The following is a 57,096-nucleotide window of genomic DNA, read 5'->3' on the forward strand; positions in this document are numbered from 1 at the left end:
AAGTGGTGATGGCATCGATTGGTGGTCATGTCCATTGATGCACATAAGGGGCGTGTTGATGAAGATATACTCCTATCCAACAAAGAAATTATACCCTTATTATTGGGATTCACGACAAAAGACTTAGTAAATAAATTCACAAAATGAATCTATTCAAGTGATTATACGATTGATTGCTTTAGAACATCCACGTTGCGACGTCCTATAATTTTTAACCCGCATTTTATATTTACTTTTAATTTTATTTGTTTTAAAAAATAAATAGTAGTATAACATAAAAAAAAAAGCACAACAAATTTTTAAAAATAACCTACAAATTTTTTAAAAAATATACATCTAGGATTTGAGATTCATATTTGATTAGAGTGAGAGAGAAGATGGGATTGAAGTAGAGAGTAGAGTGAGAGTGGTGAAAACGAAGTAGAAAATGAGGTATCAATAGAGTGAAAAAAAACGTGCGTTTTCCGGACAGTGGGCGGACGATAGGTCCAGATCATGATAGGGCGGACTATCGTCCGCGGACGTCGCGATGGGCAAATATAACTTAACGTTTTAATTTTCTAAAAAATTAACGATGACCTGCACTTCTCCATATGACGATTATCGGCACTGAACCACAAATCTTATGACATGTGTGTGTGCGGGCTCAAATTATAATTTTTTTTGATGAACATTAAATTATTTTCAAGTTCTTGTGATATGTTAAAATTTTAAAAATTTCCTAGATTGATAATATGATATGATAATATCTGACGCCCCGCTGGCAATCCTTGTGCCTACCAGCTGACCAATAGCAACACAGCAACATAAAGTTAAAGATCCACGTTGGCGATCCGCGTGAAGAAGCAACCAGCCAATCAGAAGCAAGACGCATATCTTTATATATATATTCAACGAAATTGCAATCACCAAATTCAAATTCGAAAAATCCCTCCAAAAATTAAAATAGCAGAAATCATGGCCGGAAACACGACGACGGCGGCGAAGAGCATCGGCGGCCGCGGCAGGACTAAATCGAAGTCGGTTACCAGATCTGCAAAAGCCGGTCTCCAGTTCCCCGTAGGTCGGATTGCTCGTTTCCTGAAGAAGGGTCGTTACGCTCAGCGCGTGGGATCTGGCTCCCCCGTCTATCTCTCCGCCGTCCTTGAATACCTCGCTGCGGAGGTACTAATTTCATTGATTTGGCGAATTTGATGCGCTAATTGTCGATATACTGTGGTAATTTTGTTTTTGATCGGAATTAGGTTTTGGAGCTTGCTGGAAATGCGGCGAGGGACAACAAGAAGACGAGGATCGTTCCGAGGCATATTCAGTTGGCTGTGCGGAACGACGAGGAGCTGGGGAAGCTTCTGGGATCTGTGACGATTGCTAACGGCGGCGTTTTGCCCAACATTCACCGCACTCTGCTGCCGAAGAAGGCTGGGGAAGGCAAAGGAAAGGGGGAAATTGGGTCCGCATCTCAGGAATTCTGAAAACCCCTCTTTTGTTGATGTAGATTACTAGTTTTATCTTAGGCTTATGTATTCCAATTCAACTCCTTTTGATTATATGAAAATATTTTAGTTTGATTTTGGTTGCTGCAATGCTATTTTATTTTGTAAAGGGTAATGAATGTGAGATTCCTTGAATTTCTCTTTAATAATTTTGATTATTAACTCAAGCAATTGTTTTTATTGTAGTAGTATAGTAGTAGTACTTATTTTTATAAATAAATATCCACGAAAAATACAATTGAATTGCATCAACCGCAATATTATAAGCATGATTCGATGCACATAAACCAACAAGTTTAAGTCAGCAGCAGTTAAACCATCTCCAACCATACACCAAACTCAAACCCATTTTTGGGGTTTTCAATGGAATAACACAAAATATGGTGTTTATTCCAAAATTTTGTTAGCCAAACACTAAAAAATTGTTAAAAACTTAAATATGGTGTAAATGGTTGGAGTAAAACAACTTTTTAGTGTGACGCATACTCAAAAATGGGTTTGAGTTTGGCGTAAACGGTTGGAGATACAAAAATCATACTCCTACTAGAATTTACTTGAGAATTAGTAGAATACACTGAAGCGGTCATCTTAACAACAACAAAATAACCTCCATGTTATACTATCAGCAACAGTAGCACTTCACAATAGTTACAGTTACTACATTTGCTTGCCTTCAAATTTCGAACTTGACAAACAAGATGAACCCAACAGATACTATCAAGCATGAGCCCGTTTGTAAGCTTGCAACCGGGAGAGTTTGTTTGAATCCCACAGAACTCTCATCACACCAATCCTTTTCTGAGACTGATAGAACGAGTTGCCCGTTGCTTCCACTGGATGCGGAAGGTCAGCAAATCTATCGATTGATAATTTCTTGATGTCAACCACGCACATCCCAGATTGTTCCAAATACACCCCATTCCAATACCCACGTGCTTGAAAAACCGTGCCCTTCCCAATCTCCTGTTGTTTATCGCCCCGAAGCATCACGTATTCCCCGGGCTGAAAGTAGAGAAAGACTTTGTTCACATCCCACAAGACTCGTATCAAACCAAATCTTTCTTCAGTCTGATAAAATGAGTCGCATGTGCCCTCCACAGGGTGTAGAACGTTGGAACTTTTGTCGACTGAGAGTTCCTTGATGTCCACAACGCACATGCCAGAATTATACAAGCTTTTCCCACACCATTGTCCACTAATTTGAAACACTACACCTTTCCCAACCTCCCCCCCTCTCTCGTCAACAAGCATTACATATTGCCCCAGTCCGAAGGACAAGCTTGGTGTTGCAATATCCGTAGGTGCAGCACGTGAAGTCCCCAAGTCTTCGTCCGTTTCAGCTACCACTTCAATGTCTGGAACCTCAATATCCATAGGTGCAGCACGTGAAGTCCCCAAGTCTTCGTCCGTATTAGCTACCACTTCAATGTCTGTAACCTCAATATCCATAGGTGCAGCACATGGAGTCCCCAAGTCTTCGTCCGCATTAGCTACTACTGCAATGTTGGTAACCTCATCAGCAATGTTCCCTCTTGCAGAAAATGAGATATGGGCATCATCCATAGAGCTCCGGGGTGAGTCAAGTTGCCCAGAGATTCCTAGTCTGTCAGCACTGTCTCCATCATATGATACACGGGCATCTTTAGCTGCACGTGCCAGCCTAGCTTTCCGATTATTCAGCCTGGATATTTAACACAATAAATAATTATCATTGCAGTGTAAAAATCCAATAATTAAACAAAAATGAACTTACGCACATAATTTACATCTACATATGCAAACCCAATTTATAGCAAGTAAAAATGTCAAACATTTGGACAAACACTAAACCAAAATCATATAATGAAAACTGAAGAACTCGCCGAAAAGAGTATGAGCCCCCTACCAATTTTTTAGCCTTGAAGTTGTAACCTCGGCACCCTGAGAAATAATAAAATAAAAACTGAACTTCATAGAGAATAAAACCAATAGATAAACAAATCAAAAATTTCAAATAAATGATTCTCCCACTAAGTAATATGAGTATATCACAATATAAAAAATATTTATTCACTCACATGAATACTCAATTTATCAGCCCACAACCGTAGTACAGGTGCATTGCGGTGCATATCAGGTTCATCTATAAGTGCAGATTCAATAAGAGCTATCTGTTTATCATTCATTACAGTTCTCTTGCGTTTCCTTTGCTGCTTCTCTTCAGAATGTAGAGGATCGATTTTTTCCTCTTCAGCAGTTTCGTCAAAGCTATGTCGCTTGATACGATCAACACCCATTTGATCAAAGTGGATCTTTCCTCGTGTGGGGCTGGAATCTGACCCACTTGTATCAAAAGCTTGAGCATCTTTCTCATTATCTCGCGAATTTACAGAGGCCCCATTGGATTTGTCCTGCTCCATCATCCCAGAGTTCTTCCTATCAAAAAATTGCTCATCCCCATTCCTGGTTGCATCAAATTGATCCACTTCTCGGAAACCAAGGTTCAGTGTGCCCTGTCCCATGTTGACAACATTATTTCCATGACCTGGGCTTATTTCTCTGTGTAAGGGTAAAGAATACACCACTGCATTTTTCTCATCCTAAACCAAAAACTATAAAATTTCAGAAAGAAGTTACAATAGTTGAAAGGGAACTAGAAAAATCTTTATCTAACAGGATCATGTCTTAGTCACATACGGATATCTGTGTAATCATGGATCAAGCACATCGCCAAATAAAAATGTTGATAATTCAAAGTTGCGCTGGAGCTTGAATATACTGTTGAACATATAAGAAGTTTACAATTATGAACTTGTAGAGGTCCCGAGGTGATTATCGGTTAAATCACATTACTTTTAAAGGATAACTACATCTGAAATATGGACACTTTACAACAATACACATCCAAATTTATAGATTGCAAACACCTCTGGAAGTTTGTTTTCAAGGGCAAACTGCAACGATAAGGGATGTCAATGTACATTTGATACCACAAGAGAGCAGTTGCCTTTAATAAACCATTGTTTCTGTAAATAGGACCTACCAGTCAGATTAATTTTAATTAGCATTGTGTTATTAAACTTCATAGTCTGTATAAAAATATAATTTAGGCTAGAGAATGCTCATGGAGAAAAGATTATAATGAAACCAGTCATCCCAAGACAATTTATTTTTCCATGTGATCTAGTTGAATCAAAGACTACATCACAAGTACTGTAAAAGGCGAACAAGGATACCTCACAAAAAAGAGGGACATGATGTAAATATTCGTATGTCTTTGTACTTATGTTCAATTTATTGACCCCAACCCTCTCCCTTCTAAATTTCAGCTCTTACCTTTACTTGAGCTCATAATAAGTACTGTAGTAATTTGTAATTTATAGCAATGATTTCTGTTGTTGTTTTCTGACTGCTGATATGTCATGTTCCTCCAATAAGTCTTTGACATGCACTATACCATCTACCCTAGTCAGCAATTATGTTAATGCCCAAAAAAGAAAGAAATCCAAAGGTGTGTGACCATTTTCCAAACATCCATTGGTTTTAGCTATTGCAGGGATGGACTAAAAGCTAAATAAACACTAAATGACTGAAATGATATTATGATACAAAAAATGATTGGTGATAGAAAAAAATATAAATGCCCTAACTTAAATATCATTTCAATTAAGATCTCAAAAACAAATGCACTTGATGCTTTCTGGAAAAAAATGAAAACTATCCATAGTTTAAGCCAGAGAGGTTTTACATTGACCAGATGACCTTCAGATGCAGCACGAACGATCCGCGACTCAAATTGACTTATAAATAACCTACAAAGAAGATTTCCACTCTTAGATAGCGTAACAAAATAATAATCAAAGAATGCACAAGATGAATAAATGCGGTGACTGAAGCAAGCCTATTACAGAACAAAAAGTGACTATAAGAATCAGATAGTGACCATCTGTTAGAATGTTTTATTATCTATATTGCAAACTAAGAGAGATTGGAAGGGGACAAATATATTCAGAGTACCTCAGCAGCTGTACATCATCTTCATTCAAAAATTCTGGAACTAAAGATTCTGCATGACTTAACAGTGAACCTACATGCAAAAGACTTATTAGAATATAGAAATTAATCAATTAACCAATGCAAAAGTTAGAAGCAGACATACATAAGTTCTTGCTAACTGTGGAAACTTTGTCAGCTTCGGAAGTAGAGAGGAACCCATCTGACAGTTTCTGATAGTCATTCTGTATGAACTGAATGAACTTGTTGAGAAACAGATCTTTCTCATCTGGGATTGAAACAAATCTTATTAGTTAAATAATAGCAAACAGCATACCCTGGTTGGAACCGGGAATTACTAAATCATTTACCCTGGCATACATCAGGATTAAAGCAATGAAGGTTTGCAATCACTTTAATCAACAAAGACGTTCTCTGATGGGCATAAGACGACCGAGGAACACTGCAAAGCCAAAGGGTCAATTTTAATTTAAGTGTCTGTATACATACATGGTTTAGGCCTTAGGGTTTCAAATCTGACTAATTTGGTGAAATAAAAATTATAAAGGCGTGGTAAATAATACATACTCTAATGGCGCATCCTCTTCAGAAACTAGAAGATCAGATGAGCACCAGCCAGATACAAACTCTCCATGAGGGAGTAGAAAGATTGCTGCTAAAGCTTCCCTCTAAAGGAACACATTGGAAGGGTCAGGAAAAGAAAAGAAAAAAACATGATTTCCTTGAGAAATAATTATAAAAATGCATGATATCTAGCAACTCTTGAGATGTAATCACAAAGTAAAGAATTGAGCATCATACATTGACAAATAGCTGTCAGTCTTCTAACTAATCATTTGTATCTGCCGTTAAACTTACAAACTCATTGCATGTGCTAAGTAAATTGTGAACGTCTAAACTACAGTTTAGGACTCTTTCTTTATTCCATTTCACAAGATACCAGTGTACACAAAAATTTAAATGTCGGAGTTCAGAAATTTGCCACTAGATCTTCAGACACATACTATGCTTGCAAATAATATGCAAATAAAAGATGGTGTTTCCAGAATCCATATTTCCATTAAGATAAGATAAGCATGGTAACTGTCAAGTTTAAGTCACTCAAGGTGCTAAAGCTATCACCTTTTCATTCAAAAGCTACATTCATAAGATTAACATCCATTTATTTAAACCTGCATCTGAATTGTTGGAATAAGCAAAGACATTTTCTAAGCACGGGCCTCAGCTGATATATGGTGTACCAATTGCAGCTCCATGTATGAGAACCAGTAAGTTATTGCACATTATAATGGCATGGGTAAACTGTTCCGGGGGAGGGTTTATATTTCAATTTTGCACCTGTATTGTTCAGATATCATGCTTGAGTCTTTTTGACCTTTAATCATGAAAGGCTAAGAATTCATACCATGGAAGCGAACAGCACACATACACACAAATGAAATATCATGAAGCAGCAGCACTCTACAAAATCTAAAATTAGCTGTACTGCTGGAAAGCTTACAAAATTTATCATGATGAACGATCGAAAATTTGAATCATCTGAGAAAACATCTGCCAGGCGCATTGCATTAAGTTCCAGTTGCCCCTTTGGGTAGCTTACCTCAGAGGGAGCATTTAACTGTGTGGAATCTATACCAAACAGTTTTTTCAGCAAGTCAAGAACCTATACAAAAACAAATGCCCATAATACCACCAAGTTAGGGGTATAAGAGTTAAACCATGTAACAAATATATACCAAAATCATTAAGAACAAGATAACAAATTAACAATTGTGTATGTATAGAAGGCAAAATCTTCTCAAAGTGCAGATATTGCAAACTTATTGTACAGTAATACTATAAACATTTGTTTTAGACCCAATTACGCTAGGAAAATACAACAGACTAGGATTATGATAAGCAGTTGAAAATCATAAGAAATTTGTCATATTTGGGTTTTTTCGATGTGTGAATTTCAGCAGCACATTTAAGATTGTTCCATTTTCAGATTAACCTGCTAGTTTTTCAATGTATTTACAACAACAGATCTAAAGTAACTCAGAAATGTTTGTTTAATTATGAACACAGCAAAACATGTATCTCTCCGATCCGAGAGTTATGACAGAAAATTCAAATCAAAGTTAGTTCTAGAAAACAATACCTCGAGTCCGACAGACTTTGCCAAATCCTGACTAGCAGTATTGCTGGCCACCTCATCAAGGTAGGATACACTTTCTGCTTCACAAAGGTGCAAAAGCTGCAGCAGAAAATATCGTAACTAATTAAACAAAGAAGGATCTGTTCACAACCATACCAAGCACATGCACATAAAAAATCTGAGGTGTGCTTACTTTATCAACAGTTAAAATATTCAAAGACCTGTCCACTTATCTTAATTGGATAGTGAACTCACAATAGATAAAGCTTTAGATTTTAGACGAGAGGTAGCAGCCAAGTACGAGGAGGTATTGTCTGAGCCTGATAACTTTAAGTTCATGACGGCCTGAACCAGAACAAGAACACCACCATTGCCACATAACTCCTGGAATCAATTATCAAGGTTACCAGGGAGAAAATCAATGAAGAAACAAAAGAGGATAAAGAGATAAAAGAAAGGAATAATGAGAGATTCAATAGTGTGAGATTTTAGTTTAACCAATTAGCTATTGATAGAACTTGTTATATGCTAATTCACAGCACTACTCTAGCTAAAAGAACAAAAAAAAATTGACTTCGCGACATTGTAAAATCATTTGGTTTGTATTGATACTTCAAATAGTTACATTCCTGATTCATCCATAGCTAACAGCAACCTTTTCACCCAAACTCAAATGTAACATACAAATCCTAAGCCATACAGGAGACCAACATTCATCAGATAAAACAGCAACAAGATAAGCAAGTCAAACTGATTATGGAATCTTTTACTATCTCGTATGGAAAAAAACTGAAGTCCTAGATCAATGAATTCAGACGCATCAAAAATAGAAATTATGTGTGAATGTTGGCCAAGCGGTAGAGTGGTTAATAATAATGCCTAAGGCCAAATGTCTCACTTTCAATTCCTGGATCAGAAAACATGTTTTGACCACATTTGATCTCATAAAGAAATACCAATCCATTCAGGCAATGAGAACTCTAACAGATGAAAGGAAATAAATCCAGAAAAACCTTGTTCTTAACAACGCATTCCCGAAACAACTTTTGCTGACACAGGGACTGTAGAAATTGAAGAGAAGAATCACACTGCTGGCAAAGGTGATTCAAGGTCTCTTCAGCAGTAGGGGAAGCACTTCCAGATGAATCGCCATGTTGAGCAGACAGTTTGGTCTGCAGAAACTTGACATCAACACAAACAGCAGAGAATGCTGCCTCCATGAATATGTCCACCTGCGATCAACTCCACTTACTCAGCCACGACATCATTGAACAAAGTTTTGCAATAACAATAATCAAGATGATGAGTAGGAAAGTTAAGCCAAGGTTATACACCCATAAAACAAGTGATTTACACAGTTCAGTTTTCACCAAAATATTCCTGGATAACCTTGTAATATGCAGTCAAAACTTGAGCAACCTCTTGGTACTGTGGAGAAACAATGACTGTCAACAATTTTAGACTGCAAGCAACCAGAGCTGAATGAAGAAGAACCATGTCATTGGGAATGGTGTGAGTTTCCTGGATACGAAGAAGTCAGTACACATCTACCAACAACAAAGCAAAGATCTAAAATTATAAGAAAGAAAATGAATAGCTACCTGTTTGTATGCACCAAGGAGAACTAGCAGATAAAAGACCAGGTCAATTAGCTGTTCTGATATCTTCACATCATCAAGCAATATCTGAAGAAAACATATAATGGTATGTGGATTAGGGGCATATAGAGGAGTATATGTCTATAACCAGTTAACCACATCATAACACACATAACAAGTGAGTTTCCAGAAGTTGAGAATGACAATATTTTCCAAGTACAAAAGAACAGGGAAAATAGATTTCAGAGGAAGCTAGGATCAATGTGAAGATAAGGAGCTATAATCATAATTATTAGAGGTCAAAAACCTAAAAGGCACTAGAGAGGCAGAGCTAAAACACCTATAGAAGCATTAAGCAGCTAATAATTGCAACTCCCACGAATGATTAATGAGCTTATGAGCTTCGGAATTTATAGTTTATGCAAAAATGCTAGCCACTGCAATGATCTAAAACTAGGGAAAATTAAGCAGAAAAGGTTGTCACAAACTCACATGATACCCAGAAAAAAACTCATTAAAATACTTTTGAACCTCTATATATTACAACAAGTATTCCTGACTACAAGTATCGTAATATTAAGGGTGAAAATATGAGCGAGTAACCTAAAGCGGGAAAAGGAAATGAAAGAAAAGCAAGAAACAGATTGTTATATGATGCTGAAAACACCCCAAGAGACTCTAAGCCACTAGCAAAGGATCGAGTCAAAATAAGGATTTTCTTTTCATTCCTTTATGTCTGTTCAGCTTGCATCGATCAGCAAACACATAGCCAATTATAAATGTATAAAAGCCTTAAAACTTTTGCAAACTTAAAAAATTTAGACCAGTAACATCTGCTTGACATGATGATAAAATATAGTTTGACTTCTAACCTGCTCAATTTTGGGTACCCGAGAGGCAAGATCACACATGGAGTGCAAGAGAAGAATTCCACATAACAAATACTTGAATGTTGATTTGTCCCTTTCCCAAGCCATAATCACTGCAATAAGATGAAGAGGAAGATACCTTGCAAATTTTTCCAAGTCAACCTGCAATAATCATGTAATTCCAACATCGGCATTGGTTACAAAGTTTAAATAGCAATAATAGTATAGCTATTTATTTCTTCCTAATAACCTGTATACATGATCCATCCTCAGCAATGTGCCTGACCACATTGTTCCCAGAATCTTTGATTAGTTTGCCAAGCTGTTGAGGACTAAGCTCATGCAGTCCCTTGACCGCAGCAATTAAATCAAGTGTCTTCATTAAAAACAAAAAACAAAATCATTATGGAACCTTATGATTTTCCAAACTCATAGTCTAACTTCTCAAAAATGCTAAAAGACTAAGAGGGAGTATGTTCCGAGAGTGAGGAGGAAGTCAGTAAGGCACAAAATGCAGTACATTGGTGATATATTTAGCACATAATTACTGAGTGCAGATAATATTTTTTGTTGAAAAGCAATCTCTTATAACGCCATATAATCCACATTAAATGATCCACAGTGCCACTTTATTATAAAATAAAATGCACACAGAACACTTTAGAAATATCGATTCAACAGTAAAAATCGGTTAAATTAACTCTCTAATGATACATACACACAGGTCATGCAAACTTAATATACATAAACATAAAGACTTGATTTCTTTATTAATCTTTGGCGTTCATTTAATAACTATTGACAAAATCTAACGTATCGAGCTAGTTCTCTTTTACTCAAACTTACCACCTCAGATCGGCCTCGAAATAAACTGTTCGCCAGCTCAATGCTGGTGGAAGCTTCGTTCGATGCCCTCATTCTTCAGAATCTATAATCACGCAGTTAATTTAGGGAAAATAAGAACATAAATTACTCCTCCGCATAAAAACGCATTTCGAGAGTATAAACACACAGCAGCATGTAGGAACATTTACTTCCACTTCAGAAGAAACTATGCATGACTGTTCTATGCAAAATTAGCGCGACTGCACGCAATTTTTACGGCTTTTTCCCTTTATATTCGAAAGTGGCAGAATTGACATGAGATTCATGACAATAAGTGAGAGAAAAAATTGAAACCCTCTTAAAAGCCCTAAAGGTACAGCATACCTTCAATTTTGAAAGAGAAAACAGCTTCGAGCATCGAAGCGCGGCATAAAGTGGAGCGAATTCAAGTAAGGATCGAAGCGAATTGCGCAAATCTCAATCAATTTTGTTTCCTTTTCATGAAATGTTAGATTGATAGAGTAATATGCTCTTTTATACTCATATTCACCAGTAGCACGCGATGCTATTGTGCGCCGCGGTGTCGTAAAAGAAGTCCGTATACTTGCTGACAACTATTATGCTCCATGTAATTTTTCGTACTCTTATTAATTGAGTTTATCTTTTTGGATTTAAAAGCTAGTATGTTTTACATTAAAAAATATATTTAAGATTTAATGAAAATCAAATAAAAAGTAAGTTAACAGAAAAAAAATTATGGATTTTGGTCGTCCTACAAGTTTGAAAATCAATAGTAAGAGCATCTCCAACCGCAGACGTCGCGGTAGGACGTCACGGAAGTCCTACCCGACATCCGCCATTGTGGAGCAAAAGGTCGGACACGCCCATCCCATTAGCCCGTCGTATGTCCTCGGATATCCTCGCGACGTCCTACCTGACGTCCGCCATTGTGGAGGGGGTCGGTCCGAGTTAAATATTTTTTTTTTAACTCTATAAATACGGCTCTATATATACGGCTCGTTAAATTTCGTAAATTTGAAACGTATAAATTGAATAATTGTGATTTTATTTTATTGCGGGAAGTCCTACATTGTATAGTGGGATGTGAAGTCCTAGTGAGAAGTCCTAATGACGTGTCTAGAGATTTTTGTGAGAAGTCCTAGTGAGAAGGGCGCCACCAGAGATGCTCTAAAAATCACAAATTTAAAGTATTTCCCTTTATTCTTCCACAAGGTCTAATTTTTAAATTAAATTGTAAATGTCACATCCGTAAATTTTATGAGGAAAACACCACCCATGAATATTACTATCATGTTTCTCAAGTGTCCACATACTTATCAAATAATTCAACTACGTCCTCAATTTGAAATACGTGTACAACAAATCAACAGCATATTACCAAAATTGAAAATTGATAATACTATTAAAATTTAGGTAGTGATAAAATGCAAAATTATATATTATACAAATTCAAAACTCTCCAACACAACTTCAACACTGTTTCAATACGATATCAACACAACGTAAAATTTCAAGATTTTAATGTCAAAACAGTATCAATCATTGACTACTTGAAATTCTGTTGAAATTTTCCCGTTGATGCATTTTTATGATCTGTTGACATTTTTCAATGGTCCAGATGATAGTTTTGAGTTTGTACAATATTTAGAGTTTTCATTTGATCACGTCCCACTAAAATTTACTATAGTTTTTGCAGCTGATCTTGGATAGGTTTTCTTTTCTGGCAATTAAGTCTCTACTATATGTGGAAGAGAATTTTCAATTTGGGGATAAAGAACGTCGTTAACACCACGAAGCCCACAACCTTAAGCCCAAAGATTATACCCAACATCAAAGGAGTGGTAAAGAAAATATCTCCACCTAAATGAAAAGCCCACTATCATCCAAATAATGTGAACTAATGTCTCAAACTTTTGAATTTACACTATACTAGAATAACTAAGAATGAGACAGAAAAGCAGGAAGAATCCGATGATCTGCAACGGTCAAATCAATCAAGATGGCCAAACAATACATACCAAAATAAAGAAATAAAATTTCGTCATTACTAGTATAATTTTGAATTTGAAATGCTACGATTGGTGGGCCCCCCGATTCACTCGTGTCGGATCTTGTATGTTTGCCGCTAAATTTTGTGTAAATAAAAAAATAGCTCAAAAGATTATTGCTAAGCCTTTTGAGGCATTTTGTTATCGATCCATTTAGAAAATGGTATGCTTTATAGTACTACTACTAAACAAGAGCAAAAATTTGTTAAAGCAATATTAATATTTTTAAAATTAATCTACCAAAATATTTTTCTCGAATAAATATAATAACTACATTATTCAATTATTATAAAGACTTCGACGATGACATATTACACGATGAAAGGGAATGATGGATATATATGGGGCATAGTTTCTTATTCTTCTGCTGGCTACTACTATATGTCGTCTCTCTATATACGTGCCTTTCACATTATACAAAAATTAATGATTTATCTCTTCACAAAGGAGCAATTTGGATTATCTCAGTTGACTTGCAATTACATATACTACTATGGATGCTATTTATATGTACATTTTATACTTGGTCCTAAAGTTAAATACTATATTAATCGACAAAGTTGAGATAACACGTTACACAAAGATTACGCAAGATTGTAGTAATTATTTTGTTAATTGCATATATATTGTGTATAATATTTTTGTTACTATCTTAAAATTGTGTAATAGTTTTGTCATTGTATCATGAAATATTTTAGTTAAGTAGTATCATTATATATTTATATGTGTAGTACATGCAATTCTATAAAAAGATACGTCATTATGAAAACATGGTTGGCAAATTGAACGCTTATATGATGAGTGATATAAATCTAAACGAATAAAGTTGGGACACAAACACGACAGCAAAATCTACAATCCTTGGTTTCATCAAACGGAGGCTCCTTGATTAATTGGCTGGTGATTAATCTATAGTATTACTTTATTTTGTAATATTATATGGTTGAAAATATCATAATAATACAAATAGTTTGCGCGGCAGGGATGGCTATATTGTTACTCTTAGTAAGAGATTGTATCCTTGATTTTTTAATAGTATCAATAAATTATATTATATATAATTATGTAACACTATTACTTATTGATATAGTACGTAATTTATTATAAGAAGCTCATCTTTATTATCCGCGCCAATGATAATACTAGCTCGTTAATGATATTAAGTCATGGTTTTTCAATTGATAGTTGGTAGAGAGAAACTTTAACTTAGACCCAAAACTCTGCTACAACTACTAACTATTGCAACAATGTGCAAACAACTTCTTTCTAGTATCAATTGAAGACATTTTGACAATCCTCTTATAAAAAACATTTTGTAAAGAAGAGAGTTAGCTTGCTTTTTTTTTGCTTGTCAAGTTATTTTTATTATTTTGGTGGCTACTACAGATGCCAAAAGATTGTGCATTCCTATGGAATGATTTTTGTGAAGAATTATTGCAAAACATAAGATTTTTAAATTGAAGAATGTATCAAAATTTACTACTTTCAGTTTTATTAATATTTATTTTGTTATTATCATGTACATAAGATTTTTGTTATTTATTGTATAGCCAGTATTATAATTGCAATTGCAGATTGTATAGAGCGCACATTGCAGTCACCCTTTCTACATTTCCAATAATTAACAATAAAAATAATTGCTGATTAATTTATCAAAAAAATGTACTGATTCCCTCATAGTATTTCATTATTTGTAAGAAATAGCATAACTTTTGTTGGCCTCTCACGGCTCAACGTTAACCACCTTTCGACCAACGGTCTTCTACAAAAGAAGAAGATGCTAATTGCCCTATTTGCCCTTAATTTTAAGTGTTAGTTTGTGATTACGACTGAGAAGATTTGGTGTGCAATCTAAATGTGTAATAGAAGTGTGTCCAATTTCAGTTAGGCGTCAGGTAACTTTCTCATTATTGAACACCTAATTTAATGTCACACTAATAAATTTATCACAGACTTCAAATAATTATGATCACTTGAGGGAAATCGATTAAAGCCCTAATTCAACTCCTGAAACTGAAATCTACTACATGCAACCATATATTTCCACACTTTTTATCCACATAACAAATAAAATACGATTACTAATCAATTGGGATGATATTTTTTTTTTCAGATTCCAACTTAATTTTTCCCGTTTGGTTTTCTAAATAGATCAAATTTAATTTTCTTTCAAAATTGATAGCTCAACTTAATTTGGAATATCCAAATGCAATAAATTCGGTTCAATTACTTTTTTAAGTACTCCTACATTTAATTTATATCCAACTACATCCATACAATTCTAACTATATATACTTTCATAGTTACTTCCAAAGTGTATTACAATAAACAATATTGGCCACACAAGATTCAAATGATACATGGTGCCTATTTTTTATACTCCACATAAGATAAGATAAGATATTGCTTATTTACCTTGTTTTTGTTACGCTAACATTTTTTTGGATAAAAAAGAACATTAACATAGAACACAAGTGGCAAAGAAGAAATATCCCACAAAACAAAAACCCAAAACGGTAAAAGCCAAGAAATAAAATAATAAAAAAAAGTAAATCTAAAAAGTGGAGAAACAAGAATTTGAAATGAATGGCCGTTTGAATTAACAGTAAATATAACAATAGTTCAAACTTCAAAAAGCCCCACAACCCTTCTTGAATGCAGCAGCAACATCCATAAAAACAAAAACAAAACTCGATTTTCTTTCTTCTCGAGAGATAGGGAGAGGAGCTTCAAACCATGACTGGGATGGTTATGGTGACGAGGGGCGGCGGCTGCGGAGGAAAGAGCTCGAAATCCGCTGCGGCGGAGGAGCACGATAAGCAGCAGCAGCAGCAGCAGCAGCAGCTCTCCTTGCTCGATTTCATCCTGTCAGCGCTGAGGAAATCAATGGTGTCTACGTGCAACATCGACCGGGAAGATCAGGAAGTGATCTCAGCCCTCCATCCCATGGAAATCGGGTGGCCCACAAACGTTCAGCACATAACTCATGTCACATTTGATAGATTCCACGGTTTTCTAGGGCTCCCTGTTGAGTTCGAGGTTGAGGTTCCTTGCAGAGCTCCCAGTGCTAGGTATCAACCAATTCCAAATCTTTCCCCTCTTTTTTCCTTCCAAGTTTAATTTCTAGGTTTTTTGTTTGCTTGATTTTCTGTGTTAGCCGTTACTATATCTTAAAAGATTTTTGTAAAAATTTTAAGCTTTTGGGTGTGGTGGACTGTTGTAAAGTTTTCAACTTTTTTTTAAAAATCTTCTCTTTTGAAAAATTGACTGGATTTGTTAAAAAGGGAGCCCTAAAAAAGTAGTCTTTTCATTTGTATGTGTGTAGATCTGATGTTTCCTAGCAAGTGATACTGTGCTAAAATCACAAATTTAGTAGCTGAATCTCAAGATTTCGAATTTAAGATATTTTCAGTACTAAATTGTGCTGTAAAGTTATGGTAAGAAGTAGGAACATTTACATTCAATAATGCATTTAGCAGTTGAGAAATTGGAAATCATGCTTTGTGGAGTATTATTCATAGTTATTAACTCAACAAATCCGATTAGGTTGTTATACAGATTACTACCTTTAATTAGCTATAACGAGATGAGAGGGAAGTGTTGAATCATATCATTCAGCTGTGTTTTCAAGCTAGTGTGGTACTACAATAATGGAGATTTGACTGGTCATAGTTATTGCACATTTACAAGGGTAGCTGCAACTGAAACTAGTACAATTTAGTTATATGAAAAGTAGTACTCCTACTTCTTTAAAGATTCATGGGACCTCAAAATCAATTCTAAGACTTCAAGTTAGTTAATGTGATGTTGAGGTCTCAAGAAATTTTTTACAGCGTGTGATCCGCTGTAATTCCTTTGTTGCATTCTATCTGATTGATGTTGTTGAATGACCTTGTGTATGCAGTGTCAGTGTGTTTGGGGTCTCAGCTGACTCGATGCAGTGCTCTTACGACAATAGGGGGAACAGCGTCCCGACTATATTGTTGCTGATGCAGGACAGGTTGTATTCACAAGATGGTCTTAAGGTTAGTGAGCCAACATGAGTTCTTGATTTAGACAATGTTGCTTTGATTTAGTACTAGTTGATAGGTGACTGACCGGTGTGTCTGAATGTTTTTTGTAGTCGGAAGGGATATTTAGGATAAATCCGGAGAATGGCCAGGAGGAGCATGTTAGGGACCAGCTCAATCGGGGCATTGTGCCTGAGGACATTGACGTTCATTGCCTAGCCGGTTTGATCAAGGCGTGGTTTAGGGAGCTCCCGTCTGGGGTTCTTGACGGGCTTTCTCCAGAGCAGGTGTTGCAGTGCAATACAGAGGAGGAGGCAGTTGATCTGATCAAGCAGCTGCAACCGACCGAGGGTGCACTGCTCAACTGGGCAGTTGATCTCATGGCCGACGTGGTCGAGCACGAAGAATCCAACAAGATGAATGCCAGAAACATCGCTATGGTCTTCTCCCCAAACATGACTCAGGTGGCTTAGATTAATTTATATTGGTTTGATGTTTTGGAGAAATCAATGTTAATTTGGTTTCTGATATTATATGGTTGTTTTGTGCAGATGTCTGATCCATTAACTGCCCTAATGCACGCAGTTCAAGTAATGAACTTGCTGAAGACACTCATCACGAAGACGCTGCGAGAGAGAGACGAGGCGGGGGACGAGGGCTACTCGCCCTCGTCCTCTCTCTCGTCAGAGAGGCAGTCCGACGAGGAGGAGGAGTATGACAGCCAGCAGGAGATGGAGACTAGCTGCGAGTCAGCCTCAGAGGAGGACGAGGAGAGAGACGAAGTCGAGTCGCTGGGCGAGATAGAAGAGTGCTTCTTGAGGCAGCTGAATGAGAACCAGAATGCCAAAAAGGGATTCTGCAAGCAGCTGGAGGGGATCCTGTGCAGAGACCAGGAGAGTGGCTCCTCTCCCTTCAATGCAGATTCTAGCCTCTCCGTGTCGGATAGTCGGGTCGAGAGCTCGTTCTTCAGCACCAGCGATGGAGAAGACTCGAGAATGAGCTCGGCTGTTTCCGGACTTAAGATGGCTGCGGAGAACCAACCCTCTGCAGCCATACAGGAACTCCACGACGTTGTCAACCAAGACATGGACATGGACGTGGTCGACAACGTCGGGGAATCTGTAATAATGAAGCAGCTACCTGTCCCAGATGCAGCTGTTTGATCAATTACAGATTTAGTTATGTTGTGTTAGGATCTAGAATTTTCTGCCATGCCTGGTTATGTAAATTAATTTATGTGGTACTGTACTATGTTTTAGGCATTGATGGACATAGATTGGTTTGGTTTTGTTGGTTGTAACTGTATGCCACTGTTCAGTTTAGGGCTGACATAGTGCTCCATTTCTCCCCTTTGCTCCACCAGCAAAGTTTAGATTTCCAGAAAATCATTAATGATGAATTTGTACCTTATTTCTCACTTTAATTGTTACAAGTGTATCTTCTTCAAATGTGGTAAATTTACTAAACTAAACTATAAATAGTTATGTTAATTGTATTTTCTTGTACCGATAAAACAATAATTTTGGTTGTATATATAGTTTTTTTTCCTGAATTGTGGCGTGTGCTGAGTGTTTGTTGCCGTCACTAATTGACTATCACAAGTTACATTCAATAAGTAGTTTTCTGTAACTATTCTTACTTTGATTTGATTTATTTAACATAAAGTCTAAGATGGCATATTTTGCATGAGGGACTGACAGTTGTATATTGACAATAATCACTTTTACATTAAATAATTTTGTAGTGCTCCATCTTAGGATGACCTTAATAATGAACTTAAGAGAAAAATAATTAACACAACTCCCAGGATGCATAAACATTTTCCCTAGCAAAATAAAATAAAATTACTACTATATGGCAAGGATGAAGAATAAGCTTTATTTACAGTTGTTGTGTGAATATTATACAGTACATCTGATAAAGAAAAATATGTTCATCAAATTTTGGAGATTAATGATTCTTTGCCAATTTTTGCAAAGAAATTTCTCCAGCATCCTTCACTAATTTAAAAAAATACTAATTTGGAAGAATTAAGGGGAAAACAAACAATTTTTATTTTCCTTTCCCCAATTTTCTTTTTCTAAGACGCCAAACACGCCTCCCAGAAGAGCCTATCCCCCTCTCTCTCATTCCTCATCGATTCTTCACATCCCTTCGCCGCCTCCGCCGCCGCGCTCCGGCATTGATCGACGACGCCGTCCTCTTCTTCGTCGTCGTCGGAGTAATCGTCCAATTGCGCGGCGCGAGCATCCTCGCCGCCGTAGACCGCCTCATACAGGCGCGCGGAGCTGCACGACTGCGCATCATCCTCCTCCTCCGCCTCCGCGGCGGCGCCGGAGTCGCGGTCTTCGGAATCGCCGGTGGCCTCGAACAGCATGAAAGCTGATGCATCGAATAGCATTCTCCCTTGCTCCATTGTCAAAATCAAAATTCTACACACACACACGCGCACATGATATATATATACATGTGAATTGTGATGGTGCGTGTGTGTGTATTTATAATTTTATATGTAGGGCAAATAAAAAGGGGGTTTTTAGGTAGAGAAGAAAGGTGAGTTGGGCTGTCTTGTTTGACACTTCATAGCTGTGGTGCGTTTACTGTATAGCTTGGGTAATCTCTCTAGGCCGACACCTCTTTTTCTCACTTTTTTATTTTATGGATTTCATAATCATCCTACTCCCGTCGTTCTATTGTAGTGGAGACATTTCTTTTCGGCACGGAGATTGACGAGTTAAGTAAATGAAGAATAAAGTAAGAAATGAAAAAGGTAGGAGATATAGAGAGAATAAAGTAAGAGAGAGTAAAGTAGGTGGGAAGAAATGTGTGACTTTTACAAAAAAAAAATGACTCTACTACTGTGGAACGTACCAAAATGACAAAATGACTCTTGTAGCAAAAAAGGTGATGCGGTCACCCTAGCCGCCCCCACACCCCGGCCCGATAATTTTTGAGGGGGTTCAATCAGGGTACACAGCGGCCCGTAGAGAGGAGGCCTTCAACCCACTGTCCTGACAGGAGTCCATCTCCCAAGGCCTCACACTTGTGCCTGAGAGATGGAAGCTCCCACACGCCAGTAGTGGGATTCGAACCAAGCTCCTTGTAGCAATATCTGCTCCCCCGGAACCAAATGCGTTAAGCCTCTGCGGGCGGTAAGATGACTCTACTACTATGGAATGGAGGGAGTATTATATATTCTCCATCAATATTTTAAACAATTCTAATATTTTGTGTCAAATATTTGAATCTCTTCTATTTTATTTACCTTATATATCATCCCAGATTGATACTTTTAGTTTTAGTTGTTTATGCAAACAAAATTAGACTATTACATCTACTTAATTACTTTGACTGGATCACTAATATACAAGCACAAGACTTAGCATCTAGATCGAATCAACAAAAGGTATCAGATGAGTATATTTTCTATGTCCAATTAATTAGTGTTTCGTTATTAGATTTATTGTACTTTGATCAGATCTACATCCCAATTACTGTAATATTTTATCTGTTACACTCATGTTATTAAAATTATCTTGATAGTATGTCTACATAATGTATTTGATACTAAAACATATACTCCTAACACTCAATTACACCATTAGCTAACATATTGAATTTCAATACTATAAATATCACTATAATATAGTCTAGTTGAATATAACTATATATACCTAATTAATAACTCTTAAACCAAAATATAATTAAATAACGAAAACACGAATCTCGAGTAATCACCAAATTTCAAAATAATAATAAGTCTACTTTTGTCTGCGAGAAAAAAAAAACAAAAAAGGCAGTAGCATTTTAATTGTGATAATAATACTATTGCTATATAATCTAACATGTGGTTGGAACCTTGTGATAATAGTACTATTCCTATATGATCCAACATTGGTTGCCGATCCAAAATTGAGAATATATATGCAAGTTGGAATAAAATTAGTTTCCACGAGTTAGATCCGTGTTTTAATTAATTTGTAATTTAATAGTAGTAAGTATGTTTGTAATTGTATGCAAACATATTACTCCCTCCGTCCGCGAATAGGAGTCCCGGTTGAGTTGGGTGCGAGTTTTAAGAAAAGTTTGAGTGTAATAATTAAAGTGTGTGATAGTGGAATGTGGGACCCATTTATATTATTATTTGCTTTATTCTTTGGAATAATGAAATCTAACATTAAGAAAGAGAGTGAGAAATTGCAGTGGATTAAAATTAATTGCAGCTTCTAAATTAAGGGAACAATGAGGTCATTTTTTATACTCCCAAGATAAAATGTCTAACCGGGACTTCTAATGACGGACGGATGAAAATGGCCAATCGAGACTTCTATTCGTGGACGGAGGGAGTATAATAACAGTGGTATTTATTTTCGAGAGCTATCAACTGTCGCTACGCTACGTACGTGTACTTAATTATCTAAAATTTCACGTTCTTTTTATTTTTTTAATAAAAAAGATCTGAAAATTAATGTCTAGTTGATGGCATGATAGATGATGCATTATAGCTTCTAGAAGGAGTTCGTTTCATACGACCAGCCTTCGGTTTCATACTTTATACCGCTATACCCCATCTTCTTCTAGAAGGAATTGGGGGCGGGTGGACCCAACTTTTCTCTTCGACGTGTTCCTCACAAATCATAAATATGCCTATTTTTACATTAATCCATCAAAATAAAATAAAATAAACAAATGAGATCGATATCAACATAATTGGTTCAATTTAATTATTGTTTTATTTATAAAAGCTTTGCTTTTTATTTGGTAATAACGTTGAAACTAATAGTAATACTCCAATTTTTTTAGGACGGTGATTTCTATATGCAAATATAGGAGTGCTTCCAATTAATATTCCCTCCGTTTCCTCATAGTTGAGGCGAAACTTTTCAACACGGAGTTTAAGAAAGGAATATTGAGTACGTTAAATAAATAGATAAAAAAAGTAAGAAAGAGAAAAAGATGGAGAGAATAAAGTAAAAAGTGAATAAAGTAAGAGAGAGTAAAGTAAGAAAGAGAAAAAAGTTACTCCCTCCGTCCCCTATTAGGAGTCACTCTTTGACCGGGCACGAGTTTTAAGAAATGTAAAGAAAAGTTGGTTGAAAAAGTTAGTGGAATGTGGGACCCATTTTTTTATATTGATTTTATAATAAAATGTGAGTGAATTGAGTTAGTGGAATGTGGGACCTACTTACTATTTATGATAAAAATGAAGTGTGACTCTTAACTGGGGACGGACCGAAATGGAAAAATGTGACTCTTAATGGGGGACGGAGTGAGTACTATATATGGAAATGACTCGACTAAGAGGAAACTTTTCGAAATGGAAAAATGACTCAACTATGAGAGAACAGAGGGAGTAATTACTCTTTCCATACTTAAAAGTTATGTCTCAACTATAAAGGATGGAGGGAATATATAAATGAATAATAATTCATTCGTCTTCAAAAAATACACTAGTTTTATCATTTAAGGTCATCTCTAATATTAGACAAAGTCTAAAACAGGGGCAGATCTATTTATGCCTTAGGAGGGGGCATTTGCCCCACCTCATATTTTCTCCCCTATATAAATATTTCCTTTCATATAATTTATTTTTTAAAATTTTTCAGTAAATGCCCCTCCCCAAGTTTTTAAATTTTCTTCATAAATAAATGTGCCCTCGTCCCTACAAATTTCCGGCTCCGCCCTGGTCTAAAATGAAAAGTTTTTAACTAATTATATACTATTAATAATGTTGACAACATAATCCACTAATGCTACTTCCATTCCTCTCTCTTTCTTAGTTTTTTCCACGTATCTCTTGCTATACCAATTACACATAAATCTCGTATTATTTAAGTTTGTCTATTTTTTACGGACGGAGGGAGTACTAATTACCAAATTATTTGTTATTTTTAACTAGTTATCATTATTTAAAGTATGACAACAATAATTATTTCAATAAATAAGAAGTCGTGTGATCAGTAATTGGTGTCACAAATCGACAATATTGATTGTTGTTGGATTTATAGCAATGAGTACTGTTGTGAAAACTAAGTGATCAATAGAATGTTTGTTGATGGATTGAGGAGTGATATTTTTGGTAGATTATTTTCTGATTGTTATGTGATATAAATTGTGGATGTTGCGAGTTAACTACTAAAAAAATGGGTTCGCATGGAATTTGTATTCTTGATAGTGAAATTTTAATTAGCTTTTTGTATATATAGAATTTTACAATCGTAAGTCGTAACCATGTAAATGTTACATCATCAATTCTTTGATTTGTAGTTTAATTTAGACTATTATTTTCTTCATTCAGTTTTCAATAGAATATTAAATCAAGCTCGTGGAGCGCGTCTAGACTATATTTGAATTAGTCAAGTTAAGACTAATTTGAGCCCTGATGTAATCTTACAATATCAACGCTCCATTAAAGTAGATTAGTAGTAGTAATTATTATTCTTATTTTATTCTATTATTTATTTTTTCTCTTTTTTTATTTTTATTTTTTATTTAATCACTAAATCCACTGCCTAAAAATATATATCCGAAAAAAATAGTCACATATGGTTGGACAAGGAGACTAATATTTTTGAATTTCATAATTTGACGGTCGCATTCAGATGTTGTAACACTTTGTCTTAAACCAAAACCTCAATTTGCGGCGCTGGACATGTCACCACATGCATATCTATCATCAAATTCGTGTAGAAATTACATCATGGTAAAAATGAATATTCAAAATTCAAGAATATAGTAATTTTAATTTAACAATTTCACTCTAGCATTTATTTTTGACTGCGGACATTTTCGGTGAATAGACGATAATTCCACCCATATTCATTTTTTCCATTAATTGACATGTATCAATATTTCCACCCATATTCAATTTTTACTACTACTTGACATTTTTCCACATAAGTTTTTTCCTGCGTGCTAGGTAGCACCACACTCTTCGTGAAAGAACGAATATGAGAATAAGAGATAGAACGAATAATTACTACACACTACCAGTACAATTAATAATTTTTTAATATATTGAGGGTTATGGACAGGTTAAGAGTCCAAGGTAGAAAATATTTTTTCTAATTTTAATATTTTTATAAATTTCGAAATAATTTATTGATAGAGAATTAGACTTTTACTTTATTACGGAAGTGAGCTAATAATCTCCATATTACTATTATTTAATTACTCATTGGTATGTTGTTAGAATATTTTATCATAATTAATGAAGAATTAAAATAAACAGTTCTCTCTCATCGATTTCTCTTCTTTTCCATCATGACGCTCTCATAAAAAATTTCGGTATTAATTCATAATTAATACTAGCAATTAATATCTACTCCGTATTAGTTACTATACGATCGTAGAAAGTCAAGCAAAGCATAATCTCTTTGACAAAATAAGGCATCGCTAATAAAACGTGTGATCATACAATTATCGCAATGTAACTTTCTTGACCTAATTTAATTTTTACGTCTACAATTACCATAGTTTCAACTATGAAATTTCATGATGATCTCGGGAAATTTCTCATCTGAAAACATAGATCTGAGCCATTTTCCAAAATAAATTATATTAGGAATATAAAATAAAGTATGTATATTTAGTTTTTCATTTGATTGGATGTTTTAACATTTTATATTAATAAAAATTATACTATATTTCACTTGCTCTCTAATTACGCATTTCAAAGTCGTAGTAATAAATTTGCCATGCTCAAGTGGATAGAAGTCAACCAACTTATGAAACGGGCATTCAATAATTATCGATTAATTAAGAAGTATCCAGTCAAATTTATTCATTAATTGCTAAAAAAATTGCACTAGAAAAAGCGTGGTATAGCTATTTACTAGGAGTAATTCACACCGAACCCCAACCCCACCCACCCCACGAAAATAATCTTACAAAAAAAACGAAGAAAGAGACAAATATATAAAAGACATGTGTGGAAAATGAAATTGCTAGGCTTTCAAATTCTGTCATATTCAGCACACAGAATTGAAACATAGAGAACTAAAGATACCTAGCTTGTTATATTTTGCATGATCAGAAAATATAAGGAAAATTCAAAACGGATAATTTATCAATCATTACTTCTAGATAGGGGAGAGGGAACTAAGATTCTAATTCAGATAATTCACTCCCATAAATATGACGAATGTCTTATTGTAGTACTATGAAATTGAAAGGGGGAAATCTTGAGATGATAAAGAATAGGTCCTAATATAAGTAATGATATTCCTTAACATGGAAAAGTGTAAAAATAGACAAAATTAATTTATGATATGCAAATTAAGATGTGAGCACAAAATTGTTTATAGTTTATTGTGGTTGAGACTGCCAGAGTAGACTTGCTTATTTTAATGGAGTGTTATTTATTGGTTTGGATAAACAATAAGAGAGGCGAGCAGCGTGAGCTGGAGGGTGTTTGCATTTCATTATTTAATACTGACATGATTATGATATAATATAGGTGGTGCGGTCCAGGACTCATAAATTGAATGTGGTACTCTATAAACCAAAAATAAAATATCAAAGAGCATCTCCGACGGCGGACGTCGCGAAAGTCCTACCTGATGTCCGCCATTGTAGAGCAAAAGGTCGGACACGCCCGTCCCATTAGCCCGTCGGATGTCCATCGAATATCCTCGTGACGTCCGCCATTATTAAGGGGGTCGGAAGTCCAAGTTAAAATTTAAGTTTTTTTTTTTTAAACTCTATAAATACGGCTCTATATATACGGCTCGTTAAATTCCGTAAATTTGAAACGTATAAATTGAATAATTGTGATTTTATTTTATTGCGGGAAGTCCTAGTGGAAGTCTTACATTGTGCAGTGAGATGGGAAGTCCTAGTGACGTGACAGAAGGTTTTTGTTTGAAATCCTAGTGGAAGTCCTAGTGGGAAGGGCGCCACCGGAGATGTCTTATAAAAATCTGGCTATCAAATAAAAAAGTCATTCAACAAAAATCATTTTGACCTATAGTAACTCAAAAGTAAAAGTGTCACTACAAGCCATAAGGGCCTTTCTTAGATCCTTGCAATAGACAAGAGAATAACTACAAAAACTGAAGAAGGAAAGAATGAAGGATGAGCTGCTTTCTTGAACTGGACAAGTGACCAGAATGTACAATATGACAAGCATAACCCAACTGTGACAAGATGGAATTAATTTCTCCATGTCTTGACTCAAAGTAGACATGTCATGAACTATACCACCATGTGAAAACGAAACAATCACCTACTAATTATATCTAAAAGATTCAGAAATAAATACTTACACTACAGAATTGTGATTAGGACAGCTTTGTTAAAAGATCAACCCGTCCTCTGTCTCGTCTCGGGAGGTGAATTAGGCTTGGTTATGTAAGGAATTTCGGAATATCTATAACTTTACAAACAGAAAACACAATGTTCCTGTCAACACAATAGTTAAAACACTAGAACAAGCTCTGCTAACCATTTCCAAACTGAAAAATGGGGAATAATAGCGCTGAAGACAAACTAACGACTTATCCATTCAGTCGAGTTTTTGAGTTAAAGACAAACTTGAAATAGAAACTCAAACAACTTCAAAAGTGGGACAAAATCCTGAAAGTTCCTACAACTGCAACACTCCAATTCAGCAATATGTATAGCCAAAAGTAGAATTTAACTTTAACAGAAAGTAGACATCATGTCAATTATTGTCAAGAATTCAAGGTTCATATAGCAAACTCTATCACAACAGGGAAATGATCTATTTCCAACATTGCCAACTACACAAACTTTAAAAAGCAGTCAACAACTCGAAGCCCCAATTATTTAAATCCGACATTTCCTATATTATCCCATGATGAGATACCACTGACCCCTAACCACAAGTAGCACCAATCAAGGACAAATCAATGTCACATTTTATAAAACAATTCACCAAATCCATTCTCAGGTGACTTGTACCTGTGAGTAATCAATCAGACTTGTAACTTCCACTCGAAAAAAATCGGACAAAGCGTCCAAAATGTAGATCCATCTTCAGTTCTTGAATCATGTGTATAACTATAAGCGAGTCAGAGTGCCTCGAGTCCTGCAAGTCCACGCAGCTGCTCACAGACTATGAAGGTAATAGTTGTTTGTGGACCCAATCTTGCAAACATCGCGAACCCCCTAGTTGATTCTCAATCCCAGACGGTTAGTATGGTAATCGGCCCAGTTCAAGTTGAATCATAATGAAACTACAAGTGGTGCTCACCCTTTGTAAAGACCACGAGGACCTTCTGTTTGCAGAACCTGGAACCGTTCACAAAAATGCTTGTCATATAAGTATGCATCTAATGCAGAAGGTTCAAACAAAAGGCTACAAAAAAAATCACTTAGCAAAGACTCACATGCTGAATGATTAGGGAGTGGGAATTACTCAAAGAAAAAAGGGTAAACCCAAACACACTCAATCTTAGACTAAGTGAGAAGGAACGAATAAGTCAACCTGATAGGCACAGTGGAAGCCATTTTTGTAGCTTCCAACTCTTTGAGATTGTTGTTGCAGCATAAGTCTTGTTTTAACCATATCAACCGGCGCAGTCATAATGGTACTCACAGTTCCAGCTATAGTACTCGCACTATAAGAAATGACAAATTGCAGAATTACTAATTTAGAAACAGCAGAAAGATTCCCACCTATACAACTTGTGATTAACCTTTTTTCTTGAAAATTGAAGCATATGAGACTTAATCGAAAATTTTCTAAATTGAGATATGGCCAATAACCATGCAAGTGCAACTTAAGGTATTTCGTCATGCTTTTCAGCTCCAAACTATTATGCTTCTTCATTACACTATTATGCATATTTCATATTATGAGAGTAGCTTCCATAGACAAATATTGAGATGATGCAAAATTATGAGACCAGCTTGTTTCAGGCTGAAATTTGCTAATTTCATAAAAGGTTCGAATGAATATCACGTAGGCAAGAAAGCAAAGAATTTCTCCTTATTTGTTACATAGGTAGAAGATTAACTCTAGATATGAGGACACTATTTTCCTTAAGGTGTTAGCAGTTTTCAAGTATCTCAAATTTACAGAATCTCCCCCTCCCATGGTAGTAGTATCAGTAAGTATATAGTGTCTATCAGTCCAGGAAGAAAGAATTCTGGAGTAGTACAATGAATTACCAGATAGAGTGGAATTTATTTTCAGCATATCTTATAGTATTTCTATTAAGATCCACATTAGTTCAAGACTATCTACTGCCTAACCGAGCTAAGGAAGCTTCCAAGTTCCACAGGAGAGTGAAAAAGCACAAATATTAAAACTATACAAGGGGAAGCCAAGTACATAAGATGCAGATAAAATCCTTCCTGAAGAGAAGTCCAGTTCATCAACATCTGAAAAGTGGGATGACAAAATTACAATGTTAGACTGCCTCAAGTCATGAGAATAAACTAAAACAATGAAAAATTAACTTTGTTGCGACAAAGGGTGGTTCACCTGCTTGGATTCATCATATGTTGCCAGCTGTGATGCAGTCAATGCAGCAGCTCTGGTCATTGCAGGGCCAACCCCCTTCCATAGGGCCGCAATGCCCTCTTCTGAAGCAATTTTTTGCAGTTCTTGGATAGGCCCGCGGGTGCTTGTTCTTCTCATCTGCAACCGCACCTAAGAACAAAGCACAGTTAGTTGGAATTTTCTAGAGACAGCTCGATATCCATCACTTTCAGTACCTTCAGCACTTCCACAGGATTAGTAAGTGCTGTTGCAACAGCGCCAGAGAATGCTCCAGATGCAATCTTCATCAATACATTGCGTGACTCAAAAGCCAATTCACACACATATTTTGAAGGTTCGTATAAGCCTAAACGGAGACCCCCATAAAGAACTGACCTCATTAATGCAGGTGTCAATCCCAAATACAAGGCCCTGAGTCCTTCACTTTTGACTACTTGCATAGAAAGTTTTCCCTACACCGAACCAGGAGAAAAGTGTTCATCCTCGAATCCATCACCAGGTATAACTAACTAAGAAGCTTCTTCTATTAAAAAGAAAATCAAGTATGGATGCACACCATGCCAGTCAACGGGCCCTTTTGGCCAACTAGCTGCATTTGCAGCCTGACCTTCAGAACATCTGTATTCCAACATATACTAAGTCACTTCATTCCCAAAAAATAAAATAAACAAAAAAGGGGGAAACAATGACTTAAGAGTTTAAAGTTGTATGTACAGTAGCTATCAATTGGCTTTGGTTTTTTATGAATCTTATCATTAAGCATCAGCTATAAGTCTAAGGAAAAGGCACTCGTATCAAAGTTACAGCGTCTGACCGAATGCTGTGGGTTAAGAATCAAATTATCAACCTAGTCACCAAAAGCACCGTGTTACACTAATCACAAATCCAAGTTGATAGCTTTGACACCAAACACTTGCCAAATTCTCAACACTATTTATCTTTTTCAGAAATATAAAAGGAAAGGTATCACCCGCAGATTTAGCATACATATTAGTATAAAAAAAACTACTACTAGAAAATTGATAGGTGCTAAATAGAGAAAGAAATAACCTAAAGGATGTGTAATTCCGGTTGCAGTAGCAACAGACATTCCACTCGAGCTGAAATGATAAAAAATATCGGATGAGGACACTCCCCATTTTGCTTTCATTGATCCTACAACCATCATCCAATCTTAAAATCAGAAATTAACTTATAAACTAGTAAAATCGACGTTATATCTTCGAAACAATCAGCAGAAACAAGCGGATAAACAATTGGGCACAACATTATGAACCATCTGCATAAACAATAGGAATTACAACTTGTACACACACATTACTGTCAATCAATTGACAGAAAAAATTAACGCAGATTTACCAGCGGAGGAGGACGATGAGTTCGCCATAGGCAATTTCGACAGATTCTCTCTCCGATCGACTCTATTTTCGCAGACGAAATGATTGAAAGGTGAAGCGTTATTTTTAAGAAGATGAGGAAAGGCAAAGTTGCAACCTTGCTGTTGATGGAGATGGCCTTCTTTTGTCTTTTTTTTTTCAGGGGATATTTTTAATTTTGTAATTAATATTGAATGAATTTGTAATTAATTAATCAATAAAAATGAATGGTAATTTATGTTTTACTATTTCTTTTTCTATTATATATCATATGATATCATATCAGCTAATTAGCCTGAATTTATAATGTAGATTTCCTAGTTATTAAACGTGGCTAATAAGAAAATTGCGAATATATTGTTTTGTTTTGAGACTGCACTTGATTAAAATTGTTCAAGGAAATGCACTTGATCAAACAATGCGTGATTCACACTAATTTTTATGAATAAATGACAAATAAAATATTAAAAATATCCACTACTACTATTTATCATTCATTACATTAACATTTAGTTAAAGTTGATGGAGGGATTATATGATGCAGTACAAGATAATACAATAGACATATAACAAGAAAGGTAGCAATTTCTGGTCTACAAAAAAGTGAATTTTCCTACAAGCCTCAAAAAAATTGAATCTTCACTTGTTCAAGCATGTATGCCCATCTCACCACTTGAGTATGCACCAAGAATGCTCGGGGAAGACCGCGTTTTTCGTGGATCACAGCGCCTTCAATCCCACGAGTCCACGGAGCTGCTCGCATAGGATGAAGGTGATCGTTGTTTGAGGGCCGACTCTCGTGAACAATGCAAACGCCCTAGTTTAAAACCGAGAGAGTTAAGTTAACAAACCGCATTGGTGCAAGATTTTGCAGAATGCAAAACAGTTTCTCACCCTTTGTAGAAGCCTCTAGGGCCTTCTTTCCTCAGAAGCTGAAACCACACACAAATGTAGATGTCATTACTCTGCATAAATACTACATTAATGAGGCAAAATAAGTTCTAAAAAAAAGTAAGAACCTGATAAGCACAGTCAAGGCCATTTTTATAGTTTCCAACTAGTTTGGACTCTCGTTGCAGCATAAGCCTCGTCTTCACCACATCGATGGGTGCAGTTGCAATGGTGCTCGCGCCACCAGCTACCGTGCTTGCACTGTGTTAGGAGTAAGAAACAGCAGTTGTAACTAACTTTATCTCACAAGCAAGAATGTGTTAGGTGAGTGGAGTTACATGAGATGCAGATAGAATCCATCCTCGAGTGAAGTCCATCTCATGACAAGCTGAAATTTATGTTGAAAATGTTACTTATAGTGCATGAAAGCAAGAGAATGTTGTCAATAGGGCAGAAACAGGACCCAACCCTCTTGGTTTCGTCGTATGTTGCAAGCTGTGAGGCGGTGAAGACAGCAGCTCGGGTCATCTCAGGGCCGGCCCCTTTCCAGAAGCCGGTCAAGCCCTCGTCTGCAGCCATCTTCCGCAGCTCCTGCAGCGGCCCTTTCGTGATCAGTCTCCCCATCTGCATCCGCACCTAAAAACAACAAAAGTTTGGAGAGGTAGTTAGCAAAAGAGTTGAAGATCCATGAAAAGTAGTACTACTTACTACCTTCAAGACTTCGACCGGATTGGTGACTGCGGTTGCAAGAGCACCAGAGAAGGCTCCAATGACTATCTTGGTCAAGATGTTGGGGGAGCCCAGGGCCATTTCAGAGAGGCGCAGTGACGGTTCGTATAAGCCTAAACGAAGACCCCCGTAGAAGACCGACCTCACTAGCCCGGGTGTCAATCCCATATACAAGGCCCTCAATCCTTCATTTTTCACCAAGTTTATGCCAACTTGTCTCTGCATTTCTCCATGAATTTGTCAAGCTAACTAGGAAACATCCTTATGTTGAAAAAGGATATGGATACACACATACCATGCTGATCAAAGGGCCTCTTTGGCCAACCATTTGCATTTGCAGCCTAACCTTTAGAAGATCTATAAACCAAAAATCACATACTTGGATAAAAATTGGATCTTGACAAGAAGAAGGATGAAAATTCAGTAAAGCGACCTAGAGGATGGGTGACGGTGGAGGCAGCAGCGACGGCGGCTCCACTGGTGCCAAAATGGTAAAAAGCATGGGATGGGGAGGCTAGCCATGTTGCCTTATCTGATCATACAATTCAACAAAAACAATGAAGATGAGATGAGAGTGAAAAGTAGTGTTGATTTACTTACCAGAGGAGGTGTCAGCCACTGGCAATTTGAGAGCGTTTGCCATCTCTCAGCTCAAGCTCAAGCTCAAGGAGAAGAATAATGAGTGAGCAAGGTCCACCCCACAATTATGGAATTGTATGATCACATATTTATGTAGCAGAGTCAATCATTCAAGTTTAAAGAGGTACTTCTTTTATCAAATTTGTCTATTTACAATCAAGATTCACGTGAATGCCGTGGGGTGTCTAGTTGTTTTGTTTAATGTTATTGCAATAGTTAAGAGAATCTTAATTCGGATCATTGAATCATTGAAATAATTTGTTAAACAAACCTGGAGTAATATTATAAAAAGTAGTAGGTGTGCGTCGGTATTCCAATAAATAAATAAAATTACGATGCTACAGAGATGTGGCTAACATTAAAAAAACAAAAAAGCTTATTCCAACCACCATGTTCCAATAATAAATACTCCACATTTCAATTATTTGTACTTAACTGTGTGTGCAATGTTGTATTAACAGTGGTTTTAGAATTTTAAAATTCATGGGATCAATCAAATAATAGCCAAAAGACTAATAATATTGAATGAAGGTATACAACAAAGTCATAAAAAACTTGTGATAGAGAAGGTCCTGCGGAGAGCAGTGCAGATCCGGTGGAGACTGCGTGAATACGAGCTTTGGTTGGATACTGATTGCTCGCGAAAAAATCTCTATCTCCATTGACGTCAAACGTGCTTAACATATGGCTCAGCTGTTGTCATACTCATCGGGCATAGACAGATATCGGTTCACCAACGAGGTGGTGGCAAGGCTCTGTCATCATGCTGCATTTGACGTTCGTTGCGTACTCCTTTTTACTAAGGTAGAAAGGATCAGATTGATTGACTGAATCTATACTACATTGATACTCACAACTTATCGTGGGACGGAGGTAGTACTACTACTCTATTCTTATTAGTATTCCATTAATTTATAATCGAAGTATATATGGATACAATCAATTCACATTATATGTACAATTAAAGTTGAGTATTCTGTTATATGATTAGTCGGATATTCAAATATGCACCAGGTCGGATATTTAAATATGCACCAAGTCGCATATCCTATAAATTAATGACTTCTCATTGGATACTCAATTCTCAGATTCGATTACTCGTGGGTATTCATTTTCCCACCCCTTCATAAAATACTCCAATTATAAACTCATACAAATAACCATGAGACTGAATTTGCTATTTAGGAAAGAATCTAGCACTGCTCACAGAGTATCTGAAAAATAATTAAACTAGACAAAAAATATAAAATAAATTCAACAAATATACTCCATCTAAAAAGCTTTGTTTTCCGGGGAATGATTCTCTGCTATCGTTAAAACCTCAACACCCCATGCTGTGATATAAAACGCAAAAGATTTCTAATGAAACTGCAGTCAACATTTAATATTCAATTCATCCAACCATCCCATCCCCGTCACCCTACCCTATCACCCTACCCACCTTTTCTATTAAGGTGTGCGGTACTAAATTCTTTAATTCTTAATTAGGATTTCTTCGTTATACATTAGTATTTTTTTTTTTTTTAATTATTTCTAATAAAACGGCAGCAAACATTTAATATTCAATTTGATTTTAACCGTCGATACGGTAAACCTTAGACAGGTCTAAACGTGGGATAGGATGATAGGGTAGGGCGGCGTGGGGGTGGGATGGTTGGATGAATTGAATATTAAATGTTGGCTGCCGTTTCATTAGATATCTTTTGCGTTTATATCGCAGCATGGGGTGAGTGGTTTTAACCACACCATCCCTTGTTTTCCACGAGCAAAAACAGCATAGAGTTGACACGTGGAAACAATAAGCAGACAGATAATTCAATCTCTTAGCAAAAAGCAGCTCATCAGAATTTCATAGTAACCACAATTACTCAATTACCAAGAAACCATTTTTATCCCAAACAAATACAAATAAATAGGGAAATCTACTAATTAAGTTTTTTTTGCTGAATTTATTTCAAGCAAGAATCCACCCCATTTCAAACAAGTGAATAATCAACTGTTGACATTGCCACCGCCGCAATTCAATTTTGGGAGCTCACTGGTAAAATGATCTGCTCATGATTATGGTTCAATCTCTTATTTCTCCTTTCAGTGTTGGTTTTTCTTTCTCCCTTGTTTGTTGAATCCTATCTGGGTATTCTTCAATGTTTTTAGGTTGGAATCAGATTCGATTATTGATTATAGCTAGTTTCTTGAAAATTGGGATTTGATTGTTGTATGATTTTTTGGATTCTGGTTCTTGATCGAGCCAATTAAACCAGCCAAAGGGTGTGATTCTAAGAAATTGGGTGTTGGATTAGTGATAAATTTAGTGCCTTTTTAGGGTAGATTTGGTGCTATTTTTTGCCATAAGTAAAAAAAGAAAGAATCTTTTTTGGTATCTTACCTTATTCTTATGCTGTTAAGGAAAAAGATGGTGTGCTTGTGCTGTTGTTTCCCTGCATTTGATGTGCATGTCTTGATAGTAGTATTAAGTAGCAAGCTTATCTACAACATTGAGCTGTGCCTATGTGTCTGATTTTCAGGTGTTTTGTGGTTAGGGTTATGATTTTATACAGTGGTGTGGAGAGTCAACTGTTCAATGGTATGACTGCAGCTTGACATGCTATTTGTAGGTCAGGACACCAGCATTGGAAATATGGGATATGGCATTAGCAGATTGGATTCTGCCTCCAGACTTCTTGATGGTTCGAGTTCCAGCGATGAGATTCGTGCTAGTCCTCAGAACAATAGGCAGTTGCATTCTGTAGACCATGATATTGCTCAGCTAACAAGGCTCCAATCTCCGCAGGAGAATTTTAGGCTAACTCGTCCAGGGAAGCGTGAGTATCCCGTCTCAGTAGTGACAATGCTGGCTGGTCGAGAAGCAAATCTTTTCAAAAGAGGGAGGTTCTCGCCAGGAGACTGCCGTCATGTTTTGAGTAAATATTTGCCTGTTAATGGTCCGTGGGTTGTGGACCAGATGTCAACCAGGGCTTATGTGTCGCAGTTTTCGGTGGATGGCTCGCTTTTTATGGCTGCTTTTCAGGTACCAAACCATAACACTGCATCAAGAGAGTGATAGAGAGGGAAAAGAAAAAGGGAAAAATTTAATTGTGTTTTATAGTATCTAGATTCTTTCCTTGCAATAATGACCTTCCTATTGTATCGCTGATTACGTATCAGGGAAGCCAAATTAGAATATATGATGTCGAGGGAGGATGGAACGTTCGAAATAACATTCTTGCGAGAAGCTTCACATGGACAATTACTGATGCAGCCTTATCGCCCGATAAAAGACATCTTGTAGGTTCCCTTTTCCCATTGTTTCAAAAAGCATGTAAACGTTTTTTAGAGCTGTTCTATAACTCATATGCACTGCTATCTCAGCATGTTTCAATGCGTACGTCTCAATACTCATGAAATATGTGCCTTCTTTTATAGTAGCTCATAAGAAAAATATTATTCGAGTTATCTTCTTATGATTATCTTATTATGATTGTATTTCAGGTTTATGGTAGCATGTCGCCTATAGCACACATTGTTAACATTGGATCTGCTGCGAGAGATTCCCTTTCAAACTTCACTGTATGAAGTTCAACTACTGTTAAGTTTTGGCATCTGAAGTTACCACATAAAACTTTATGTTGGATTTATTTACACTGCATTCACAGTTATCATTCTAGTCATCTCATGCCCACCTTTTATTTCATTTACCTCATGATGTTATGGTGCGGTTACAATTCGGTACAAACACTGATAATTAGTGTTTCTAATTTTCTTACCAATTTCTTTAAAGTGGTCTAGTAAAATTCAAAGCATAAAATTTATATCAAACCCTTGGTTTCTTGTTTAATACTACTGCATTTTTTGAGTGGAGGTGGTAATCTTTCTGTGTTACTTCTATCACATTAGCATTGATGAAATACGGGTTTTTACTCTTTAGGAACATGAAAGTTTGGATTTCACTTCTCCTGAAGATGGTGGCTTTGCCTTTGGAATGTTCTCGCTGAAATTCTCGACCGATGGACGTGAAATTGTTGCTGGAAGCAATGATGATGATATATATGTTTATGACCTCGAAGCGAAGAAAGTCTCTCTTCGCACCACAGGCCACGGGGTAGGGTTGTAATACTACTGAAATAGTATTTTCTATATTTCGCTCCAGAACTAGACTTCCGATTAAAAATCAAGTATTGTTCGGCTCCAACAAAACGCATGTTTTATATTGTGATTTTTTGGCTTTCAATACGTCTGCATAAGTTTGATCTTTGCTGCATGTCAGTTAATTATATCTCTCATTGAGTCTAGGGAAATGATTTCAAACTTGTCACCAATTCTTATTTTCTTTTTCTTGCAGTCCGATGTCAACACCGTCTGCTTTGCTGATGAAAGTGGCCATCTTATCTATTCAGGAAGCGATGACAGAGCCATTAAGGTAGTACAATGTCAGTGCACCTCATTATGGAAGCATTCAATTTGTTAAAATGAGATACTATTTCATTTTCTCTTATTTTTCTTGAAAAAAATATGCGGGACATAACAAAATGGCGCCACATGTAGGTTTGGGATAGGCGCTGCTTGAGACCGAACGGAAAGGCTGCAGGGATCCTAAAGGGGCACCTTGAAGGGATTACATTTATTGATAGCCGCGGAGACGGCCGGTATCTTATATCCAACGGGAAAGATCAAGCCATCAAGCTGTGGGATATCCGGAAAATGACATCAAAACATCCCTAGTACGTGTCAATTTTTATGTTAGTATTAGTTAATTTCTGAAAGTTAAGCCATGGGAGTGATCTTATGATAGAATAATTGCGATTTCTCCTGTATCTGGTTCGTATTTCAGCTATCCGCTACACAAGAATCCGGAGTGGGACTACAGATGGATGGAGTACCCTTCACAAGCGAGAGAGTTGAAGCACCCTTATGATCAGTCGGTAGCAACGTATAAAGGCCATTCAGTCTTGCGCACTCTAATCCGCTGTTACTTCTCACCCGAATACAGGTAAGTCTTTAGACTGACTCCACCCGTTGTACTCGACTAGATGTCCTCAAAACTCTCACTTGTTTGCAGCACTGGACAGAAGTACATCTATACCGGATCTCACGATTCTTGCATCTATATATATGATTTGGTACGCCCTTGTCCTAGATTTCCGCATATCTCGTTTCAACGAATTCATTACAGTCTAAAAATGTGTTTCAGGTTACGGGCGCCCAAGTGGCAAAGCTGAAGCATCACAAGTCGACAGTGAGGGACTGTAGCTGGCACCCGAGCTACCCGATGCTGGTCAGCTCGTCTTGGGATGGGGATGTCGTGAAGTGGGAGGCTCGTGGAGGCGGGGAGGCGCCAGCACCTGCAAACAAGGAGATATTGGGAAAGAGACATTTCTACTAAGGTTATGGCACTGTAAGTGTAAGTTCACTTGCCCCATAATAAAGTAAAAACCACATTTTGTTATTCAACTTGTAATAAAAGGGACTTTTATTCTTAGTATCATATTTTGTGTTCATCTTATTTTTCCTATTAACTGCCCTATACCGATGTTAAATATAATGAGTATATTTGTGTTGTAATTATGAGAGCAAGTGCTTGAATTAATTATTGTACCAAGATATGCACCTAACATTTTTTTTCTTTTCTTTTATTTCACTTATTTGGTTTCTGTTGGTTAAGGAAGATGGTTGGTTCATTTCACATCCGCGAAATGATTGAACAAATTCCAATGAAATTCGGTACAAAAACCCAAAAATTATGACAAGTAATTACTCCCCATTCATCATCATCACCACCTCAATATTCTGTATTCACTTTTCCCAAGTGTTTTCCCAGTGTTGTCAATAGTCTAGGTAGTAAATTTATTCCGGCTTAATTCCGAGTATATATATTAATATATTTAGGTGGCGTTCGATTTTTAAGATAAAATAATACCAAGATATAATTTAGGATTAAAATTTAAAATTATTTTAAGTCATAGGTGGTTACCTATGACTAATTATCCCATGATTATTCATCTATGATTGATTTGTGAGTTGAATCTCATGAATCAAACACACTATAAATTTAATCTCGGATACAATCTTGAAAACCGAACATAGTGGACAAATTAAAAAGACTTGATTACTCATTTTTTATTTTTATATTTTGAATCGTCTTTCTATTGCTTTTCAAATTTGAGTCAAAGTACGCATTAATTACGTTTTATGGTTCCGAAAAAGTAAAAAATTTATACACAAATCATAAATATATGACCACAATATTATGCACGTTCCATGTACTATATATGCGCCCATATATTTTAATTAAATATATAAATAAATCGTTTTTTTTTTCAAAAAAACCGGTTTTTGGTTGTACAAAATTTGGTCACATATATTTACAGTTAATATTTATTTTTTTAATAGAAAGATTTCGATGAAAAAACAAAAAGTAAGGACAATGTACACCAATACCATATTTAATCCTCCACAAATCAGAAGAAAAAAAACAAAAAGTAAGATAAATGTACACCATATTTAATCGTCCACAAATCAAATCAATCTATTTCATTCTTAGACAATAGTACATTAGTACTTATTTTATTCCTGTACCACATGATACAGTTGATGATCCTTTATAAAGCGAAATTGCATAAATTAAAATCCATGGATAAATTGAGATTTTGAAAGATTAGTATGATAGTTGCAATAATCGAGAGGGTCATACATGAATAACAAAATGACCAATTTCACCTAACTATACTACTATAGTTGGATGACAAAAATTTAAATTGGTCTATTTCAGTCCCCTGGCCCCTACCCAGTAGAAAATTCAAAATATGACTTCATATCACCCTGCAACATATTCCCTTTAGCTTTTCATAGTTTGAGATGCAAGAAAAGAAACTTGGAGAAACAATAAGAAAGGTTAATCTTGAAGTAATCTCTTTTTGACTACATCTTGATTAACAAATGATTCCTCATCAAATGGAGAAGACAAACAGACATCCCCACAATCTCCATTACCTTTTTGTCTTCAAATTGTTAGAACTATTGCTTCCATATTAAAGCACTTCTACTAAATTCATTCCACTAAAGACAAATTACAAAACACACACACACACTAAATATTAAAGTGTACATGTATATAATTGTAAGCAAGAGAGGAGGCAATCTGACAATTTACAACGTCTTCTGTAAAAGCAAGAAAACAAATGATTTGAGATGCAAAGCAATACTAATACTGCCTCTGTTCCACAGTGATAGTGATAGAGAGTAATAGAGGCATTTCATTTTGCGCACTCGTTTTGAAAAAAATGATATTAAATATTTAAAGTGGAAAGAGAGTAAAGTAAGATATAGAATAACGTAGAGAAGAGTTTTATCTACAATATTCTCACTCTTACTTTGTTTTTTCTCCACTTTAATTATTTATAATTATTTTTTCAAAATGAGTGCGTAAAATTAAATGTCTCTATTACTGTGGAACGGAAGGAGTAGTATTCAATGAGAAAATGAAATAAAGCTATATAAGTATTAATAAGTGTTTTTAATTACAAATAAGCTTAGCGTCACCAATAGTAATTAGTAATCCCCAAAAATAATCAAATAATAATCCACAAAATTATTCTTCAAAAAAAGTGAAATCCCCATTCTACCCTTTCCACGGAATGCATTGCGAGGTCGGTCTCGTCTTCTGCCTCCCAGCCTTCAACGGGCAGGGCGTCTGCACGGGCAGCACCATGCAGTTGTACTGTAGGCATAGAGAGGTGCTCAGCGGAATCTCCACCCTTGGATTAATCCTGATTCCGGTCAGATAATTATGCTGCAGATAAAGAATCTCTATGCTGCCCGATAACAACCGGTCCACGAAGCTGACCGGCACCTCGCCCGTGAACCGGTTGTTATTCAGATACAGATTCCGAACCGTCGACAGAAGCGGCGATACTCCCCCGGAGAGCCGGTTGAAGCTGAGATCGACGGTGGGGATTCTCACCTGCTCCAGAGGCTGGACCGGACCGGAGAATTCATTTCTCTGGAGCTGGAGATTGCTGATCGGGAAAGTGAATATTTTGCCCGGGATGCAGCCGGTGAACCGGTTCGAGCTCAAGTCGACGTAGCTCAACCGGTTCAACCCGTATAGAACCCGGTCCACCGGGCCGGTGATCCGGTTCCACGACAGTGACAGGTACTGGAGCGACGGCGGCAGCCCGGCCGGCGAGAGGGAGCCGGAGAGATCGTTGTGCTTCAAATCGAGCCGGGTTAGGGCTCGGGAAGTGAACCGGGGGACCGAACCGGCGAGGCGGTTGTGGCAGAGGATGACGTTGGAGAGCGACGGCAAGGCTCCGATTGAGAAAGGGATGGCTCCGGTGAGCTGGTTGAAGCTCAAATCGAGCGTCTGCAGCGCGCGGAGCTGCCCCAGACCCGCCGGGATTTCGCCGGAGATGAAATTGCGGCTGATTGCTAGAAAACGCAGGTTTTTCAGCTGGGAGAGAGTGTGGGGGAGTTGCCCGAAGACCCGACCCGGAACGATTGTGAATTCGGATAGGGCGGAGAGCTTGCCGATAGCCGGGTCGACCCGGCCCGTGAGACCGGGGGATCCGGCCCGGGGATCGCCGAGGTTGAGCGCGATCACTCTGTCTCCGTCGCAGTAGACGCCGGCGAAATTGCAGGGGTCCGACGTGAAATCCCAAGAGGCGAAGTAGTTGGAGCCGCGCAGATCGCTCAGGCTCTTCCGAATCGATTGGAGGGCGAGGAAATCGACGGGGTGGAGCATGGAATGCGCGGCGGCGATCATGTGGGATAGCAGCAATACGACGCCGTATGCGCGGGAATTCGTGGAGAAATGCTTCATTTCTTGACAATGGAGGAGGCGAGGGGTTGTTGCTTATAAAGGAGCGGCGAAAGTGCTTTTCCGTGACAGCATCAAAAGTTGCAGAGAAGTGTAAATACAGATACAGTGGTTGATGAAAAAGAAAAAGAGTGGCTTCACATGAAAGAAACTCTCAAGATAGAAAGAGAGAAAGAAATTATCAAGATTATTAGTGGAAATTTGGGCTTGTATAGCTTCTTGGAGAAGGTGGAATCAAAAAAATTACTTCCTCCGTCCTACTTTATAAGTTCCGGTTGAGTTCGGCACGAGTTTTAAAAAATATAAAGAAGTATAAAGGAAATTTGGGTATATATATAAGTTTTGGGACGTGATCAAATGAAAACTCTAAATATTATACAAACTCAAAACTATGATCTAAATCATTGAAAAATACATATCACAAAAAAGCATCAACAAGAAAATGTCAACAGAATTTCAACGGTAGTCAATGATTGATGCTGTGTTGATATTGTGTTGATACTTTGTTGACATTAAAATCTTGAAATTTTACACTGTGTTGATATTGTATTGAAATTGTGTTGAAGCTGTGTTGAGGAGTTTTGAGTTTGTACAATATATAAGTTTGCATTTTATCACTACCCTATTAGTTTTATAATAAAATGTGAGTGAAGATAGGTGGGTGAAATGTGAGGCTTAATATCAATTATAAAATATTTTAATCGAAACTCCTAAAATGAGACACACAAAATAATAAATCGGAACTCCCAGAGTGGAAGTAGGGAGTAAAAAATGGCTGCAGCTCTGTATCTTCTGTGTCTGTGTAAATGAATTAGTGATTCATTATTGGGGTTGAAATTTAGGGAAGGGACTAATATGGGAGAGGTTTTATTTAGGGGAGGTTCGGGTTGGCGAACGGATGTCCGAGCCTACGTGGCGGAAATAAATGCGAGGTTCGGGTTCCATATATTTTTATTTTCTGGATTAATTTTTGATAACTGGAACTTTTGGTTGGAATGATGGTGACGTGTCGAGGCACGTAATAAATATGAACGCTAGCTAGAGGGTGCCACGTTGGAAGAGAGAGAACAGTGTACTGACAGCTGGATGTAGAGTTCAGCTGTAATCGCCTGAATCGCGGTGCAGGATGTGTATGTCATGGAACAAGTTCAGTCTTGTACCTTTGTTTTTATGTTGACTTAACAGCTTTCTATCATGTTTAGAGACTCGAGAATCAAGTACTATGACAGCTTGACTCTGTATAATGAGTGTTATTTTGTCGTTTTGATATATTGTATAATAGTGAAATAATTTCCTTTTTAAGTAAAATCATTATATTTATTTTTACTTATTTTACTCTCTCTCTTACTTTATTTTTTCATCTCTCTTCCTTTTTTATTTTCTACTTTGTTCTTGTTTTACTTAACTCAGTTAACATATTTTTTCTTAAATTGCATGGCAAAAAGAAACGTCTCCATTACCGTAGAACTGAGGAAGTATATCATTTTAAAAATAATTAAATAAATGTGTTTTATAGTATTATTCCCTCATTCCCAACTAAGTTGAGTCAAAACTTTTGGACATTGAAATTAAGAAATCGCGTTGAAAGTAGGAGAGATGAATAAAGTAAGAAAGATAAAGAAAGAATAAAATAAGTGATGGAATAAAATAAGAGTGACTGGATATTTTGTTTTTTTAAAAAAAATGAAATGACTCAACTTAACTGAGACAACAAAAATGAATACGACTCAACTTTGTTGGGACGGAGGGAATGCTCGATTAGATTTGACAAAGGTTGTGGCTCTAGTTATTATAAGGTCAATATGATGATAATTCAATTTGTAAGGTCAAATTCGAATATGATATGTTGAGGAAATCTAAATTGAACTCAAACTTTCCCCATTACATTCAAATCCAAACACGACGTGAACATGTTAGCGATGCGATTCAGTTGACCTTTACACCACATGATAACAACATGATGGCGATACAAACTCGACAAGACAGTAACACGAAACTCGATATGATAATCTAGCGACGTATGAAAAACGAAAATTGAAAAATGATAACTTAAGCTTAACTTTAATAAAGTAATGAAAAATTAAAATGATTGAAATAATACTCCTTCCTTTAAAAAACAAAATAAACGACAAAATAAACGACATTGATTTTAATGAAAATAATACTCCTACTATTGTTGTGTGTATTTGTGATGAAAATTATTAGCCCTAAATATATAGTTTTTCTTGGGGTCCAATATTTGTCGCAAGTATAGTACATAGGAAGTTATAACTTCGAATTCAATTTTTCAAAAGGTTGAAAGTGTAATAGATATTTACTTGATTGGTTCATTTATAACTGAAGTTCGTTACAACATGGGCTTCATAAATTTAGCATTTAGAGCACTCCCAATGGCGTCGGCGAAAACTCGGCGACTTTTCGCCGAAAATCGCCGAGTTTTCGCCGACCAATGAAAGGAATTCGGCGAAAAATCGGCGATTTTTCTCCCGATTTAACGCCATCCGGCGATTCATCGCCGAAAAATCGCCGAATCATCGCCGCCCACTGTGGGCGCGATTCGGCGATAATTCGACGTTTTTTTATTTTTAACGGCTAAATTTGTAAAAATGAAATGTTGAGTTAGGGAGAAATAAGGGAGAAATAAGGGAGAAACCATTGGAGCAGTTGGCTAAAAGTTGGCTAAAAACTGGGGATAAATTATGGTGCTGATGTGGCGCTGATGTGGCAGAAATAAGGGAGAAATAAGGGAGTTTTAAGGGAACCCATTGGGAATGCTCTTATAAGCATAATAGTAAATGATTTCCTCATTTTTCACAAGAAAAAATGTCAAGCACCCAATCCATTTTGTCCACGCCTCTTTTTCTATATTTTCCTTTTGAGGGTCAAAATTGTAATTGGGCTGAATATATTAAAAGTGTGATTTATCTATATATTTAAATGATTCATGTCCAAAAATAATTATCACCGTCAGCATCGAACATTTAATTCATTTGGAAACTTGTTTCTGTAAATTTCGATTTGAACAAAAATTTCCCTTTCTTCTCTTCGATCACAAACTTTAGAATACTTATCTTTCTTCTCTTTTAAGTTGAAGACGAAATTCCACCTTAAATAAATCATCAAACTGAATAAAAATAAGAGTCGGAAGACAATTTGGACATTTATTCATGTGTCTTACTTTCATTTCTATTTTCTTGAAGGTTTTGATTTTGTTTGTTTTTTTGCTATAATTAACTAAGCAAAGTATATATGTAGATTGTAGATACATGAATTTATTTATGAGTCCTATTTTCTTGTTTTAGTTCGGGTTTATATCTTGCTATTTTTTATTTTCGAAAATAAAAATTAATGATAATAACCCACGTGCATTTTATTTATCTTTTACTTTTGCTTTTGGGTCTTTTTAGAATACTCATGTGTAGCTCTCAATTTGTGGGAGGACCATTATTTAATCAACTAACCGTAGCCACATTATATACTCCTATGATTTATTTGAGTATTATTAATATCTATTACTCCATCATCGCTCTTGACAAAGATATTTATTTTAAAAAAATTAGGGTCACATCTACTAGATTCTAAGACATTATATTATAGTATGTGAATTGATGTGTATTCAATAATATAACAACCTTTGAGTTCAATTAATATAGTTATATATCAATGATTTTTAAAAAATTATTTGTAACATCGTATGTTACACATTAATAGAATAAAATATGAGAAAAAAATTTCACAATCTTCATAGGAAGGTCCTCATCTATATAGAGATTATGGCAGAAAATGGTGCATAAATAATATAGACTAGGCCATGCTGTTAGCTATGATGCATATTAATAATAGTGTGATAGTAGTATATAGGATGGTGAAGATGATCTTACATTTATTAATTTTGACTATATTCAATTTTACTTCTTTTTCCAATTTTTCATAGGCATGTGACATGTCTAATAGTAATTATTCAATTTCACTTAATGATTATACGAAGCTGAGACATTAGCAATTTGTTGTATTGAAAGATAAAATTGAAAGACAATTTGTTAGGCCGTAAAGTCACACACAAAAGGGTCCATTTTAAAATGGAAATTCAAGACAATATAATTGAGTGGCCTAACCATAAATGCCCCTTTAAAGATTAATTGCCCAATAAAACATAAATGTATTTATATTTACACGAGATCATTTAATTTAGAAAAGTTGAAGAGAAGGAAAAAATTGACTAAATTAGGTATGGGTTTGTGACTAATGGAATGGCTTGTAAATATGAAAATTGAAATGGTCCTTGCTATGAGTAAATTGCACGGGGAAATGTGCTCATTTCAACAACCCCACTACCCTTGTAGTCCCTCGAAATCAATTCAATTTTTATTTGATAAGTTGTAATTAAGTGCTATGTAAATTTGATACTAGTATATTATAGATGAAAGAATCATGTGTGTATATTTATAAAGTTTAGGTATCTTGTCTTTATCATCCACCTACACTCGAGTCCTTTGAGAAAATCATTATTACTATGCAGTGTCTCCACCTCCCTCTCATCTCCCATTCTTTTGCCTCTCATATTCACAGATAGGGAAGAGAGAATGTCTTGCTTGTAAATAAAATAGTTAATCATTTGATCAATAATGATTCTCCGTTTATTCCATAATCACTAAAATCCATGCCTTCTTGAATATAAGAGTAGCGTCTTACCAATCGAATTACAATTCTTAGAGCATCTCCAACGGCGGACGTCAAGGTAGGACGTCGCGGAAGTCCGACCGGACGTCCGCCGTAGTGAAGAAAAAGGTAGGACACGCCCGTCCCGTGCGCCCATCGGATGGGCTCGGACGTCCTCGCGACGTCCTACCTGACGTCCGCCATTGTGGAGGGGGTCGGACGTTCCTGTCGGACGTCCAAGTTAAAATTTATTTTTTTTTAAAAAAAAACTCTATAAATACGGCTCTATATATACGGCTCGTTAAATTTCATAAATTTGAAACGTATAAATTGAATAATTGTGATTTTATTTTATTACGGGAAGTCCTAGTGAAGTCCTACATTGTGCAGTGGAATGAGAAGTCCTAATGGGAAGTCCTAGTAACATGGCAGAAGGTTTTTGTGGGAAGTCTTAGTGGGAAGGACGCCACCGGAGATGCTCTTAGTTACCTGTACATTTTAGCAATGGTTTAAGCCAAAAAAAAAGTAGACTAAACTCTTGTATTCCAACTCTAATTTTATGACATCATCCCAACTTTCGAATAGAAACAAAAGAAGAGCATTTAAGGAGGAAAAAAGAATAAAAACTTGACGCATTCTGAAAAGTAAAAAATGAAAGAGAGCTGTAAATTGCAAAAGTCTCCAAAATGGCCAGCATGCTATGGTCTGAAAAGCAAAAATAAACCAAGACAATATCAATGTCTACATTGACTTAACAAACAGCATGCTATAAAAAGATAAAAACAAAAGATTCACATTTAGCACAACTGTACTTGCACATATATTTGTCAGATTCAAAGGGAATCTTTGCCAACTCTTTAAATGAGATTAGAAATTGATTTGAAAATGGAGAAGTTTAATTATTCCTCTTTAAAAAGAGATTTAAAAAAGAAAGGGTAGAAATTGGATGCAAAAGAGAAAGGCATGTAAGCCCAAAATAAAGAAGGGCTTTGATTTGGTTAGTGCTTTGGTAGATAGAAACAAAATGGTTTTAAAAAAAATAAAGGTTTGGACTCTCAAAATCTTATCTCCATCTAATGCATTTACAAGAAAGTCCTTAACTATTCAGTTTTCCAAAAATATAATGAACTTATAAAAAATCAATAAGATACTCATGTATCACAATATCCTCAATATTATAATTATGCAGTTTTAGCAGTATTATTATAAAAAAAATATATATTGCTTTGTTATTAAATCCAGTACTATGCATTTAGATATTATTATTATTATTATTTATTTTTTTATTATTTGTAATTGCAGACACACCAAATAGAATATTCTCTAAACATATTTATGTTTATGTTATCTCCATCCAATCACCAATACACTTTTTTTAAATTTGTAATTTAAAAAAAGTACGTACTTAATACTTTCAATTTAGGTACTGTCCAATCAGTTTGATTGTGTATTTTATCCATTGTGATAATTTGAAAATTAGACTGTATTAAATCATAGACTATGATAATTAATTTACTTTTGATTGAAATAATAAGTATATTTAGTCTAATTTCAAAATTATCTTAATAGATAACCTATTTGAATAAAAAAACACACAACCAAGTAGTTAAACAGAGCAATGCCTAAAAATTGAAGCTACATCATATATTATTAAAAATAACATAGTAGTAGTAGTAGTATTTCTTAAAATGCTGCAACAAATTTCCCACCAATGGCACATAAAGAAGAAATTAATTTACAGAAACACAACATATGAAGGAATTAACAAATTAGCAGAGGGACCTTTCACTAAAATGAAGGGAATCTGATTAATGAAATGTTGGTGTTGAATTAATTTTCCATATTTCCATTTCACTCCTTTTTCCATGGAAAACAAATGTTACACAAAGCAACTAAGTTCTATCATCTGTACAGAAGATGATACAGCAAACCTGAGAAAACCCAAATTCATCTTCTCCATAAACAACAAGAATGTTATATTTACAACAGTATACATACCACATAGGGCAGTGAGGTGCACATGTATCATATCATGTATATTGTCGTCGTGATTTTGTTCCTTCCCGTCACACTGGATTCTGATTTAGCAGTCTTCAGAGAAATCAAACATCCCGCCAATCCAGCCTTCCTCTTGAGGCCCTTCCTCGTCTTCCAACTTCTCCTCTTCATGCGTGTTATCACCAGAATTCACCTCATGTGTTATAACTTCAGTTGACTGCTGATGATCGGGGAGCTCTGGTTTGTTATAGTACCCTTCCTTAAATAACGGAGCAAAATCTACAGTTACATCGTTCCTCAAAGGCATAACGTTGTCTGTGTCTGAGTCAGGATTGTCAACATTCAGCAACTGCATCTCATTCCCCAGCGAGGATGACCTACTGATTGCAGCATTATCCAAAAGAATATTTCCATTGCATGTGTTTTGTGAAGGACATGGAATAATTGGCATAGACCCCTTGACACCGGTCTTACCCTCAGCGTGACCAACAACAATAGGAGATCTGTCAACGCTCATGTGATCCAAATCAAGCAAATTCTCCATTCGTCTGGATGATCCTGGTGTAAAAGTACAGACCTCGGGTTGTTAATTATGTGACGTAATTCAAGACGAGAGATACTTTCTAGATAGATGAAAATGGAACTATCATTGGAAGCAGTACCACTGAAAACCTACAAACTACAATTTTCACATTTCAAGCTGTTAACGCTGTCTTACCTCCTTCTGAGCTTTCTGTAGAGCTAAAAGAAGAGGGTAGCTTTGAATGAAAAATAATACTTGCTTCATTAGTCTTTTGCTTAGAATTATTCACAGAAGCACTAAGGTATTTTCCATCGGAAGGTATAGACCTGCATAAGTAAACCAAGTGAAATACCAATAAGAAACAATAAATAGTGCAGCTAAAACAATTAAATGAGAAATATGATTTATCTACTAGCTAACAAAACAACCATCATAAAAAGCTGTTTACCGTAATATTCAACTAAATGGATAGGCAAAAGAGGCTATCAGGAAAACAGTAACCATCTAAAGTTTAGCTCAACAATATCTCTAATATACAGTTATACACTAAATTTCCATAGACTGTAATATAAACACTGAAATACCCATCTAACATCATCTCTATACACCCTATCCAAGCTATTAACTTGTGAAAATGCAACGCGGAAATCTGAGGATTTTCATTGGACTGTAAACTGTTCATGCACAAACAAATTATACTACTACTACTCAATATTTCATAGTATGTCAGAAAGATCTGGGTTTTTTGTACTAGAAGATGTTGCAGTAGAGTTTGAGAGTATTTCAATCATAGAGAGGACAAGTATAACCAAGAACAATAGCAAAGTATAAGGTATTGATGACCTGTCATTCCAGCCAGATCTTGCTCTAGGAAAACTGTCAAATATTGGCAACAAGTCTTTATGTCTTATTTCAAGCTCATGTGAAGAAGCCATCTCAATTTCAAACTCCCCACCTGGATAACATTCTGCTAGTGGAGATTCCATTACGTGGAAATGCATCTAATTCAAGAAAGCATATTGAGTTAAACAAGAGCTTCATTTATCACAAGAACGTCAATAATCTATAAATGTATACCTTTGACTTTTGCCATATTGGTATCCTGCCAGAGTTTATTTGTACTTCTGCGTTTGACAAATACCAGTGAGATCTATCTAGTGACTTCAGAGAATCAGACTTAGCAAGTTTCTTGTCACCAGGACTTGCATTCTCCCGGAAAACCATTTTGGAGTCCTCATCAATTTCAGCATCATCCAGTCCATCAAAGATACTGCCAGAAATGCACTCCTCTCTTTCCATGTTATCCAATCTTCTGCATACATCCCACCATTGAATGGGTTCTACTTTCACCCTTAAGTCCTCATTTTGAGGGTTGGTTTGTGGAGCTGACAAAGATTCGGTTCTACTCCCAATCAGTTCAGGGCCCATTGAGGATAAAAATTCATGCTGAACCACAAAGCCTGATGGCGTATACACTAATAAATGCTCCAGCGAGGTACCAGTTGACTTAACATCCAGAGAACCAATAGAGTTAGAATTATGAAAGATCGCAGCAACAGCTCCAGAAGGCACCCATAACTTACCCACCATTGAAGCAGCAACATTGCTTACTGAATTAATTAACCCAGTGTCACTACACTTTATCCTGGTGATGACAGATAGGGTGCAAGGAGGTGGAGACAAAGAAGGCTTCTCATTTACAGTAAAAGATGATGTAAACCACCATGGTCGAGTGGAAGCTAAAAACAGAGAGGTTCCTTGCCCAGGTTTATGTAAAGTATGAAAACCTTCATCTCCTCCAAAGGGTGACAGAACAAAGATATGGCAAGTTCCTCTTGCTGATACAATAGCAATCCACTGGCTGTAATGACTAAAGCAGATATCCTGGATGACCTGGTGATTAAGACAGGAAAACAAGGGGATAATGTTAAGACATGGGTTATGAAAGAGAAAAGGGAATTAGTGAACAATAGACAAAGAACACTATGCATATACTTACTGCACTTGTTATGCCACGATAAAGCTTGTAAAGATGCACATAGGAAGTGCTCCAGTCACTGGAACCTGATCCCCCACATTTATGTGAAGGCATGATCCTAAAAATGTTCATGTTATTTCCATGTACAGAGGCCGTAACCAGAAGGGTTCCACTTGGGTCAAAACACAAAGCCATTATTGGACTTGTATGAGCCCTAAACTGTGCTATAACTTCTGAGCAAACAAGGTCCTTCACAACAATCTGCAATAATATAATATCGAAGCTCAATATCTCTAAAAGAGAGAACACTAGGTACAAACATTAATTTATTTTCATCTGCCCAACAGTAACTACCAAATTTAATGAAATACCAAGATATCACTGATTTGCACTTACCACTCCAGCACTCTCTGGTTCAGATGCTGCTAGTTTTCCAGCTTTCCAGCCAGGAGAACCACTAGCATTCTCAGGAACCAACTCTGGATAATACTTAGAAAATTTCTTGTATCCCATGTCCCCTAGGGTGAGCAATCCTGCAGCTAAGTGTTTGCTTGACTCCACTGCATAACGAGCCATTATGGTGCCACTACCTGGAGATGTTGATGGACTTACACTGGAGGCAAGGCTTTTTGGACTCACCCTTCCTGTAGTTAACAGGAACGGGCGATTAGGGGGATAAGCCAACCACCTTGAACCCAAAGCCATTGGACCATAGCCTGTGTTGATTCCAAATGATCCTTGCTCTCCAACTCGCGGTACAGGATAGGTTATAACTATAAATTTCTTCTCAAGAGTAAGGGTGTCAAAGCAGTAAATCTGCAAAAGTAACAAAAAAGTTAATTATCAACTAAGTTATCATGTTCATGAAAAGTTGGAATTTGAAATAAGGGCATTGGTACTCAATCATCTTGTAAATCATACTTGCAATGGATCTCATTTAACAATCAACTATACATTGCATATACTAGGACCCGCCAATTTAAGTAACTTTCTCATTTGAATCAGATCATCCAAAGTTCCTCTGACAGAAGGCAGGGCTTGCCAAGAGAACAGTTCTGAGCCCAAGTCACATCACATATGCAAAATGTGTTCCAACCAACTGAAAGGAAAAGAAAATGCAAATACTACAATCAAGCAATAGACTGTCCTTAATCCACTACACTGCTATTAATTCATGGAATTGTTGATGATAACCTTGATTCATGTTTTTTTTCCCTTTTTCTTTCTTTTTTTTTTTTTTGGGGGGGGGGGGGGGGGTGATTGTGGTAGGATAATGTGCAAATTGTAATCAATAAATGTTATGCCCATGTGTGCTTACTTGTTCTTCGAGACCAATAGCTACGACTCGGGAGCTGCATCTAACCATGAATACTGCTGATTTGAAGTCAATAACCTTCACATACTCATTCGACTTCATTGAGTAAAACCGAACAGCAGTAGGGGGTTCTATCAGGCTCCCAAATGATGTTTCTGTCGGACCATATCTACCATTGCCTTGACCAGTATACTGAGGTGATGGGATTCTTTCATCCTCATTCCCACCAACCACCACCAGTATAGGGTGTGATGATTTGTACTTTCCAGTACCATCACAATTTGAAGGAGTTGGAAGCATCTGTAAGAAGGTAACTGGTCCATCACGCTTAGATACCAGTTCACTCAACCCAGAGGCATCCTCAACATCGAAGACTTGAAAACCTTTCAGATAACCAAGTAATAGGACACATCTGACGGAACTTGCACCGAGCTCTAATTTGTCAAACCCAGCCCACAAAACCTGATAAACAAAACTAAACTTTGTCTAATCAATGGTTCCAAATTCCAATTCAACCAATACTTGACAATAAAAGTAACAAACTTATTTCAACTACAAAGCGAAATAAATAAATTTGATGTTCAGCGAACAAGAAATAATTGGTAACTCCTTTCAAAACTTCATCTTTCGAATCATAACGTGATATTTGACAGAAATCATCTTCAAAAACCTAAACCGATCCAGAAAATAAACGATCAACTCCACGCAACAGTTAATCCGGATCAACTTTCGGCGAAATAAACCAACTTTTTTTTTATCAGAATTAAAACAAACCAAGTCTGGTTGCCCATTTCTCCAAACTTATACGACAAACAAACAAGTACCTGCCGTCTACGATTCAACCAACGAGAAACCACTAAAACACAACAACAGAATCAAAATCGAAGTCAGGAATATCGACCTGCTCCTTCCGATCGTCCCCCGGGTTGGAAATGGACGCCGCGACGGATGCTCCGGCGGAGCGCACAGCGGTGCTAGCATTAGTCGAGACCGTTTTGATACAAGACGAGATAATCCTCAACGAATTAGGCAGCAATTTGCCGGTCTTACCCTTGCCCTTCTTCATTTCTCCAATAGAAACACTCGGTATCCCCAATCAGCCCTTCCCAGCCACCACCGCCTCGCCGGAATCCAGTCCACCGCCGTCGCGCACCGCCGCAGAGGCCGACGCTTCAGCCGAGCTGCCGTCGATCATCAATTTGTGCGATCGCCGGAGAGAAAATGACGACACCGCCGCAATAATTTGGGGAAGATGATTTCGTGAAAAATGGGTGAAATTGGTGGGGTTTGACTTGAAGCGAAAATGCTTGTGTTTACTGTTATGGACTGGGTTCGATGTGTATATATATAAATAGATACACGCGATTGTAAACCAAATCTATCCACACCCCCAATTTCAGAAATTTTGAAAACCGAAATCCAAATTTAATTCTTCTATATGGAGTAATTGTTAGGTTTATTTAAGAGAAAAAAAAAGCTAAGTTTTTTGATCTGATTTTTTAAAAATTAATCGTTTACAGGTCATATTGAATTAATTTTTTTTCCATATTTTATGGACGACAAATTCGGAATATGAGAAATTTTGGCTTGTTAAGAAATCAAAAATGTTATGCACACCGGAAGAGATCACCTAAAAATAAATAAGATTATGTGTGATATTTTCATTGCTATACGAGAATTAAAATTACTTGAAAAATTACTATAGTAGTATTATTTAAGGTAAATAATATAAAATACTTAAATACTCGACTACTCGGCGAGCAAAACACGGTATGCCCATGTTTTCTTTGATTTTTAGTTACATTTTCCTAATTTTATTTTAATTATCGATTAATTAATAGATCTGGATTCTTGAGTGTGTACGCATCACATGCGAGTAAATATTAAATATAAAATAATATCATTTTTTATACATAATTAATAGTAGTAGAACTATTTAAATGAAAAGGTTCAATTTTAAAATTTATGTGGTCTACTTGTGAATTTATGTGCAATAAACTCTTGATAATAATGGAGTATACAACTAATTTCATACAAAAAATTGAATATTTATCTATAAATACAGAGAATCTCGATATTCTTTCATTGGAAAGTCGCTATTTCTATACATGGATCTCAATATACGCCCATGGGCCATGATTATGAATCTTCAAATCCAACATAAAAATACTACTATAACACAAATAAAATCATATGTACAAATACAATATACAAATTACTATGTTGTCTCCCATTGTAGCTTCAATTTCACAGTACTATTCTATTTTCTAATTTGATCCTGTAAATCTTTACACATTAATCACATAAACTTGGTGTAGACTATCTAATGATTCTAATCCACAAAATGCAGCCTTTTGAACAAAATTGTTGTGTACCGGTTTAGGCTTCGATGGCTGACCGTGCTCGCGCAGTTAGGCCTCTCGAAAAGCTGTACTTGTCCGCGATGAAGAGCTCCTTGTAATACTTCTTCCAGCTTGACAGCTTCTTGCATTTCCTAATCAAGTCTAGGCTACCACAGCTCCCTCTCAGAAGCAACAGAATCTGCATTTTTGTCATATGCACGATAACGATACGATCATGATACAGTTCAAGAAAACAAAGAATTAAAAGGGGACGTTCGTGCCTGGCTCATGCGTGGGCGTTTGATCGAGGATTGCTGGACACATAATGAAGCTGCCAGGATCATGAGATTCATCTGCATTGCATTGTAGTTTTCTGCAAGTGATGGATCGACGAGCTCGTGTATTTTGTTCTTCTTCAGCAGAGGCTTAGCCTAGCATAAGGTCCGTACGTGGAAACAACGAGTCGTTAGCTAAAATACGGTAAAACTGCTGCTGCAGCACCTCAAAGTGTAGGCAGGCTTACCCAAATAACAAGGCTTTGCTGCGAATAGTCAAGGGCGCGACGCCCGGCGATGAGTTCCAACAGCAGCACGCCAAAGGCGAATACGTCTGTTTTCTCGTCCACTATTCCATGCATTAGAAACTCGGGAGCTAGATAGCTGCAGTGACTAACGATTAGGAATTTAGGGCAGGACGAGCATGGTGAACGAAACTCGATCAAATACCTACCCGAAAGTGCCTTCACATTTTGAAATGGTGAGATGAGTCCATCGGTCTGGCAGCCACTTCGCAAGCCCAAAATCGCATATCTGAACGAAACTAAGCCACACAGACTAATTCATCGAACACTTGAAAAACACATAACTTTAACAGGCTATTCATTGACCCGTAAAATAAGGCCACCAAGTATATATTCACTCGTATACAAATCATTATTCGATACAAAAAATGTAAAACGAGACATTGGCCGGGTACACAAAGCAAAGAGGAGACGCGGAAACACCTGTTTAAACAAGAAAATACATCAGTTTCTAGATACACTACCTGAGGTTCAAAGTCCTCTGTAAGCAATATGTTTGCAGGCTTAATATCACGGTGAATGATCCGCCTCTGGCAGCCCTCGTGGAGGTACAACAACCCCTTAGCCGTTCCCAACGCCACCTTGTAACGAGTACTCCACTCTACCTTCTCCCGAGGATCTGCTTCGTTAACCAATAAACGTATATTTTCAGATAAAAAGAAATCATACAAATGCTGAAGATAAAAGAAAATTTTTGCAATGATGCACTAACTGTGAAGCATAGAAGCCAAGCTTCCAAGGGGAGATAACTCGAGAACAAGGTAGACTCCACCTTCAACGCCATAACCGATCAATTTAGCAGTATTGGGATGATTCACATGCCCCATTATCCCGAGTTCAGTGAGAAAATCTGCGATTCTTTCTTCCATACCACCCTTTGTCAAGCGTTTGATGGCAACGAGCTGCCCCCCACGCAAACGCCCTCTATACACCTCAGCATAACCGCCCTTTCCAATCAGATAACCTAATCAGAATAAACATCAAACACCATCATCTAAGGATAAAAAAAGATTGATCTTTTTGAAAGTATCAAACGGCAAAGCTAGCCAGCAACCTTGACAAAAGTTGCTGGTGGCAGTCTGGAGTTCAAACAAGCTAAAGCTCTTCCATTGAGGCTTAAAATAGTTTAAGTTCGGATCAAGAAAGGCGTTTGGCTCGCTACTAACTTGAGTCAAGCTACTGCTGAAGATTTTCGACAATTTAAGCGCGTTGAGGGGCTGCAGCTGCCGTTTGGATTTGAATCCAAACAGCTGGAGGAATCCGGGTAGTCGGGAGGCTGGCTTAGGATCGAGGGATTCCGAGGTGCTTGCTCTGGAGGAATCAGTTTGAGATTCTGCACATCTCAAGAAATCCTCAAGAACTGTATCTGGTGAATTAGCATTTGCTTTCTCCCTCTTTCCCTCCTTCTCCATACTTTAACACCACAACACTACTACTACTCTACTGTAATAATAAAAAAAACACATCTTTATTTCAGCTAAATTGAAAATGAGGATATGCATAATTCATTGGAACTAGAACTTACAAGTAAGCAAAAATAGCACATTTTTCAGCAAAAATATGCATAATTCATACGGATAGCAAGAAATTTAAAGCTAAATAGTTGCCACTTTTTATCATACACCTTGAGCTCATTACACAAAAAAGACTCGAATCTGAAAAGGTTTTTGTTGGCAGTACGATTAAAGAGCCGACCTTGCGCCTACATCAAGAAGTCTTGAAAGAGTAGAGAGATGCATGCCATGGAATGGGAAGATGTCGGAATTGTATCGAAAAATCTCGGACAAAAAGGAAAATCAAGACATTGATTTATGAGCAACAGAGGTTTCTTGCTCTGTTCTAACTTGTAACCAAATCAGTTTTTGTAACATTGAAGATCGTGTTTTTTTTCAGCACAAAATTATTGGTGGTGGTGGTGGTGAGTGTGCATGAAGGAAGAATGGTGATGATTATGTGCTATATATCTTCAAAGATAAGCTGCTTCGGCTGTTGCTTGACTTATCAAAATTAAATGAATTACTAAACATTTTAGATTATTAGTAATTCTTATATAGTTTTACTGTATGTATAGACTATAGAGTGTGTGGCCCACCATTAATAATCAAATAGGGATTAATTATATGGATAATCATTCAACTGATGCCGTAACGAAAATGCTGTCTCCAATGTGTTTAAACTTTAAATCACTCCACTAATCATTTCAACAACTTATGTCTAATTGCATCTTTATCTAATACACGTACGCAACCTATTACTTTATTCATTATATGCAATAAATCACCCCCATTCTTCAATCATGAATGTTCCATTAATTTAACCTATGTAATATAGGGGCATTTGGTTTATAAGTTACTATCACTAATACACAAAATACGATCATTGCAACTTAATATGGTAAACCATACTTATTGATATTACTGTCCATGCTGTTCATTGCGCAAATTTTAAGATTACCTTGATCCGGTCTAAGCTTGAGAAATTTCCATATTAAGCTTAGATCTAAGGCAATACTATATGCCAAATTACAAATAAATGCTTGAAGAACAGTTTGACATTTTTTCTCTAAAGTTTGGTATCAAATCTCTGATGGCAATTAAAACTAAAAATATAATATATAACTATCTCACATTGGTGTCAAGAAAAAACTGATACTAGTATATAAGTCTCATGAGCCCCTCCTCTTATCATTAATTGGACCCCATTAATTTCTATCATGATATTAGAGCGAGTCACTGACTGTGGGTCAAATTTAACTGACCCAGCAGTATATCTAGGCCAAAACCGAAAAAA

At 36.5% G+C, this 57,096-nt stretch overlaps 10 protein-coding genes across 19 annotated transcripts; 3 read left to right on the forward strand and 7 right to left on the reverse strand.

Moving 5' to 3' along the window:
* Positions 1-901: 901 nt before the first annotated feature.
* Positions 902-1,568, forward strand: LOC125219239 (histone H2AX-like). Its single transcript, XM_048121153.2, has 2 exons — positions 902-1,164; positions 1,245-1,568. Exons 1-2 carry the CDS (start codon positions 958-960, stop codon positions 1,470-1,472), a joined length of 435 nt encoding a protein of 144 aa, XP_047977110.1. The 5' UTR covers positions 902-957; the 3' UTR covers positions 1,473-1,568.
* A 449-nt stretch (positions 1,569-2,017) lies between these two features.
* LOC125222790 (sequence-specific DNA binding transcription factor ATNDX) lies at positions 2,018-11,495 on the reverse strand. Of its 5 annotated transcripts, none has more exons than XM_089066239.1 (18): positions 11,300-11,493; positions 10,937-11,018; positions 10,341-10,466; positions 10,094-10,252; positions 9,225-9,308; positions 9,013-9,144; positions 8,637-8,855; positions 7,879-8,007; positions 7,627-7,722; positions 7,087-7,149; positions 6,054-6,154; positions 5,837-5,928; positions 5,632-5,754; positions 5,490-5,559; positions 5,221-5,284; positions 3,551-4,072; positions 3,379-3,413; positions 2,018-3,174 (listed from the first exon to the last, which is right to left on the reverse strand). In XM_089066239.1, exons 2-18 carry the CDS (start codon positions 11,006-11,008, stop codon positions 2,211-2,213), a joined length of 3,051 nt encoding a protein of 1,016 aa, XP_088922365.1. In that variant the 5' UTR covers positions 11,009-11,018; positions 11,300-11,493; the 3' UTR covers positions 2,018-2,210. The 5 variants fall into 5 exon arrangements, with proteins under 5 accessions (XP_088922365.1, XP_047981555.1, XP_047981554.1 ...); XM_048125598.2 differs by having other exon boundaries at positions 6,988-7,149; positions 10,940-11,018; positions 11,300-11,492; XM_048125597.2 differs by having other exon boundaries at positions 6,988-7,149; positions 11,300-11,492.
* A 4,107-nt stretch (positions 11,496-15,602) lies between these two features.
* LOC125222791 (rho GTPase-activating protein 2-like) lies at positions 15,603-18,411 on the forward strand. Its single transcript, XM_048125603.2, has 4 exons — positions 15,603-16,055; positions 16,889-17,009; positions 17,108-17,458; positions 17,546-18,411. The coding sequence occupies exons 1-4, from the start codon at positions 15,721-15,723 to the stop codon at positions 18,155-18,157; spliced, it is 1,419 nt and encodes a 472-aa protein (XP_047981560.1). The 5' UTR covers positions 15,603-15,720; the 3' UTR covers positions 18,158-18,411.
* A 438-nt stretch (positions 18,412-18,849) lies between these two features.
* LOC125185327 (uncharacterized) lies at positions 18,850-19,570 on the reverse strand. Its single transcript, XM_048081850.2, has one exon. The coding sequence runs from the start codon at positions 19,408-19,410 to the stop codon at positions 19,075-19,077; it is 336 nt and encodes a 111-aa protein (XP_047937807.1). The 5' UTR covers positions 19,411-19,570; the 3' UTR covers positions 18,850-19,074.
* Positions 19,571-26,635: 7,065 nt separating this feature from the next.
* Positions 26,636-29,974, reverse strand: LOC125219629 (uncharacterized). Its single transcript, XM_048121654.2, has 9 exons — positions 29,824-29,974; positions 29,515-29,619; positions 29,021-29,082; positions 28,680-28,916; positions 28,447-28,614; positions 28,294-28,343; positions 27,445-27,577; positions 27,211-27,248; positions 26,636-27,125 (listed from the first exon to the last, which is right to left on the reverse strand). The coding sequence occupies exons 1-9, from the start codon at positions 29,849-29,851 to the stop codon at positions 27,029-27,031; spliced, it is 918 nt and encodes a 305-aa protein (XP_047977611.1). The 5' UTR covers positions 29,852-29,974; the 3' UTR covers positions 26,636-27,028.
* A 324-nt stretch (positions 29,975-30,298) lies between these two features.
* Positions 30,299-32,264, reverse strand: LOC125223973 (uncharacterized). Its single transcript, XM_048127298.2, has 9 exons — positions 32,061-32,264; positions 31,894-31,992; positions 31,756-31,817; positions 31,443-31,679; positions 31,200-31,367; positions 31,070-31,119; positions 30,860-30,992; positions 30,735-30,772; positions 30,299-30,657 (listed from the first exon to the last, which is right to left on the reverse strand). Exons 1-9 carry the CDS (start codon positions 32,101-32,103, stop codon positions 30,561-30,563), a joined length of 927 nt encoding a protein of 308 aa, XP_047983255.1. The 5' UTR covers positions 32,104-32,264; the 3' UTR covers positions 30,299-30,560.
* A 1,671-nt stretch (positions 32,265-33,935) lies between these two features.
* LOC125217848 (LEC14B protein-like) lies at positions 33,936-37,734 on the forward strand. Of its 4 annotated transcripts, none has more exons than XM_089062982.1 (10): positions 33,936-34,140; positions 34,625-35,127; positions 35,265-35,384; positions 35,589-35,666; positions 36,025-36,198; positions 36,439-36,516; positions 36,642-36,817; positions 36,928-37,086; positions 37,156-37,216; positions 37,288-37,734. In XM_089062982.1, exons 2-10 carry the CDS (start codon positions 34,702-34,704, stop codon positions 37,477-37,479), a joined length of 1,464 nt encoding a protein of 487 aa, XP_088919108.1. In that variant the 5' UTR covers positions 33,936-34,140; positions 34,625-34,701; the 3' UTR covers positions 37,480-37,734. The 4 variants fall into 4 exon arrangements, with proteins under 4 accessions (XP_088919108.1, XP_088919107.1, XP_088919115.1 ...); XM_089062981.1 differs by having other exon boundaries at positions 34,640-35,127; XM_089062989.1 differs by having other exon boundaries at positions 34,720-35,127.
* Positions 37,735-39,562: 1,828 nt separating this feature from the next.
* Positions 39,563-41,118, reverse strand: LOC125218857 (uncharacterized). The gene has a single exon (XM_048120637.2). The coding sequence runs from the start codon at positions 40,912-40,914 to the stop codon at positions 39,715-39,717; it is 1,200 nt and encodes a 399-aa protein (XP_047976594.2). The 5' UTR covers positions 40,915-41,118; the 3' UTR covers positions 39,563-39,714.
* A 6,241-nt stretch (positions 41,119-47,359) lies between these two features.
* Positions 47,360-52,727, reverse strand: LOC125221786 (autophagy-related protein 18g-like). The gene is made up of 8 exons (XM_048124036.2): positions 52,286-52,727; positions 51,388-51,846; positions 50,466-50,885; positions 50,091-50,330; positions 49,169-49,984; positions 48,935-49,092; positions 48,287-48,417; positions 47,360-48,126 (listed from the first exon to the last, which is right to left on the reverse strand). Exons 1-8 carry the CDS (start codon positions 52,448-52,450, stop codon positions 47,654-47,656), a joined length of 2,862 nt encoding a protein of 953 aa, XP_047979993.2. The 5' UTR covers positions 52,451-52,727; the 3' UTR covers positions 47,360-47,653.
* A 684-nt stretch (positions 52,728-53,411) lies between these two features.
* On the reverse strand, positions 53,412-56,299 carry LOC125219358 (receptor-like cytosolic serine/threonine-protein kinase RBK2). 3 transcript variants are annotated; one of them, XM_048121324.2, is made up of 8 exons: positions 56,002-56,299; positions 55,361-55,749; positions 55,019-55,270; positions 54,771-54,925; positions 54,456-54,535; positions 54,250-54,385; positions 54,008-54,157; positions 53,412-53,925 (listed from the first exon to the last, which is right to left on the reverse strand). In XM_048121324.2, exons 2-8 carry the CDS (start codon positions 55,716-55,718, stop codon positions 53,764-53,766), a joined length of 1,293 nt encoding a protein of 430 aa, XP_047977281.2. In that variant the 5' UTR covers positions 55,719-55,749; positions 56,002-56,299; the 3' UTR covers positions 53,412-53,763. The 3 variants fall into 3 exon arrangements, with proteins under 3 accessions (XP_047977281.2, XP_047977276.2, XP_047977280.2); XM_048121319.2 differs by having other exon boundaries at positions 54,771-54,928; XM_048121323.2 differs by having other exon boundaries at positions 54,771-54,928; positions 55,987-56,299.
* Between the last annotated feature and the right edge of the window lie 797 nt (positions 56,300-57,096).

Source organism: Salvia hispanica, chromosome 1 (assembly GCF_029641045.1).
Source record: "Salvia hispanica isolate PSC_SH4W2 chromosome 1, Shi_PSC_v1, whole genome shotgun sequence".
In the NCBI taxonomy this organism is placed as follows: domain Eukaryota; kingdom Viridiplantae; phylum Streptophyta; class Magnoliopsida; order Lamiales; family Lamiaceae; genus Salvia; species Salvia hispanica.

What these genes read in the sequence shown, in the direction of transcription:
- LOC125219239 (XM_048121153.2), top strand. Translation starts at nt 958, where the DNA reads ATGGCCGGAAACACGACGACGGCGGCGAAGAGCATCGGCGGCCGCGGC. An exon ending in TTGAATACCTCGCTGCGGAG is followed by an intron (nt 1,165 to 1,244) that starts GTACTAATTTCA and finishes GATCGGAATTAG; the next exon opens with GTTTTGGAGCTTGCTGGAAA.
- LOC125222790 (XM_048125597.2), bottom strand. Translation starts at nt 11,008, where the DNA reads ATGAGGGCATCGAACGAAGCTTCCACCAGCATTGAGCTGGCGAACAGT. An exon ending in GGGTACCCAAAATTGAGCAG is followed by an intron (nt 9,309 to 10,093) that starts GTTAGAAGTCAA and finishes TGTTTTCTTCAG; the next exon opens with ATATTGCTTGATGATGTGAA. An exon ending in CTGAAGGTCATCTGGTCAAT is followed by an intron (nt 4,073 to 5,220) that starts GTAAAACCTCTC and finishes TTTTTGGTTTAG; the next exon opens with GATGAGAAAAATGCAGTGGT.
- LOC125222791 (XM_048125603.2), top strand. Translation starts at nt 15,721, where the DNA reads ATGACTGGGATGGTTATGGTGACGAGGGGCGGCGGCTGCGGAGGAAAG. An exon ending in TGCAGAGCTCCCAGTGCTAG is followed by an intron (nt 16,056 to 16,888) that starts GTATCAACCAAT and finishes TTGTGTATGCAG; the next exon opens with TGTCAGTGTGTTTGGGGTCT. An exon ending in TCTCCCCAAACATGACTCAG is followed by an intron (nt 17,459 to 17,545) that starts GTGGCTTAGATT and finishes TGTTTTGTGCAG; the next exon opens with ATGTCTGATCCATTAACTGC.
- LOC125185327 (XM_048081850.2), bottom strand. Translation starts at nt 19,410, where the DNA reads ATGGAGCAAGGGAGAATGCTATTCGATGCATCAGCTTTCATGCTGTTC.
- LOC125219629 (XM_048121654.2), bottom strand. Translation starts at nt 29,851, where the DNA reads ATGGCGAACTCATCGTCCTCCTCCGCTG. An exon ending in AGGGCCCGTTGACTGGCATG is followed by an intron (nt 28,917 to 29,020) that starts GTGTGCATCCAT and finishes GGTTCGGTGTAG; the next exon opens with GGAAAACTTTCTATGCAAGT. An exon ending in ATCCTGTGGAAGTGCTGAAG is followed by an intron (nt 28,615 to 28,679) that starts GTACTGAAAGTG and finishes CTTTGTTCTTAG; the next exon opens with GTGCGGTTGCAGATGAGAAG.
- LOC125223973 (XM_048127298.2), bottom strand. Translation starts at nt 32,103, where the DNA reads ATGGCAAACGCTCTCAAATTGCCAGTGGCTGACACCTCCTCTG. An exon ending in GAGGCCCTTTGATCAGCATG is followed by an intron (nt 31,680 to 31,755) that starts GTATGTGTGTAT and finishes GGAGAAATGCAG; the next exon opens with AGACAAGTTGGCATAAACTT. An exon ending in CCTAGAGGCTTCTACAAAGG is followed by an intron (nt 30,658 to 30,734) that starts GTGAGAAACTGT and finishes GTTTTAAACTAG; the next exon opens with GGCGTTTGCATTGTTCACGA.
- LOC125217848 (XM_089062982.1), top strand. Translation starts at nt 34,702, where the DNA reads ATGCTATTTGTAGGTCAGGACACCAGCATTGGAAATATGGGATATGGC. An exon ending in TTTTTATGGCTGCTTTTCAG is followed by an intron (nt 35,128 to 35,264) that starts GTACCAAACCAT and finishes ATTACGTATCAG; the next exon opens with GGAAGCCAAATTAGAATATA. An exon ending in GCATCTATATATATGATTTG is followed by an intron (nt 37,217 to 37,287) that starts GTACGCCCTTGT and finishes AATGTGTTTCAG; the next exon opens with GTTACGGGCGCCCAAGTGGC.
- LOC125218857 (XM_048120637.2), bottom strand. Translation starts at nt 40,914, where the DNA reads ATGAAGCATTTCTCCACGAATTCCCGCGCATACGGCGTCGTATTGCTG.
- LOC125221786 (XM_048124036.2), bottom strand. Translation starts at nt 52,450, where the DNA reads ATGAAGAAGGGCAAGGGTAAGACCGGCAAATTGCTGCCTAATTCGTTG. An exon ending in AACCAGAGAGTGCTGGAGTG is followed by an intron (nt 50,331 to 50,465) that starts GTAAGTGCAAAT and finishes ATATTATTGCAG; the next exon opens with ATTGTTGTGAAGGACCTTGT. An exon ending in AGATCTGGCTGGAATGACAG is followed by an intron (nt 48,418 to 48,934) that starts GTCATCAATACC and finishes TTACTTATGCAG; the next exon opens with GTCTATACCTTCCGATGGAA.
- LOC125219358 (XM_048121319.2), bottom strand. Translation starts at nt 55,718, where the DNA reads ATGGAGAAGGAGGGAAAGAGGGAGAAAGCAAATGCTAATTCACCAGAT. An exon ending in CAGAGGACTTTGAACCTCAG is followed by an intron (nt 54,536 to 54,770) that starts GTAGTGTATCTA and finishes AGTTTCGTTCAG; the next exon opens with ATATGCGATTTTGGGCTTGC. An exon ending in AAATGTGAAGGCACTTTCGG is followed by an intron (nt 54,386 to 54,455) that starts GTAGGTATTTGA and finishes TAGTCACTGCAG; the next exon opens with CTATCTAGCTCCCGAGTTTC.